Source organism: Pleurodeles waltl, chromosome 7, assembly GCF_031143425.1.
Source record: "Pleurodeles waltl isolate 20211129_DDA chromosome 7, aPleWal1.hap1.20221129, whole genome shotgun sequence".
Lineage (NCBI taxonomy): Eukaryota > Metazoa > Chordata > Amphibia > Caudata > Salamandridae > Pleurodeles > Pleurodeles waltl.
In genome coordinates this window covers 921,309,950-921,382,038 of record NC_090446.1, presented here as the reverse complement: position 1 = coordinate 921,382,038, position 72,089 = coordinate 921,309,950, and positions in this window count along the sequence as shown.

Genomic DNA, 72,089 nt, shown 5'->3' with positions numbered 1-72,089 from the left:
TTAATTTCTTTGCAAAAACCTTTTAAACAGTTACCTCAGCTATGTTAGCTAGATAGATGAGATGGTTAATGAATGAAGTAGGTATTAATACAACTCTGTTTGGAGCTCATTCTGCTAGAGGAGGTATGGCCTCTAAATCATTTGCTTTGGGTTCCCGCTTAGAAGACATTATGAAGGCAGTAGATTGGTCTTCAGAAAATACTTTTTGTAAGTTTTATCACAAACCTGTCTTGGACGTAGCCACTGTAGTAATGGAACAGCTTTAAACTAGCATGAGGGGAGCCTCCGGTCCTGACATAGAATAAAAAATGTTCTAGCTTACGCATCAAGAATTTTAAATTCTATGAAGGACACGGAGGCGAGGATTAGCCCTCCCTTAAGTACAATATGATGTTGAGTATCAAATTAAAGTTGAAGTTGATGATCTATTGGTATATTACCCTCCCAGTTTATTGTGATGTATAGAAATATCAATTTTATTAAGATGTGTTCAATTCCTTTTGGATATTACCTTCCTGTTTATTACTTATAGGTTCTGATCAGAAGAATTCCTGAAATTTCATGGCTTCATAGAAAAGTTTTGTGCATAGCTGCTTCCTGGGACTGTTTCCCTTCATGTTGAGCTCTTCAAGTTCTGGTTATCCGGTAGGAGTGGATGTTCCTGACTCCTGTTATTCGAGATGGCGCAAGACGTTTCGATTCATTTTGAACTTTATCTGTTTTGACCAAAGGAAGAGGAAGTAATGTCGAGGGTCAAAGGACTTATGGACAGAGGTCATGCTTGGTGATGGCAGATGATATGTGAGGCGTCATGGGATGTTTAGTTTTTCTGTTTACTTGTATTTGATTGGCTGCTATTTAAGTCAATAAAGAAAGAGAAAGCCTAATCCTCGCCTCCGTGTCCTTAATAGAATTGAAAATTCTTGACGCGTAAGCTAGAATTATTTTTAGACTTGGTGATCATGCATCCTGAGGGCCTGGCAGGAGCAGCAGGAGGACTGGACTCTGGTAAGTCAAATCTTTACTATCATATCTCCTCCCCTACCTGCATGCCATCACAAACCCCTACCCCTACCCTCACCCCCATCACTCCACCACCTCACACATACCCCACCATCACAAACCACCTATCCCAATACCAAGCACTGCATACAACACCAAAGCATTGACCCCCAACACAGACCTGCATGGACACCCATCACCACAGCATGCCCATCACAGAGACTCACCCAGCCCACAAAATCACCACTCACACAAGGCCAAGCTGACAGGGAAATCACAACCATACAGGGAAACGTACCCATGGACAAGATGGCACACAGAGATACATTAACACTGCATTTGCATCCCCCCAGGACCCATACTCAACGTCACCGGAGAGGAGGTGTCAGCCACATCCAGTCCACCCCCATGAAGAGGCACATAGTGACGACAGCAGCTCTGTATGCCTGGATCACAATGAACAACCTGGCCCATCAGGGACATCTGCACAGTCGGTTCCCCAGCCACAGTCCCAAACCACCACAGAGCCTCCCCCATCAGGAAACACCACCACAGCACCCACCCAGCGGGCCCATTTCACTGTACCCAGGACACGTCAATCAGCAGGGTGTCCACCACTACAGGGACCGCAGCCAACCCCACAAACCCAGGACGATCAGGGACCTGTGGTCAGTGGCAGTGGGCACACGGTTCAGGGGACAGAGGCACAGGACAACAGGGAAACGGGGAGGACTGCTGTGCGACAGGGGGAGGACAGGCCCAGGGAACCCACTCTCCACGAGGCACTCGCCAACATCCTGGGAGCATACCACCATTCCCAGGAGACCATGGGCCAGATACTGGCCAAGCTGCAGGAGACCCAGTGGCTGCAGGAGGGACAGTACCTGGGAATCAGGGATGACCTAACAAACATCTACACCATCCTGGTCACCATTGCAGGGGTGCTGGCTGACATGGCCAAGACCATGAGGGAGGCAGTTACACAACAACGGGCCCCTGACACTAGCCAAACCGATGAACAGCCTTCCACCTCCTCCTGCACTAGCGGACAGGAGGCACAGCCACAGGAACAACAGGCCACCAGCACCCCACCCCCTGCAGAAGGAGAACCACCCCGCAAACGGTCCCTGTGGTCCAGGCAGAAGCCAGAGAACATTGCCAAGACCCCCACCAGGAAATAAGACTCTCCGGATTGTCACCCTTGTGTCCCACTCTGTCACCCTGTCCACCTTGAACTGCCATTGCTCCTCTTCCCATGCCCCCTTGGACAATGCACGTGTGATACAAAGAGACTGGGCTCTACCCTGGACTTTCCTCCACCATCAGCCCAGCCCATTGCACATCCCCCTATACTTATGAGCACTTATATAAACGCCCTTGGAACAAATACAAATCTGAAGTCTGTCAAATGATTCACAAATGTATTAGTAAAACTTAATCAAAGCATTGCAACTCAAATGTACAGTGAAATATACTTTGTAATGACCTTTGGATTGGCAGCAGTACACATAGCAGGAGCCACAGTGGGGCACAGGGATCTGAAAATAGAGATGCCAAAGGGTACAGTCAGTGGCAATAGACATAGGGTAAGAGGCTGCCTTGTACAATGTCCAACAGATGACTGAAATGTAAAGTGAACATACAATGTCTTACCTGTATGTCACTGGAAGTATTGATGAATTATGTTGCCCCTGTTGTCAACATCTTCTTCCTCTGCCTCCTCTTCCTCACTGTCCACAAGCTCCACTGCTGCCACAAGACCATCTCCAGGCTCATCTTCCTGCAGAAAATGCACCTGGCATCTCAATGCCAGGTTGGGCAACATGCAACATGGAACATGCAAAGATGATCTGGCACACCTTCTTGGGTGAGTAGTACCTGTCAGATGGAGGCACCGGAACCTGGCCTTCAGGAGGCCGAAGGTCCTTTCTATAATACTCCTTGTTCACCCATGTGCCTCATTGTGATGTTCCTCTGCCCTTGTCCTGGCATTCCTCACTGGGGTCATTAGCCATGAGAGGTTGGGGTAACCAGACTCACCTGTAAATATCGAGGGATACCTGTTAGCCACACACTCACCCTTAGGGACAACCCCATACCCATACACAAATATATACTGGGTGGGAACCTAAGGCTCACCTATTAGCCACACCCGGTGCCTCTGGAGTTGGGCCATTACATATGGGATGCTGCTATTCCTCAAGAAAAAGGCGTCATGCACAGAGCCAGGGTATTTGGCATTCACATGGGAGATGTACTGGTCTGCCAAACACACCATCTGCACATTCATAGAGTGATAGCTTTTTCTATTCCTGAAAACTTGCTCATTTCTCTTAGGGGGGGGCAAATGCCACATGTGTACCATCAATGGCACCTATGATGTTGGGGAAATGTCCCAGTGCATAAAAGTCAGCTTTCACTGTGGGCAAATCCTCCACCTGGGGGAACACGATGTAGCTGCGCATGTGTTTCAGCAGTTCTGACAACACTCTTGTCAACACGTTAAAGAACATTGGCTGAGACATCCCTGATGCCATGGCCACTGTTGTTTGGAAGAAACCACTTGCCAGGAAATGGAGCACTTACAGGACTTGCACTAGAGGGGGGATACCTGTTGGCTGGCGGATAGCTGACATCAGGTCTGGCTCCAATTTGCACATGCACACAGTTCCTGGATTGTGGCACAATCAAGTCTGCAGGTAATGATAATGTGTCTGTCCTCCATTGTTGCAAGGTCCACCAGGGGTCTGTACACCGGAGGATGCCGCCATCTCATATTCTGCCTCAGCGGTTGAAGCCTATTGAAGAGAACGGTGAGCAGATGGTCTTATTCCCACATCTATTGCACTAATGCTGATGTCTTTACTTTACAGAAACAAAATGTGATTCCAAAAATCAGTTGCTGTTCCAGTGTCTGCTGTGACGCAGTTAGGTGCCATGGCCTGTGCCCCCCTGAAATGGCGGATGCCTGACCTGTGAGGATTGACAAATGGAAATGAGGTAATTCGCTGGCATTGTGCGCCGTCACGGTAGGCAGTCAATGACCTCCACGCAACTTCGCATTGGTTATCATTGGGCCCTATGGGCTCCAGGAGCCAATGGCGATGTACGCGGGCGGTGAAGGTATGCACCGCCGCGGATGTCACCGCCATTTTCTATCTATCCACTCACTTGCTACCTGACCTTCAACAGGAGGGGACCTACACTGCAAGTGCTGCTGTGACCTGAGTCTGGAAGCGACAATGGCTACAGTGTCTGGGGAAAGGGCCCCTGACTTCACTGTGGAGGAGTTGGAGAAACTGGTGAATGGGGTCCTACCCCAGTACACGTTACTTTACGGTCCTCCAGACAAACAGGTGAGTACACTGTGAGCATGATGCATGGGCCATGAATGTCTGGAGTGCGGTGTGGGGGGGGCAGAGGTGTCCTGGCCAGAGTGCTGCATGCAAGGTGATCAATGTATGTGCGTCAGATGATGGGAGGGATATGGTGGGCCATAAGTGTGACGGTCCAGACGGGTGACTAATTCCCTTTTCGGCTGTCTTTACCCTGCAGGTCAGTGTCCACCAGAAAAAGGGTATTTGGCGTGCCATTGCCAAGGAGGTGCAGACCCTTGGGGTCTTTGACAGGCGGAGCACCCTCTGCCGCAAGAGGTGGGAGGACCTGCGCCGCTGGGCAAAGAAGATGGTGGAGACCCAGCTGGGGCTGGCCTCCCAACAAGGAAGGGGTGCCCATCACACCATGACCCCCCTCATGTTCTGCATCCTGGCGGTGGCCTCTCCGGAGTTGGATGGGCGCTTGAAGGCATCACAGCAGCCACGAGGGGGTGAGCAGAGAATCTGACTCCTGCTGTGCACGTGTTAAGAGTTACCTGGGTGGGGGGTGTGGGCTATGGGTGCCCCTTGGCCAGGGCAAAGATGGCAGGGTAGATCCCTTGTTGGGCAGGCTCTGACGCACACCTACCCCAATAGTGTTAGTGGGCATCTACTACTGGGCAGGTTCATTTGAGTTTCTGGGGTGCAGCTGATAGTGTTAGGCATTTACCCCATGGGCTGGTGACCATCTTAGTAACTGGTTGGGCATGGCCTAGTGCATAGGGCTGCTCATTGTGTGTTGTGTATGCCAACGGTAGTGGTGTTGCTGGCATTGACCAAGTGTATCCTCTGTCTCTTTCTCCCCTTTTTGTTTTGTTACCTTGTCCTTATGTGCATAAGCATTATCTAGCGGTGGAGCAGAGGCACCGGCGACGGAGGGAGCTGCATCCCACATGGGCCTGGAGGCCGAATCCACTGAGGGTGAGGGCACCAGTGGGACGGAGGACGAGGGGAGCACCACGACGGGGACAGGAGGGGAGACCACAGACTGCGACTCCTCCCTTGTTGGAAACTCCCTGTCAGTGGTGGACACCTCTGTGCCCACCCCATCAACAAGTACACCCACCCCCCTACCAGCACCACCCTCCCAGCAGCCCCTCAGTGTGTTTCCTGTGCCCTCTCACCCAGTAGGATGGGCATCTCTTTCGCCCCAGGCACCTCAGGCCATGTCCCAGTCAGTCCTGCTGCCTTCAGTGAGGAGGCTATTGACCTCCTGAGATCTCTCACTGTTGGGCAGTCAAACATTCTGAATGCCATCCAGGGTGTCGAGAGGCATTTGCAACAAACAAATGCATACCTGGAGGGCATTCATCCTGGCGTGGCAGCCCAACAGAGAGCATTTCAGGCTCTGGCCTCAGCACTGATGGCAGACCTTGTCCCTGTGTCTAGCCTTCCTCCTCCAACTTCCTCAACCCAATCCCAATCCCCTCAACCGCAGCCTATCCCAAGCACACCTTCAGACCAGCAATCACCCTAATCAACACACAGAAGTGGCTCAGGCAAACACAAGCACAACACATGATCCCACAGACACTCACACAAGCACCATACCCATGCAGACACACCAACATCCACTGCCTCCACTGTGTCCCCCTCCTCGTCATCCACCTCCCTCCCAGTATCGTCTCAACTCACACCTGCATGCACTACATCCTCATTCACTTCCGCCATCACCAGCACTCCCATCACTACTCACCCATCACGAGCAGTCACCACCCCCACAACCATGCACACGCCCCCTGTGTCCTCTCCCAGTGTGTCTGTGACCCCTCCTCTGTTTTGCTTTCACTAATGACCAAGCTGACAAAAATCACTGGAATGCACTTCTTATTTTAACCGGTTCTGTGCCTTGGACGAGATCATCTCGTCCAAGGCTACAGTTCCCCTGTGCCTTGGACGAGATCATCTCGTCCTAGGCACAGGGGAACTTGGGGGCGCGCTAGCGCGCCCCCCGTGCACCCCCCTTCCCCTTCCAGGCGGGGATGGAAGGGGAAGACCTTCCCCTTCCACCCCCGCCCCCCCCCACGGCAATCCGATGACGTCAGCGTGCGCACAGCTTCCAGCGCGTCTTCGGAGCAGGAGCTCTAAGGTGAGTCCTCTCCGTTTTTGGGGGGCGGGGGGGTTGAAAAATAGACACAGTGGGAAAGGAAAGGGTTTTTCCTTTCCCCCTGTGTCTGTTTTCTCAAGATTCCTGCTCCATGATCGCGGGCAGGGCCCGCGATCGTGGAGCAGGAATCTCCACTAGCCACCAGGGATTTTCTTTTTGGCTAAATTTGGGGGCGACCCCTTGGGCAAGGGTCGCCCCCCCCCGGGGGCAATTTTTATTTGTATTTCGCCCCCCCCTGGGGGCAGATCCGCCGATTTTTCGGCGGATCTGCCCCCGGGGGGGGGGGGGGGGGCGAAAACCACTAGACACCAGGGATTTCTTTTTTTATGTGTGTTTTTGGGGGCGACCCCTTGGGCAAGGGTCGCCCCCCCCGGGGGCAATTTTTATTTGTATTTCGCCTCCCCCTGGGGGCAGATCCGCCGTTTTTTCGGCGGATCTGCCCCCAGGGGGGGGGGAAACCACTAGACACCAGGGATATCTTTGTTTATGTGTGTTTTTGGGAACGACCCCTTGGGCAAGGGTCGCCCCCCCCCCGGGGGCAATTTTTATTTGTATTTCGCCCCCCCCCTGGGGGCAGATCCGCCGTTTTTTCGGCGGATCTGCCCCCAGGGGGGGGCGAAAACCACTAGACACAAGGGATATGTTTGTTTATGTGTGTTTTTTGGGGGCGACCCCTTGGGCAAGGGTCGCCCCCCCCCCCGGGGGCAATTTTTATTTGTATTTTGCCCCCCCAGGGGCAGATCAGCCGATTTTTGGACGATCTGGCCCGGGGGGGGGGGGTGGAAGCACACTAGGTGCCAGGGATTGTGTTTGGTGTGTGTTTGGGGGCACCCCTTGGGCAACGGTGGCCCCCTTAAGGTGGGGAAAATTTGTATTGCCCATCTCTGACCGTAATTTTGTAGGGCCATCTGCCCCCAAGGAGGGCAGAGACCACCAATACGGCAGGGATTTTTTTGTTTTGTGTTGTGCTGGGGGTGCCCCCTTTGGGAAGGGTCGCCCCCTAAAAGGGGGCACAGAGGTGTTGCCCATTTCTGCCCCCCTTGGGGTCAGATTGGCCAATTCTTTTACGCCCATCTACCCCCGAGGGGGCAGGATCCACTTAGGTACCAGGGACAACTTCTAAGTTCTTGGTGGTGGGGTGTTTGTCAACTGGCAAAGTATTTGTATTTGTGATTATAACAATTTATTTCTTCTTTTTCTTCTAGTTCAACGCTTTTGCTTCCTTTGCTGTGGATCTTTGCGGTTTTGGCAGTAGTTGTCCTGTGGTTTGCATAGTTGCATGTTTTAGGTAAGTGAACGCAATTTACTCCAAAGGAGTATTGTTGACATGTTTGTAGGTGGTGTACTAAATGCAGTATTGTGTGTTTGACATTGTCCTTAGATTTGAGCACAGTGGTGTTTGTGTTGTCATATGTCTAAAATGCTTTTTTCTTTTTAGTGGGATATCATTGGTGATTGCTGTTTGTGCAGAGTAGTTGCTTGGTGAGTAGCTATTTCAGGCAACTTTGTGGTATAGTTTTTTGTAGTACATAACTCTTTGTGATAAAGCTACACTTTGTTTATTACTTATTTTAGTGCTAGTTGTTGTTGGCAATCCATTTGTTGTTAGGATCATGGCTAGCCGCAAAGTGACCTCTCAGCAGGTTGTTCGCATGCTCTTTGAGTCGTCTTCAGACCATGATTACGACACTGACTCTGCATCTGAGGCAGAGGAGGAAGCAGGAGATTCTGGAAGTGAGTTTTCTGTCGGAGAGTATTCTTCTGATGAGGAAGCTACTCTCAGTGCAGATGAAGGGCCTGTGTTAGAGGAGGACATTGATGTGCCAAGAGTGCAGCAGCCTGGGGCTGCAGGGTTTCCCATTGGAAGACCTGACACCTGGATTGCCCCAAACATGGAGCAGCCACAGTTACCTGCATTTACTGGTCTCCCAGGGTGTAGAGTTAATACGGAAAACTTTCTGCCTGTCCATTTCTTTCACTTGTTTATGGACGATGTATTTTTGGAAGTGATTGTGGAGCAGACAAATGTGTATGCAGAGCAATATTTGCGGGACAACGCTGCCAGACTTAAGCCTCAGTCTAGAGCTACTCATTGGGTTCCCACATATCTGAAAGAGATGAAAAGGTTTTTAGGTTTGTCTTTTTTGATGGGGTTGATCAGGAAGCCGTCACTGGCTTCTTATTGGTCTACTAGTCCCTTGATGGCAACTGCTATATTTCCTGCAACTATGACACGTAATCGGTATTTGCTTCTTCTTCGTATGCTGCATTTTGTAGACAATGCTTTAGCCTTGCCACGAGATCACCCTGATTGTGACCGCCTTTTTAAGATTAGGCCTGTCCTTGATCATTTTGTGGATCGGTTTTCAGAGGTCTATGTCCCAGGCAAAGAGATAAGTGTGGACGAGTCTTTGGTCCTTTTCAAGGGGCGTTTAGTTTTTAAGCAGTACATTCCTAGTAAGAGGGCACGGTATGGGATTAAATTGTATCTGCTGTCAGAAAGCAGTACAGGATATGTGTATAATTTCCGGGTCTACACTGGTAGGGATTCCAGTATTGACCCTCCTGGTTGTCCGGCCACTTTTGGAGTTAGCGAAAAAATTGGGTGGGAACTTGCTAGACGGCTGTTTAACAAAGGTCACCATTTGTACGTAGATAATTTCTACACTGGAGTGCAGTTGTTCAAGGAGTTGTTTAGGGTGGACACTGTTGCTTGTGGCACAATCCGTTCTAACAGGAAAGGCTATCCAAGGGAGCTTGTCTGTAAAAAACTTGAGAGGGGACAGTGCAGTGCCTTGCGGAATAATGAGCTGCTAGCTCTGAAATTTTCAGACAGGAGGGATGTGTACATGCTATCGACCATCCATGATGAGAGTACTTCCCCTGTGGCTGTTTGGGGTCAGGTTGTAGAAGTGCGCAAACCTGCGTGCATTTTGGACTACAATAGGCACATGGGTGGTGTTGATAGAGTAGATCAGAGGTTAGAACCTTACACTGCTCTTCGTAAGTCATATGTGTGGTATAAAAAGTTGGCCCTACATTTATTTCATTTGGCAACTTTTAATGCCTTTATTGTATACAAGGATTGTTCACCCGAGTCAAGGATGACATTTGTTAAATTTCAGGAGTCGGTGATAGAAAGCCTTATTGTGGTGGAACCGGCAAGAGTTCCTAGAGTAGAAGTGGTGGAGGATGTGGCTAGATTGAAAGATCGGCACTTTCCAGATCACATTCCTCCCACTCCCAAAAAAGACATGCCCACAAAGAAATGTAGAGTATGTGCCCGGAGATCAATCCGGAGGGAGAGCCGGATGTACTGCCCCGAATGCCCTTCAAAGCCTGGGCTGTGTGTGCCCAGCTGTTTTAGAAGTTACCACACAAGGAAAAACTTTTGGGAAATACCGTGAGCGTAAGCTGTCTGTTTTATATTTTCATATGTTTCACGGTTGGCATCTGTTGTGTATTTAGTTAGAGCTTTTGTGTTTGTAGTTTTGTGCTTATTTTATAATTAGTAGTTTCTTTGTTGTTTATAAATAAAAAAAAGTGATTGCGGTGTCTGTGGGGTGGCGCTTGGCTGGCGGTGTGCGTGGGGTGGCGCTTGGCTGGCGGTGTGCGTGGGGTGGCGCTTGGCTGGCGGTGTGCGTGGAGTGGCGCTTGGCTGGCGGTGTGCGTGGGGTGGCGCTTGGCTGGCGGTGTGCGTGGGGTGGTGCTTGGCTGGCGGTGCCAGCCAAACAGCAGTCCACACTCCCATCAGCTGGTGTGATTCTTGTATCAGGCATGTGGGCGTATGTAAGTGATGGGCCCTTGAGTGGCGCGGTCTGTCGATGTGAGTGTTGTAATGTGCTGGGCCCGTGGCTGGCGGTGTGAATTGTCTTGTGCGTGTCATGTATGAAAGGTGTGTGAATGGACTGTAAAGCGGTTGGTGCCTTGTCGCGGCTTTACAGCTCACGAGCTGTGAGTCATTGGTTCACTTTTTTGCCTTTCACTTATTAGCAGTGCATTTCATTTTTGTGAAATCTCTTGTTAATAAAATTTGATCCACTGAACCATCACTCACCCTCGTGCCAAATCCAACCAGTATGTGTTGTAAAAAATGACAAAACCTGCTCTGCTGTAATCAGGCATCGCAGCACACCTGTGACACGCTAGGTGCCTCGGTGGGACCCCGATGATGAAGCATGCCACCAACTTGGTTGGTGGGTGAGGGGTCTTCTTCACATAACCTAAGTGTGTTTCTTTTCACAATTTTAGTGTTTGGCACATCACGGATGTATGTGCACACATCAAAGTGATATATATTCCAAAAATACCTGTTTGGGGGGAGGGCCTACCTATGTTTTTGGTCCTGGGTGCGGCCTTCATGTAGGGAAACCTACAAAACCCAGAAACTTTTTAAAACTAGGCACCCCAAGGAGTCCAGGGAGGTGTGGCTTGCGTGGCTCCCCTAACATTTTCTTACCCAGACTCCTCTGTAAACCTCAAAATTTGCATAAAAAAGCATATTTTCCTGATTTTTCTTAGTAGGATCACCACTCCAGCACAAAATTCCTACTCACCCAGTTTTCCCCTCAGTCTCCCAAGTAAAATGACACCTCACTTATGTGGGTCCCCAAAGCAGAGTCCGTCTCAAGATGTATAAAAGAATATGCCCTTATAAACTTGCTGTGCTATCCCTTCTATCCCTTCAGGTTTTGGGCCTTATTCTGTTGCAGGCACCTGGCCCACCCACACAAGTGAGGTATCTTTTTTATCTGGAGACTTGGGGGAACGCTGGGTATAAGGAAATTTGTGGCTCCTCTCAGATTCCAGAACTTTCTCCCACAGAAATGTGAGGAACATGAGTCTTTTTAGCCACATTTTGAGGTTTGCAAAGGATTCTGGGTAACAGAACCTGGTCCGAGCCCCGCAAGTCACCCCATCTTGGATTCCCCTAGGTTTCTAGTTTTCAGAAATGCACAGGTTTGGTTGGTTTCCCTAGGTGCCGGCTGAGCTACAGGCCAAAATCCACAGGTAGGCAATGTTTTCTTTAAAAAAATGGGATGTGTCCACGTTGCGTTTTGGGGCGTTTCCTGTCGCGGGCGCTAGGCCTACCCACGCAAGTGAGGTATCATTTTTATCAGGAGACTTGGGGGAACGCTGGGTGGAAGGAAATTTGCGGCTCCTCTCAGATTCCAGAACTTTCTCCCACAGAAATGTGAGGAACATGATTTTTTTTAGCCAAATTTTGAGGTATGCAAAGGATTCTGGGTAACAGAACCTGATCCGAGCCCCCCAAGTCACCCCATCTTGGATTCCCCTAGGTCTCTAGTTTTCAGAACTGCACAGGTTTGGTAGGTTTCCCTAGGTGCCGGCTGAGCTACAGGCCAAAATCCACAGGTAGGCAATGTTTTCTTTAAAAAAATGGAATGTGTCCACATTGCGTTTAGGGGCGTTTCCTGTCGCGGGCGCTAGGCCTACCCACGCAAGTGAGGTATCATTTTTATCGGGAGACTTGGGGGAACGCTGGGTGGAAGGAAATTTGTGGCTCCTCTCAGATTCCAGAACTTTCTCCCACAGAAATGTGAGGAACATGAGTTTTTTTAGCCAAATTTTGAGGTATGCAAAGGATTCTGGGTAACAGAACCTGGTCCGAGCCCCGCAAGTCACCCCATCTTGGATTCCCCTAGGTCTCTAGTTTTTAGAAATGCACCGGTTTGGTAGGTTTCCCTAGGTGCCGGCTGAGCTAGAGGCCAAAATCTACAGGTAGGCATTTCTCAAAAAACACCTCTGTTTTCTTCAAAAATTTTGGATGTGTCCACGTTGCGCTTTGGGGTGTTTCCTGTCGCGGGCGCTAGGCGTACCCATGCAAGTGAGGTATCATTTTTATCGGGAGACTTGGGGGAACGCTGGGTGGAAGGAAATTTGTGGCTCCTCTCAGATTCCAGAACTTTCTGCCACAGAAATGTGAGGAACATGTGTTTTTTTAGCCAAATTTTGAGGTTTGCAAAGGATTCTGGGTAACAGAACCTGGTCTGAGCCCCGCAAGTCACCCCATCTTGGATTCTCCTAGGTCTCTAGTTTTCAGAAATGCACAGGTTTGGTAGGTTTCCCTAGGTGCCGGCTGAGCTAGAGGCCAAAATCTACAGGTAGGCACTTCGCAAAAAACACCTCTGTTTTCTTCCAAAATTTTGGATGTGTCCATGTTGCGCTTTGGGGTGTTTCCTGTCGCGGGCGCTAGTCCTACCCACGCAAGTGAGGTATCATTTTTATCGGGAGACTTGGGGGAACGCTGGGTGGAAGGAAATTTGTGGCTCCTCTCAGATTCCAGAACTTTCTGCCACAGAAATGTGAGGAACATGTGTTTTTTTGGCCAAATTTTGAGGTTTGCAAAGGATTCTGGGTAACAGAACCTGGTCCGAGCCCCGCAAGTCACCCCATCTTGGATTCCCCTAGGTCTCTCGTTTTCAGAAATGCACAGGTTTGGTAGGTTTCCCTAGGTGCCGGCTGAGCTAGAGGCCAAAATCTACAGGTAGGCACTTCGCAAAAAACACCTCTGTCTTCTTCCAAAATTTTGGATGTGTCCACGTTGCGCTTTGGGGTGTCTCCTGTCGCGGGCGCTAGGCCTAACCACGCAAGTGAGGTATCATTTTTATCGGGAGACTTGGGGGAACGCTGGGTGGAAGGAAATTTGTGGCTCCTCTCAGATGCCAGAACTTTCTGCCACAGAAATGTGAGGAACATGTGTTTTTTTAGCCAAATTTTGAGGTTTGCAAAGGATTCTGGGTAACAGAACCTGGTCCGAGCCCCGCAAGTCACCCCTCCTTGGATTCCCCTAGGTCTCTAGTTTTCAGAAATGTACAGGTTTGGTAGGTTTCCCTTAGTGCCGGCTGAGCTACAGGCCAAAATCCACAGGTAGGCAATATTTTCTTTAAAAAAATAGGATGTGTCCACGTTGCGTTTAGGGGCGTTTCCTGTCGCGGGCGCTAGGCCTACCCACGCAAGTGAGGTATCATTTTTATCGGGAGACTTGGGGGAACGCTGGGTTGAAGGAAATTTGTGGCTCCTCTCAGATTCCAGAACTTTCTCCCACAGAAATGTGAGGAACATGAGTTTTTTTAGCCAAATTTTGAGGTATGCAAAGGATTCTGGGTAACAGAACCTGGTCCGAGCCCCGCAAGTCACCCCATCTTGGATTCCCCTAGGTCTCTAGTTTTTAGAAATGCACAGGTTTGGTAGGTTTCCCTAGGTGCCGGCTGAGCTAGAGGCCAAAATCTACAGGTAGGCACTTCGCAAAAAACACCTCTGTTTTCTTCCAAAATGTTGGATGTGTCCACGTTGCGCTTTGGGGTGTTTCCTGTCGCGGGCGTTAGGCCTACCCACGCAAGTGAGGTATCATTTTTATCGGGAGACTTGGGGGAACGCTGGGTAGAAGGAAATTTGTGGCTCCTCTCAGATGCCAGAACTTTCTGCCACAGAAATGTGAGGAACATGTGTTTTTTTAGCCAAATTTTGAGGTTTGCAAAGGATTCTGGGTAACAGAACCTGGTCCGAGCCCCGCAATTCACCCCTCCTTAGATTCCCCTAGGTCTCTAGTTTTCAGAAATGTACAGGTTTGGTAGGTTTCCCTAGGTGCCGGCTGAGCTAGAGGCCAAAATCTACAGGTAGGCACTTCGCAAAAAACACCTCTGTTTTCTTCCAAAGTTTTGGATGAGTCCACGTTGCGCTTTGGGGTGTTTCCTGTCGCGGGCGCTAGGCCTACCCACGCAAGTGAGGTATCATTTTTATCGGGAGACTTGGGGGAACGCTGGGTGGAAGGAAATTTGTGGCTCCTCTCAGATTCCAGAACTTTCTGCCACAGAAATGTGAGGAACATGTGTTTTTTTAGCCAAATTTTGAGGTTTGCAAAGGATTCTGGGTAACAGAACCTGGTCCGAGCCCCGCAAGTCACCCCATCTTGGATTCCCGTAGGTCTCTCGTTTTCAGAAATGCACAGGTTTGGTAGGTTTCCCTAGGTGCCGGCTGAGCTAGAGGCCAAAATCTACAGGTAGGCACTTCGCAAAAAACACCTCTGTTTTCTTCCAAAATTTTGGATGTGTCCACGTTGCGCTTTGGGGTGTTTTCTGTCGCGGGCACTAGGCCTAACCACGCAAGTGAGGTATCATTTTTATCGGGAGACTTGGGGGAACGCTGGGTGGAAGGAAATTTGTGGCTCCTCTCAGATTCCAGAACTTTCTCCCACAGAAATGTGAGGAACATGAGTTTTTTTAGCCACATTTTGAGGTTTGCAAAGGATTCTGGGTAACAGAACCTGGTCCGAGCCCCGCAAGTCACCCCATCTTGGATTCCCCTAGGTTTCTAGTTTTCAGAAATGCACAGGTTTGGTTGGTTTCCCTAGGTGCCGGCTGAGCTACAGGCCAAAATCCACAGGTAGGCAATGTTTTCTTTAAAAAAATGGGATGTGTCCACGTTGCGTTTTGGGGCGTTTCCTGTCGCGGGCGCTAGGCCTACCCACGCAAGTGAGGTATCATTTTTATCGGGAGACTTGGGGGAACGCTGGGTGGAAGGAAATTTGCGGCTCCTCTCAGATTCCAGAACTTTCTCCCACAGAAATGTGAGGAACATGATTTTTTTTAGCCAAATTTTGAGGTATGCAAAGGATTCTGGGTAACAGAACCTGATCCGAGCCCCCCAAGTCACCCCATCTTGGATTCCCCTAGGTCTCTAGTTTTCAGAAATGCACAGGTTTGGTAGGTTTCCCTAGGTGCCGGCTGAGCTACAGGCCAAAATCCACAGGTAGGCAATGTTTTCTTTAAAAAAATGGAATGTGTCCACGTTGCGTTTAGGGGCGTTTCCTGTCGCGGGCGCTAGGCCTACCCACGCAAGTGAGGTATCATTTTTATCGGGAGACTTGGGGGAACGCTGGGTGGAAGGAAATTTGTGGCTCCTCTCAGATTCCAGAACTTTCTTCCACAGAAATGTGAGGAACATGAGTTTTTTTAGCCAAATTTTGAGGTATGCAAAGGATTCTGGGTAACAGAACCTGGTCCGAGCCCCGCAAGTCACCCCATCTTGGATTCCCCTAGGTCTCTAGTTTTTAGAAATGCACCGGTTTGGTAGGTTTCCCTAGGTGCCGGCTGAGATAGAGGCCAAAATCTACAGGTAGGCATTTCTCAAAAAACACCTCTGTTTTCTTCAAAAATTTTGGATGTGTCCACGTTGCGCTTTGGGGTGTTTCCTGTCGCGGGCGCTAGGCGTACCCACGCAAGTGAGGTATCATTTTTATCGGGAGACTTGGGGGAACGCTGGGTGGATGGAAATTTGTGGCTCCTCTCAGATTCCAGAACTTTCTGCCACAGAAATGTGAGGAACATGTGTTTTTTTAGCCAAATTTTGAGGTTTGCAAAGGATTCTGGGTAACAGAACCTGGTCCGAGCCCCGCAAGTCACCCCATCTTGGATTCTCCTAGGTCTCTAGTTTTCAGAAATGCACAGGTTTGGTAGGTTTCCCTAGGTGCCGGCTGAGCTAGAGGCCAAAATCTACAGGTAGGCACTTCGCAAAAAACACCTCTGTTTTCTTCCAAAATTTTGGATGTGTCCATGTTGCGCTTTGGGGTGTTTCCTGTCGCGGGCGCTAGTCCTACCCACGCAAGTGAGGTATCATTTTTATCGGGAGACTTGGGGGAACGCTGGGTGGAAGGAAATTTGTGGCTCCTCTCAGATTCCAGAACTTTCTCCCACAGAAATGTGAGGAACATGTGTTTTTTTAGCCAAATTTTGAGGTTTGCAAAGGATTCTGGGTAACAGAACCTGGTCCGAGCCCCGCAAGTCACCCCATCTTGGATTCCCCTAGGTCTCTCGTTTTCAGAAATGCACAGGTTTGGTAGGTTTCCCTAGGTGCCGGCTGAGCTAGAGGCCAAAATCTACAGGTAGGCACTTCGCAAAAAACACCTCTGTCTTCTTCCAAAATTTTGGATGTGTCCACGTTGCGCTTTGGGGTGTCTCCTGTCGCGGGCGCTAGGCCTAACCACGCAAGTGAGGTATCATTTTTATCGGGAGACTTGGGGGAACGCTGGGTGGAAGGAAATTTGTGGCTCCTCTCAGATGCCAGAACTTTCTGCCACAGAAATGTGAGGAACATGTGTTTTTTTAGCCAAATTTTGAGGTTTGCAAAGGATTCTGGGTAACAGAACCTGGTCCGAGCCCCGCAAGTCACCCCTCCTTGGATTCCCCTAGGTCTCTAGTTTTCAGGAATGTACAGGTTTGGTAGGTTTCCCTGAGTGCCGGCTGAGCTACAGGCCAAAATCCACAGGTAGGCAATATTTTCTTTAAAAAAATAGGATGTGTCCACGTTGCGTTTAGGGGCGTTTCCTGTCGCGGGCGCTAGGCCTACCCACGCAAGGGAGGTATCATTTTTATCGGGAGACTTGGGGGAACGCTGGGTTGAAAGAAATTTGTGGCTCCTCTCAGATTCCAGAACTTTCTCCCACAGAAATGTGAGGAACATGAGTTTTTTTAGCCAAATTTTGAGGTATGCAAAGGATTCTGGGTAACAGAACCTGGTCCGAGCCCCGCAAGTCACCCCATCTTGGATTCCCCTAGGTCTCTAGTTTTTAGAAATGCACAGGTTTGGTAGGTTTCCCTAGGTGCCGGCTGAGCTAGAGGCCAAAATCTACAGGTAGGCACTTCGCAAAAAACACCTCTGTTTTCTTCCAAAATTTTGGATGTGTCCACGTTGCGCTTTGGGGTGTTTCCTGTCGCGGGCGTTAGGCCTACCCACGCAAGTGAGGTATCATTTTTATCGGGAGACTTGGGGGAACGCTGGGTAGAAGGAAATTTGTGGCTCCTCTCAGATTCCAGAACTTTCTGCCACAGAAATGTGAGGAACATGTGTTTTTTTAGCCAAATTTTGAGGTTTGCAAAGGATTCTGGGTAACAGAACCTGGTCCGAGCCCCGCAAGTCACCCCATCTTGGATTCCCCTATGTCTCTAGTTTTCAGAAATGCACAGGTTTGGTAGGTTTCCCTAGGTGCCGGCTGAGCTAGAGGCGAAAACCTACAGGTAGGCACTTCGCAAAAAACACCTCTGTTTTCTTCCAAAATTTTGGATGTGTCCATGTTGCGCTTTCGGGTGTTTCCTGTCGCGGGCGCTAGGCCTACCCACGCAAGTGAGGTATTATTTTTATCGGGAGACTTGGGGGAACGGTGGGTGGAAGGAAATTTGTGGCTCCTCTCAGATTCCAGAACTTTCTGCCACAGAAATGTGAGGAACATGTGTTTTTTTAGCCAAATTTTGAGGTTTGCAAAGGATTCTGGGTAACAGAACCTGGTCCGAGCCCCGCAATTCACCCCTCCTTAGATTCCCCTAGGTCTCTAGTTTTCAGAAATGTACAGGTTTGGTAGGTTTCCCTAGGTGCCGTTTGAGCTTGAGGCCAAAATCTACAGGTAGGCACTTCGCAAAAAACACCTCTGTTTTCTTCCAAAGTTTTGGATGAGTCCACGTTGCGCTTTGGGGTGTTTCCTGTCGCGGGCGCTAGGCCTACCCACGCAAGTGAGGTATCATTTTTATCGGGAGACTTGGGGGAACGCTGGGTGGAAGGAAATTTGTGGCTCCTCTCAGATTCCAGAACTTTCTGCCACAGAAATGTGAGGAACATGTGTTTTTTTAGCCAAATTTTGAGGTTTGCAAAGGATTCTGGGTAACAGAACCTGGTCCGAGCCCCGCAAGTCACCCCATCTTGGATTCCCCTAGGTCTCTCGTTTTCAGAAATGCACAGGTTTGGTAGGTTTCCCTAGGTGCCGGCTGAGCTAGAGGCCAAAATCTACAGGTAGGCACTTCGCAAAAAACACCTCTGTTTTCTTCCAAAATTTTTGATGTGTCCACGTTGCGCTTTGGGGTGTTTTCTGTCGCGGGCACTAGGCCTAACCATGCAAGTGAGGTATCATTTTTATCGGGAGACTTGGGGGAACGCTGGGTGGAAGGAAATTTGTGGCTCCTCTCAGATGCCAGAACTTTCTGCCACAGAAATGTGAGGAACATGTGTTTTTTTTCTCCAAATTTTGAGGTTTGCAAAGGATTCTGGGTAACAGAACCTGGTCCGAGCCCCGCAATTCACCCCTCCTTAGATTCCCCTAGGTCTCTAGTTTTCAGAAATGTACAGGTTTGGTAGGTTTCCCTAGGTGCCGGCTGAGCTAGAGGCCAAAATCTACAGGTAGGCACTTCGCAAAAAACACCTCTGTTTTCTTCCAAAGTTTTGGATGAGTCCACGTTTCGCTTTGGGGTGTTTCCTGTCGCGGGCGCTAGGCCTACCCACGCAAGTGAGGTATCATTTTTATCGGGAGACTTGGGGGAACGCTGGGTGGAAGGAAATTTGTGGCTCCTCTCAGATTCCAGAACTTTCTGCCACAGAAATGTGAGGAACATGTGTTTTTTTAGCCAAATTTTGAGGTTTGCAAAGGATTCTGGGTAACAGAACCTGGTCCGAGCCCCGCAAGTCACCCCATCTTGGATTCCCCTAGGTCTCTCGTTTTCAGAAATGCACAGGTTTGGTAGGTTTCCCTAGGTGCCGGCTGAGCTAGAGGCCAAAATCTACAGGTAGGCACTTCGCAAAAAACACCTCTGTTTTCTTCCAAAATTTTGGATGTGTCCACGTTGCGCTTTGGGGTGTTTTCTGTCGCGGGCACTAGGCCTAACCACGCAAGTGAGGTATCATTTTTATCGGGAGACTTGGGGGAACGCTGGGTGGAAGGAAATTTGTGGCTCCTCTCAGATTCCAGAACTTTCTCCCACAGAAATGTGAGGAACATGAGTTTTTTTAGCCACATTTTGAGGTTTGCAAAGGATTCTGGGTAACAGAACCTGGTCCGAGCCCCGCAAGTCACCCCATCTTGGATTCCCCTAGGTTTCTAGTTTTCAGAAATGCACAGGTTTGGTTGGTTTCCCTAGGTGCCGGCTGAGCTACAGGCCAAAATCCACAGGTAGGCAATGTTTTCTTTAAAAAAATGGGATGTGTCCACGTTGCGTTTTGGGGCGTTTCCTGTCGCGGGCGCTAGGCCTACCCACGCAAGTGAGGTATCATTTTTATCGGGAGACTTGGGGGAACGCTGGGTGGAAGGAAATTTGCGGCTCCTCTCAGATTCCAGAACTTTCTCCCACAGAAATGTGAGGAACATGATTTTTTTTAGCCAAATTTTGAGGTATGCAAAGGATTCTGGGTAACAGAACCTGATCCGAGCCCGCCAAGTCACCCCATCTTGGATTCCCCTAGGTCTCTAGTTTTCAGAAATGCACAGGTTTGGTAGGTTTCCCTAGGTGCCGGCTGAGCTACAGGCCAAAATCCACCGGTAGGCAATGTTTTCTTTAAAAAAATGGAATGTGTCCACGTTGCGTTTAGGGGCGTTTCCTGTCGCGGGCGCTAGGCCTACCCACGCAAGTGAGGTATCATTTTTATCGGGAGACTTGGGGGAACGCTGGGTGGAAGGAAATGTGTGGCTCCTCTCAGATTCCAGAACTTTCTCCCACAGAAATGTGAGGAACATGAGTTTTTTTAGCCAAATTTTGAGGTATGCAAAGGATTCTGGGTAACAGAACCTGGTCCGAGCCCCGCAAGTCACCCCATCTTGGATTCCCCTAGGTCTCTAGTTTTTAGAAATGCACCGGTTTGGTAGGTTTCCCTAGGTGCCGGCTGAGCTAGAGGCCAAAATCTACAGGTAGGCATTTCTCAAAAAACACCTCTGTTTTCTTCAAAAATTTTGGATGTGTCCACGTTGCGCTTTGGGGTGTTTCCTGTCGCGGGCGCTAGGCGTACCCACGCAAGTGAGGTATCATTTTTATTGGGAGACTTGGGGGAACGCTGGGTGGAAGGAAATTTGTGGCTCCTCTCAGATTCCAGAACTTTCTGCCACAGAAATGTGAGGAACATGTGTTTTTTTAGCCAAATTTTGAGGTTTGCAAAGGATTCTGGGTAACAGAACCTGGTCCGAGCCCCGCAAGTCACCCCATCTTGGATTCTCCTAGGTCTCTAGTTTTCAGAAATGCACAGGTTTGGTAGGTTTCCCTAGGTGCCGGCTGAGCTAGAGGCCAAAATCTACAGGTAGGCACTTTGCAAAAAACACCTCTGTTTTCTTCCAAAATTTTGGATGTGTCCATGTTGCGCTTTGGGGTGTTTCCTGTCGCGGGCGCTAGTCCTACCCACGCAAGTGAGGTATCATTTTTATCGGGAGACTTGGGGGAACGCTGGGTGGAAGGAAATTTGTGACTCCTCTCAGATTCCAGAACTTTCTGCCACAGAAATGTGAGGAACATGTGTTTTTTTAGCCAAATTTTGAGGTTTGCAAAGGATTCTGGGTAACAGAACCTGGTCCGAGCCCCGCAAGTCACCCCATCTTGGATTCCCCTAGGTCTCTCGTTTTCAGAAATGCACAGGTTTGGTAGGTTTCCCTAGGTGCCGGCTGAGCTAGAGGCCAAAATCTACAGGTAGGCACTTCGCAAAAAACACCTCTGTCTTTTCCAAAATTTTGGATGTGTCCACGTTGCGCTTTGGGGTGTCTCCTGTCGCGGGCGCTAGGCCTAACCACGCAAGTGAGGTATCATTTTTATCGGGAGACTTGGGGGAACGCTGGGTGGAAGGAAATTTGTGGCTCCTCTCAGATGCCAGAACTTTCTGCCACAGAAATGTGAGGAACATGTGTTTTTTTAGCCAAATTTTGAGGTTTGCAAAGGATTCTGGGTAACAGAACCTGGTCCGAGCCCCGCAAGTCACCCCTCCTTGGATTCCCCTAGGTCTCTAGTTTTCAGAAATGTAAAGGTTTGGTAGGTTTCCCTTAGTACCGGCTGAGCTACAGGCCAAAATCCACAGGTAGGCAATATTTTCTTTAAAAAAATAGGATGTGTCCACGTTGCGTTTAGGGGCGTTTCCTGTCGCGGGCGCTAGGCCTACCCACGCAAGTGAGGTATCATTTTTATCGGGAGACTTGGGGGAACGCTGGGTTGAAGGAAATTTGTGGCTCCTCTCAGATTCCAGAACTTTCTCCCACAGAAATGTGAGGAACATGAGTTTTTTTAGCCAAATTTTGAGGTATGCAAAGGATTCTGGGTAACAGAACCTGGTCCGAGCCCCGCAAGTCACCCCATCTTGGATTCCCCTAGGTCTCTAGTTTTTAGAAATGCACAGGTTTGGTAGGTTTCCCTAGGTGCCGGCTGAGCTAGAGGCCAAAATCTACAGGTAGGCACTTCGCAAAAAACACCTCTGTTTTCTTCCAAAATTTTGGATGTGTCCACGTTGCGCTTTGGGGTGTTTCCTGTCGCGGGCGTTAGGCCTACCCACGCAAGTGAGGTATCATTTTTATCGGGAGACTTGGGGGAACGCTGGGTAGAAGGAAATTTGTGGCTCCTCTCAGATTCCAGAACTTTCTGCCACAGAAATGTGAGGAACATGTGTTTTTTTAGCCAAATTTTGAGGTTTGCAAAGGATTCTGGGTAACAGAACCTGGTCCGAGCCCCGCAAGTCACCCCATCTTGGATTCTCCTAGGTCTCTAGTTTTCAGAAATGCACAGGTTTGGTAGGTTTCCCTAGGTGCCGGCTGAGGTAGAGGCGAAAATCTACAGGTAGGCACTTCGCAAAAAACACCTCTGTTTTCTTCCAAAATTTTGGATGTGTCCATGTTGCGCTTTCGGGTGTTTCCTGTCGCGGGCGCTAGGCCTACCCACGCAAGTGAGGTATCATTTTTATCGGGAGACTTGGGGGAACGCTGGGTGGAAGGAAATTTGTGACTCCTCTCAGATTCCAGAACTTTCTGCCACAGAAATGTGAGGAACATGTGTTTTTTTAGCCAAATTTTGAGGTTTGCAAAGGATTCTGGGTAACAGAACCTGGTCCGAGCCCCGCAAGTCACCCCATCTTGGATTCCCCTAGGTCTCTCGTTTTCAGAAATGCACAGGTTTGGTAGGTTTCCCTAGGTGCCGGCTGAGCTAGAGGCCAAAATCTACAGGTAGGCACTTCGCAAAAAACACCTCTGTCTTCTTCCAAAATTTTGGATGTGTCCACGTTGCGCTTTGGGGTGTCTCCTGTCGCGGGCGCTAGGCCTAACCACGCAAGTGAGGTATCATTTTTATCGGGAGACTTGGGGGAACGCTGGGTGGAAGGAAATTTGTGGCTCCTCTCAGATGCCAGAACTTTCTGCCACAGAAATGTGAGGAACATGTGTTTTTTTAGCCAAATTTTGAGGTTTGCAAAGGATTCTGGGTAACAGAACCTGGTCCGAGCCCCGCAAGTCACCCCTCCTTGGATTCCCCTAGGTCTCTAGTTTTCAGAAATGTAAAGGTTTGGTAGGTTTCCCTTAGTGCCGGCTGAGCTACAGGCCAAAATCCACAGGTAGGCAATATTTTCTTTAAAAAAATAGGATGTGTCCACGTTGCGTTTAGGGGCGTTTCCTGTCGCGGGCGCTAGGCCTACCCACGCAAGTGAGGTATCATTTTTATCGGGAGACTTGGGGGAACGCTGGGTTGAAGGAAATTTGTGGCTCCTCTCAGATTCCAGAACTTTCTCCCACAGAAATGTGAGGAACATGAGTTTTTTTAGCCAAATTTTGAGGTATGCAAAGGATTCTGGGTAACAGAACCTGGTCCGAGCCCCGCAAGTCACCCCATCTTGGATTCCCCTAGGTCTCTAGTTTTTAGAAATGCACAGGTTTGGTAGGTTTCCCTAGGTGCCGGCTGAGCTAGAGGCCAAAATCTACAGGTAGGCACTTCGCAAAAAACACCTCTGTTTTCTTCCAAAATTTTGGATGTGTCCACGTTGCGCTTTGGGGTGTTTCCTGTCGCGGGCGTTAGGCCTACCCACGCAAGTGAGGTATCATTTTTATCGGGAGACTTGGGGGAACGCTGGGTAGAAGGAAATTTGTGGCTCCTCTCAGATTCCAGAACTTTCTGCCACAGAAATGTGAGGAACATGTGTTTTTTAGCCAAATTTTGAGGTTTGCAAAGGATTCTGGGTAACAGAACCTGGTCCGAGCCCCGCAAGTCACCCCATCTTGGATTCCCCTATGTCTCTAGTTTTCAGAAATGCACAGGTTTGGTAGGTTTCCCTAGGTGCCGGCTGAGGTAGAGGCGAAAATCTACAGGTAGGCACTTCGCAAAAAACACCTCTGTTTTCTTCCAAAATTTTGGATGTGTCCATGTTGCGCTTTCGGGTGTTTCCTGTCGCGGGCGCTAGGCCTACCCACGCAAGTGAGGTATCATTTTTATCGGGAGACTTGGGGGAACGCTGGGTGGAAGGAAATTTGTGGCTCCTCTCAGATTCCAGAACTTTCTGCCACAGAAATGTGAGGAACATGTGTTTTTTTAGCCAAATTTTGAGGTTTGCAAAGGATTCTGGGTAACAGAACCTGGTCCGAGCCCCGCAAGTCACCCCATCTTGGATTCCCCTAGGTCTCTCGTTTTCAGAAATGCATAGGTTTGGTAGGTTTCCCTAGGTGCCGGCTGAGCTAGAGGCCAAAATCTACAGGTAGGCACTTAGCAAAAAACACCTCTGTTTTCCTCCAAAATTTTGGATGTGTCCACTTTGCGCTTTGGGGTGTTTCCTGTCGCGGGCGCTAGGCCTAACCACGCAAGTGAGGTATCATTTTTATCGGGAGACTTGGGGGAACGCTGGGTGGAAGGAAATTTGTGGCTCCTCTCAGATGCCAGAACTTTCTGCCACAGAAATGTGAGGAACATGTGTTTTTTTAGCCAAATTTTGAGGTTTGCAAAGGATTCTGGGTAACAGAACCTGGTCCGAGCCCCGCAATTCACCCCTCCTTAGATTCCCCTAGGTCTCTAGTTTTCAGAAATGTACAGGTTTGGTAGGTTTCCCTAGGTGCCGGCTGAGCTAGAGGCCAAAATCTACAGGTAGGCACTTCGCAAAAAACACCTCTGTTTTCTTCCAAAGTTTTGGATGAGTCCACGTTGCGCTTTGGGGTGTTTCCTGTCGCGGGCGCTAGGCCTACCCACGCAAGTGAGGTATCATTTTTATCGGGAGACTTGGGGGAACGCTGGGTGGAAGGAAATTTGTGGCTCCTCTCAGATTCCAGAACTTTCTGCCACAGAAATGTGAGGAACATGTGTTTTTTTAGCCAAATTTTGAGGTTTGCAAAGGATTCTGGGTAACAGAACCTGGTCCGAGCCCCGCAAGTCACCCCATCTTGGATTCCCCTAGGTCTCTCGTTTTCAGAAATGCACAGGTTTGGTAGGTTTCCCTAGGTGCCGGCTGAGCTAGAGGCCAAAATCTACAGGTAGGCACTTCGGAAAAAACACCTCTGTTTTCTTCCAAAATTTTTGATGTGTCCACGTTGCGCTTTGGGGTGTTTTCTGTCGCGGGCACTAGGCCTAACCACGCAAGTGAGGTATCATTTTTATCGGGAGACTTGGGGGAACGCTGGGTGGAAGGAAATTTGTGGCTCCTCTCAGATGCCAGAACTTTCTGCCACAGAAATGTGAGGAACATGTGTTTTTTTTCTCCAAATTTTGAGGTTTACAAAGGATTCTGGGTAACAGAACCTGGTCCGAGCGCCGCAAGTCACCACTCCTTGGATTCCCCTAGGTCTCTAGTTTTCAGAAATGTACAGGTTTGGTAGGTTTCCCTAGGTGCCGGCTGAGCTAGAGGACAAAATCTACAGGTAGGCACTTCGCAAAAAACACCTCTGTTTTCTTCCAAAATTTTGGATGTGTCCACGTTGCGCTTTGGGGTGTTTCCTGTCGCGGGCGCTAGGCCTACCCACGCAAGTGAGGTATCATTTTTATCGGGAGACTTGGGGGAACGCTGGGTGGAAGGAAATTTGTGGCTCCTCTCAGATTCCAGAACTTTCTGCCACAGAAATGTGAGGAACATGTGTTTTTTTAGCCACATTTTGAGGTTTGCAAAGGATTCTGGGTAACAGAACCTGGTCCGAGCCCCGCAAGTCACCCCATCTTGGATTCCCCTAGGTCTCTCGTTTTCAGAAATGCACAGGTTTGGTAGGTTTCCCTAGGTGCCGGCTGAGCTAGAGGCCAAAATCTACAGGTAGGCACTTCGCAAAAAAAACCTCTGTTTTCTTCCAAAATTTTGGATGTGTCCACGTTGCGCTTTGGGGTGTTTTCTGTCGCGGGCGCTAGGCCTAACCATGCAAGTGAGGTATCATTTTTATCGGGAGACTTGGGGGAACGCTGGGTGGAAGGAAATTTGAGGCTCCTCTCAGATGCCAGAACTTTCTGCCACAGAAATGTGAGGAACATCAAAGGATTCTGGGTAACAGAACCTGGTCCGAGCCCCGCAAGTCACCCCTCCTTGGATTCCCCTAGGTCTCTAGTTTTCAGAAATGCACAGGTTTGGTAGGTTTCCCTAGGTGCCGGCTGAGCTAGAGGCCAAAATCTACAGGTAGGCACTTCGCAAAAAACACCTCTGTTTTCCTCCAAAATTTTGGATGTGTCCACGTTGCGCTTTGGGGTGTTTCCTGTCGCGGGCGCTAGGCCTAACCACGCAAGTGAGGTATGATTTTTATCGGGAGACTTGGGGGAACGCTGGGTGGAAGGAAATTTGTGGCTCCTCTCAGATGCCAGAACTTTCTGCCACAGAAATGTGAGGAACATGTGTTTTTTTAGCCAAATTTTGAGGTTTGCAAAGGATTCTGGGTAACAGAACCTGGTCCGAGCCCCGCAATTCACCCCTCCTTAGATTCCCCTAGGTCTCTAGTTTTCAGAAATGTACAGGTTTGGTAGGTTTCCCTAGGTGCCGGCTGAGCTAGAGGCCAAAATCTACAGGTAGGCACTTCGCAAAAAACACCTCTGTTTTCTTCCAAAGTTTTGGATGAGTCCACGTTGCGCTTTGGGGTGTTTCCTGTCGCGGGCGCTAGGCCTACCCACGCAAGTGAGGTATCATTTTTATCGGGAGACTTGGGGGAACGCTGGGTGGAAGGAAATTTGTGGCTCCTCTCAGATTCCAGAACTTTCTGCCACAGAAATGTGAGGAACATGTGTTTTTTTAGCCAAATTTTGAGGTTTGCAAAGGATTCTGGGTAACAGAACCTGGTCCGAGCCCCGCAAGTCACCCCATCTTGGATTCCCCTAGGTCTCTCGTTTTCAGAAATGCACAGGTTTGGTAGGTTTCCCTTGGTGCCGGCTGAGCTAGAGGCCAAAATCTACAGGTAGGCACTTCGCAAAAAACACCTCTGTTTTCTTCCAAAATTTTGGATGTGTCCACGTTGCGCTTTGGGGTGTTTTCTGTCGCGGGCACTAGGCCTAACCACGCAAGTGAGGTATCATTTTTATCGGGAGACTTGGGGGAACGCTGGGTGGAAGGAAATTTGTGGCTCCTCTCAGATTCCAGAACTTTCTCCCACAGAAATGTGAGGAACATGAGTTTTTTTAGCCACATTTTGAGGTTTGCAAAGGATTCTGGGTAACAGAACCTGGTCCGAGCCCCGCAAGTCACCCCATCTTGGATTCCCCTAGGTTTCTAGTTTTCAGAAATGCACAGGTTTGGTTGGTTTCCCTAGGTGCCGGCTGAGCTACAGGCCAAAATCCACAGGTAGGCAATGTTTTCTTTAAAAAAATGGGATGTGTCCACGTTGCGTTTTGGGGCGTTTCCTGTCGCGGGCGCTAGGCCTACCCACGCAAGTGAGGTATCATTTTTATCGGGAGACTTGGGGGAACGCTGGGTGGAAGGAAATTTGCGGCTCCTCTCAGATTCCAGAACTTTCTCCCACAGAAATGTGAGGAACATGATTTTTTTTAGCCAAATTTTGAGGTATGCAAAGGATTCTGGGTAACAGAACCTGATCCGAGCCCCCCAAGTCACCCCATCTTGGATTCCCCTAGGTCTCTAGTTTTCAGAAATGCACAGGTTTGGTAGGTTTCCCTAGGTGCCGGCTGAGCTACAGGCCAAAATCCACATGTAGGCAATGTTTTCTTTAAAAAAATGGAATGTGTCCACGTTGCGTTTAGGGGCGTTTCCTGTCGCGGGCGCTAGGCCTACCCACGCAAGTGAGGTATCATTTTTATCGGGAGACTTGGGGGAACGCTGGGTGGAAGGAAATTTGTGGCTCCTCTCAGATTCCAGAACTTTCTCCCACAGAAATGTGAGGAACATGAGTTTTTTTAGCCAAATTTTGAGGTATGCAAAGGATTCTGGGTAACAGAACCTGGTCCGAGCCCCGCAAGTCACCCCATCTTGGATTCCCCTAGGTCTCTAGTTTTTAGAAATGCACAGGTTTGGTAGGTTTCCCTAGGTGCCGGCTGAGCTAGAGGCCAAAATCTACAGGTAGGCATTTCTCAAAAAACACCTCTGTTTTCTTCAAAAATTTTGGATGTGTCCACGTTGCGCTTTGGGGTGTTTCCTGTCGCGGGCGCTAGGCGTACCCACGCAAGTGAGGTATCATTTTTATCGGGAGACTTGGGGGAACGCTGGGTGGAAGGAAATTTGTGGCTCCTCTCAGATTCCAGAACTTTCTGCCACAGAAATGTGAGGAACATGTGTTTTTTTAGCCAAATTTTGAGGTTTGCAAAGGATTCTGGGTAACAGAACCTGCTCCGAGCCCCGCAAGTCACCCCATCTTGGATTCTCCTAGGTCTCTAGTTTTCAGAAATGCACAGGTTTGGTAGGTTTCCCTAGGTGCCGGCTGAGCTAGAGGCCAAAATCTACAGGTAGGCACTTTGCAAAAAACACCTCTGTTTTCTTCCAAAATTTTGGATGTGTCCATGTTGCGCTTTGGGGTGTTTCCTGTCGCGGGCGCTAGTCCTACCCACGCAAGTGAGGTATCATTTTTATCGGGAGACTTGGGGGAACGCTGGGTGGAAGGAAATTTGTGGCTCCTCTCAGATTCCAGAACTTTCTGCCACAGAAATGTGAGGAACATGTGTTTTTTTAGCCAAATTTTGAGGTTTGCAAAGGATTCTGGGTAACAGAACCTGGTCCGAGCCCCGCAAGTCAACCCATCTTGGATTCCCCTAGGTCTCTCGTTTTCAGAAATGCACAGGTTTGGTAGGTTTCCCTAGGTGCCGGCTGAGCTAGAGGCCAAAATCTACAGGTAGGCACTTCGCAAAAAACACCTCTGTCTTCTTCCAAAATTTTGGATGTGTCCACGTTGCGCTTTGGGGTGTCTCCTGTCGCGGGCGCTAGGCCTAACCACGCAAGTGAGGTATCATTTTTATCGGGAGACTTGGGGGAACGCTGGGTGGAAGGAAATTTGTGGCTCCTCTCAGATGCCAGAACTTTCTGCCACAGAAATGTGAGGAACATGTGTTTTTTTAGCTAAATTTTGAGGTTTGCAAAGGATTCTGGGTAACAGAACCTGGTCCGAGCCCCGCAAGTCACCCCTCCTTGGATTCCCCTAGGTCTCTAGTTTTCAGAAATGTACAGGTTTGGTAGGTTTCCCTTAGTGCCGGCTGAGCTACAGGCCAAAATCCACAGGTAGGCAATATTTTCTTTAAAAAAATAGGATGTGTCCACGTTGCGTTAAGGGCGTTTCCTGTCGCGGGCGCTAGGCCTACCCACGCAAGTGAGGTATCATTTTTATCGGGAGACTTGGGGGAACGCTGGGTTGAAGGAAATTTGTGGCTCCTCTCAGATTCCAGAACTTTCTCCCACAGAAATGTGAGGAACATGAGTTTTTTTAGCCAAATTTTGAGGTATGCAAAGGATTCTGGGTAACAGAACCTGGTCCGAGCCCCGCAAGTCACCCCATCTTGGATTCCCCTAGGTCTCTAGTTTTCAGAAATGCACAGGTTTGGTAGGTTTCCCTAGGTGCCGGCTGAGCTAGAGGCCAAAATCTACAGGTAGGCACTTCGCAAAAAACACCTCTGTTTTCTTCCAAAATTTTGGATGTGTCCACGTTGCGCTTTGGGGTGTTTCCTGTCGCGGGCGTTAAGCCTACCCACGCAAGTGAGGTATCATTTTTATCGGGAGACTTGGGGGAACGCTGGGTAGAAGGAAATTTGTGGCTCCTCTCAGATTCCAGAACTTTCTGCCACAGAAATGTGAGGAACATGTGTTTTTTTAGCCAAATTTTGAGGTTTGCAAAGGATTCTGGGTAACAGAACCTGGTCCGAGCCCCGCAAGTCACCCCATCTTGGATTCCCCTATGTCTCTAGTTTTCAGAAATGCACAGGTTTGGTAGGTTTCCCTAGGTGCCGGCTGAGCTAGAGGCGAAAATCTACAGGTAGGCACTTCGCAAAAAACACCTCTGTTTTCTTCCAAAATTTTGGATGTGTCCATGTTGCGCTTTCGGGTGTTTCCTGTCGCGGGCGCTAGGCCTACCCACGCAAGTGAGGTATCATTTTTATCGGGAGACTTGGGGGAACGCTGGGTGGAAGGAAATTTGTGGCTCCTCTCAGATTCCAGAACTTTCTGCCACAGAAATGTGAGGAACATGTGTTTTTTTAGCCAAATTTTGAGGTTTGCAAAGGATTCTGGGTAACAGAACCTGGTCCGAGCCCCGCAAGTCACCCCATCTTGGATTCCCCTAGGTCTCTCGTTTTCAGAAATGCACAGGTTTGGTAGGTTTCCCTAGGTGCCGGCTGAGCTAGAGGCCAAAATCTACAGGTAGGCACTTCGCAAAAAACACCTCTGTTTTCCTCCAAAATTTTGGATGTGTCCACGTTGCGCTTTGGGGTGTTTCCTGTCGCGGGCGCTAGGCCTAACCACGCAAGTGAGGTATCATTTTTATCGGGAGACTTGGGGGAACGCTGGGTGGAAGGAAATGTGTGGCTCCTCTCAGATGCCAGAACTTTCTGCCACAGAAATGTGAGGAACATGTGTTTTTTTAGCCAAATGTTGAGGTTTGCAAAGGATTCTGGGTAACAGAACCTGGTCCGAGCCCCGCAATTCACCCCTCCTTAGATTCCCCTAGGTCTCTAGTTTTCAGAAATGTACAGGTTTGGTAGGTTTCCCTAGGTGCCGGCTGAGCTAGAGGCCAAAATCTACAGGTAGGCACTTCGCAAAAAACACCTCTGTTTTCTTCCAAAGTTTTGGATGTGTCCACGTTGCGCTTTGGGGTGTTTCCTGTCGCGGGCGCTATGCCTACCCACGCAAGTGAGGTATCATTTTTATCGGGAGACTTGGGGGAATGCTGGGTGGAAGGAAATTTGTGGCTCCTCTCAGATTCCAGAACTTTCTGCCACAGAAATGTGAGGAACATGTGTTTTTTTAGCCAAATTTTGAGGTTTGCAAAGGATTCTGGGTAACAGAACCTGGTCCGAGCCCCGCAAGTCACCCCATCTTGGATTCCCCTAGGTCTCTAGTTTTCAGAAATGCACAGGTTTGGTAGGTTTCCCTAGGTGTCGGCTGAGCTAGAGGCCAAAATCTACAGGTAGGCACTTTGCAAAAAACACCTCTGTTTTCTTCCAAAATTTTGGATGTGTCCACGTTGCGCTTTGGGGTGTTTCCTGTCGCGGGCGCTAGGCCTACCCACGCAAGTGAGGTATCATTTTTATCGGGAGACTTGGGGGAACGCTGGGTGGAAGGAAATTTGTGGCTCCTCTCAGATTCCAGAACTTTCTGCCACAGAAATGTGAGGAACATGTGTTTTTTAGCCAAATTTTGAGGTTTGCAAAGGATTCTGGGTAACAGAACCTGGTCCGAGCCCCGCAAGTCACCCCATCTTGGATTCCCCTAGGTCTCTAGTTTTCAGAAATGCACAGGTTTGGTAGGCTTCCCTAGGTGCCGGCTGAGCTAGAGGCCAAAATCTACAGGTAGGCACTTCGCAAAAAACACCTCTGTTTTCTTCCAAAATTTTGGATGTGTCCACGTTGCGCTTTGGGGTGTTTCCTGTCGCGGGCGCTAGGCCTACCCACGCAAGTGAGGTATCATTTTTATCGGGAGACTTCGGGGAACGCTGGGTGGAAGGAAATTTGTGGCTCCTCTCAGATTCCAGAACTTTCTGCCACAGAAATTTGAGGAACATGTGTTTTTTTAGCCAAATTTTGAGGTTTGCAAAGGATTCTGGGTAACAGAACCTGGTCCGAGCCCCGCAAGTCACCCCATCTTGGATTCCCCTAGGTCTCTAGTTTTCAGAAATGCACCTGTTTGGTAGGTTTCCCTAGGTGCCGGCTGAGCTAGAGGCCAAAATCTACAGGTAGGCACTTCGCAAAAAACACCTCTGTTTTCTTTAAAAAAAATGGGATGTGTCCACGTTGCGTTTTGGGGCGTTTTCTGTCGCGGGCGCTAGGCCTACCCACACAAGTGAGGTATCATTTTTATCGGGAGACTTGGGGGAACATTGATTAGCAAAACAAGTGCTATTGCTCCTTGTCTTTCTCTACATTTTTTCCTTCCAAATATAGGAGAGTGTGTAAAAAAGACATCTATTTGAGAAATTCCCTATAATTCACATGCTAGTATGGTCACCCCGGAATTCTGAGATGTGCAAATAACCACTGCTCCTCAGCACCTTATCTTGTGCCCTTTTTGGAAATGCAAAGGTTTTCTTGATAGCAATTTTTTACTCTTTATATTTCAGCAAATTAATTGCTGTGTACCCGGTATAGAATGAAAATGCACTGCAGGGTGCAGCTCATTTATTGGCTCTGGGTTCCTCGGGTTCTTGATGAACCTACAAGTCCTATATATCCCCGGAACCAGAGGAGTCCAGCAGACGTAACGGTATATTGCTTTCCATAATCTGACATTGCAGGGAAAAATTACAGAGTAAAATGTAGAGAAAAATTGATGGTTTTTTCACCTCAATTTCAATATTTTTCTTTTTCAGCTGTTATTTTCTGTAGGAAACCCTTGTAGGATCTACACAAATGACCCCTTGCTGAATTCAGAATTTTGTCTACTTTTCAGAAATGGTTAGGTTTCTGGGATCCAGCATTGGTTTCATGCCCATTCCTGTCACTGACTGGAAGGAGGCTGAAAGCACAAAAGATTGCAAAAATGGGGTATGCCCCAGTAAAATGCCAAAATTGTGTTGAAAAATTGGGTTTTCTGATTCAAGTCTGCCTGTTCGTGAAAGCTAGGAAGCTGCTGAGTTTAGCACTGCAAACCCTTTGTTGATGCCATTTTCAGGGGGAAATCCACAAGCCTTCTTCTGCAGCCACTTTTTCCAATTTTTTTGAAAAAAACAAAAGTTTCACTGTATTTTGGCCAATTTCTTGGCCTCCTTCAAGGGAACCCACAAAGTCTGGGTACCTCTAGAATCCCTAGGATGTTGGAAAAAAAGGACGCAAATTTGGCTTGGTTAGCTTTTGTGGACAAAAAGTTATGAGGGCCTAAGCGCGAACTGCCCCAAATAGGCAAAAAAAGGCCTGGCACAGGAGGGGGAAAAGGCCTGGCAGCGAAGGGGTTAAAGAAGACATTTATTATTACTTCACCACGAGGTTCCTGAGAAAGGAGATTAGTAGGTTGGAGGCACATGTTTAAAAATAGTCACAGCAATGAAAGGAAAATATATCAAAGTGATTCTCAACTGCAATGTACACAGCAAATATATGTGATTATATTATAGCATAATTGCAAAGTAAAGAATAAAGTCAAAATTCATCTCTGTAGGGCCTTTCACTGCTCTTCATCATTCTCATGCCAGCAAGCTGATGACCCCTGTTCAACTGTGAGAAAGAGTTTTCCACCCTCACGGGATTGTAGGCATTTGACGTCCAATCCTGACTGAAGTCTCTGAAAATTCCCCTGGCTCCTGACCAGGGACACCTTTTATAAGTTAAATGATCATGGGAAAAAGCCTTCTGAAAGGCCCTTCCCTCTCAGATGTGAATTATTTAAAAACGCTGGCTTGTTTAGGTAAACCTTGACAGTAATGTGTTGAAAGCTGGCCATCGTTTCGAGACACGCCTTTCAAGGTCAATTTGTTTTCTGCACTAAAGAAAAACCTGAAATATGCGCTTTCTTATCATTCTATTGTGTTCGGTAAGAGAAAATACGAAAAACACAAGCTTAGTTTACTGTGTGGAAAAACACAGCTCGTCTGCAATGTCTCAACTGCAATGTCTAACGCCACGATAAAGCCAATAGGCAGCTAAACTGAATACAAAATGTAATGTCTAATGCCACGATAAAGCTAATAGGCAGCTAAACTGAATACAAAATGTAATCTGCAGCTGGTGAACATTGAACAACTAATATGCACAGTGGTGAAACACAAAGTCAGTGGTCAAACATACTTATTTTCACGACATCCTCCCAAAATACGCAAACGCAAGTACCCACCCACCCAACAGCCATCCACCTCACAACGGCATCCAGCCCATGCACCTTCACCCAAACTCAGCAGACAGACACCTCCTCCAACCACTCTCTCTTCTTCCACTCCCAAACCCTCTCCCTCATCCCGCCCCAGTGTGTCAAAAAATCTTTTCCTGGCAAACATTGACCTGTTACCTACCCCTCCCTCCCCGTCATTCCCCTCGGGCCAGGGAGTCCAGAACCCAGCCCAGCACCTCAGCCACCAAGTCGCCGTCCAATGTAGAACTTGCAACTCCCAGAGGCTCAAAGGGGGCACCCGTCAGGAATGCCAAGGGACCAAACCATTCCTCCACCTGCCAAGGTGAACAAGGGGCCAGCATGCAGCCAGGGCAAGGAGCACGACCCACCCAGCAAGGCCTCCTTCAAAACTCCAGCTGACAGAGCCAAGGGCACAACAGCATCTGCCAAGGTGAGGAAGGGGCAGAAAACCGAAGGCAAGGCACTTCGGCTGACGGAGGATGCAGGTGAAGCCCTGGTGCCCACTAGCAGAACTGCCAGCCCCACCACCTATACCGCGTGCAGCACCGCCAGTAGCCCCGCCGGAAGCACTGCCACCCGCACCGCCACCTGCACTGCTGCTGCCACCACTACTGTCAGCAGCAGCATCCCCAGTGGGCAGCCATCCGAGGCTGCAGGAGAAGGGCTGGAGACTCCCTCCACCACTGGCAGCACCGGCACCTGCACCACGGCCAGCACCGCCAGCAGCCCTGCCGCAAGCACCTGCACCGCTGACAGCAGGACCACTACCAGCAGCAGCAGCCCCAGTGGGCGGCCGTCCGAGGCTTTAGGAGACAGGCTGGAGCCTACCACCACCATTGGCAGCACCCCCACCAGCACCAGCACTACCACCACTTAGCAGCCTTAGCCGCCACAGGATGGAGTCTAGCCCTGCCTCCATGAACTATCATGCTACCTGTGCCCTGCAAATCTCGTGCCTCAGACCCCCAGGAGAGAGAATGTGTAGTGGCACACCCCAAGTACTGCATCACTGGGCACCAAGCCCCCTCCAGAACCAGTGGACATATGCATCCACTCACCCTATCCTTGGCAGGATGAAGCACTCTGGGCACGAAGCCCCCTCCAGAACCAGTGGAGAAATGCATCCCATCACCCTATCCTTGGCAGGATGAAGCACTCTAGACACAAAGCCCCCTCCAGAACCAGTGGAGATATGCATCCACTCACCATATCCTTGGCAGGATGAAGCACTCTGGGCACCAAGCCCCCTCCAGAACCAGCGGAATAAGCCATCCACTTGAGAGACTGTTGCCTTGCACTTGAGGGACTTGAGAGACTGTGGCTTTGCACTCCCCAGGACCAAGCAGTGGGCAAACCACCCACTAAAGAGACTGTGGCCTTGCACTCCCCAGGACCAAGCAGTGGGTAAACCACCCACTTAAGAGACTTGAGAGACTGTGGCCTTGCACTACCCAGGACATTGCAGTGGGCATGGAGTCCCCACGAGGAGCAGTGGCGTAGTACCATCTTCCGGCTAAGGCGCCGCCCCTTCCCTTTCCCCCTGAAGTGCCTGTGTGATTTCAACCTGATGCCCCTGCAGTGTTCTCTCCATATTGAGGCAGGAGTCGAGTGTGGGCTTGCCCCATGATTTTTGGCCCCGTGGGCCACGAACATTTGTGAAGGACAATGCACGGCCTTCTGTACATATTGTATATTTTTGTAAATACTGTTTGTCTAAGTCTATAGTATATCTGACTATTTCTAAAATATCACTGATTTGACTCAATTCCTTTTGTCCTTGCGTTCTTCCAGAGGGTTACAGGGTGTAAATGTAAGGTTGCTGCATGTGTTTGTGTGTATGGTGTTGTGGGTGAGGGTGGGGGTGTTGCGTGTTTCGTGTGTGTGTCACTCTCTTTTTCCTCCCCCCCTTCCCTGTGTACTAGGTGCAGCATTCACCGTCGTCGTTGCCGCCGTCTTTGATGTTCCTGGTAGATGAGGAGGTAGACCAGCATCAGCAGGACCTGTAACTTGGGCTCCATGGTGTCCTGCTTCTTCGTTGAGTGTCTGTTATGCTATTAATTGTGTTTGACCAATGACTTTGTGTTTCACCACTGCTCATATTAGTTGCTCAATGTTCACCAGTAGCACATTACATTTGGTATTTAGGTTAGCTGCCTATTGACTTTAACATTGCATTAGACATTACATTTGGTATGTAGGTCAGCTGCCTATTGACTTTAACATGGCATTAGACATTGCAGTTGAGACATTGCAGATGAGCTGTGTTTTTCCAAGCTGTGTTTTTCCACATGATAGACCAAGCTGTGTTTTTCACACCAAACCCTAGCTGATAAGAGAGCATAGATTTTGTGTTTACCTCTCAATCCAGTCTGGGAACGAGTGAAGTTTGGAGAATTGGCCACTCTCCAAGTTTATTCGGTTCCCACACTGAGCTTGAACGATGGCCCTGGGCAGCAGCGAGGGAGAGAAAGATCTGGACTTCAGGCAGGAACGAACGTCAGTTGCCTGTCTCCCGTTTGGGTGGAAAATCTCTTTCTTGCAGTTGAACCCGAGTCATCAACTTGCAGCCCTTAGAAAGATGAAGCGGAGTGATAGGCCCTACTGTGATACAATTTTGACTTGTATGCTTTGCTTTGAAGTTTTGCTATAATATAATCACATGTATTTGCTGTGTACATTGCAACTGAGAAGTACTTTGATATATTTTGCTTTCATTGCTGCAATTACTTTTAAACGTGTGCTTCCAACCTACTAATTGCGTCTTTCAGGAACCTCGTGGTGAAGTAATAATAACAATAAATGTCTTCTTTAAACTAAGAAGTGCATTCCACAGAAGTTTTGTAAGCTCGGTCATAAGATAAGAGAATGAAAGTAAAACATTTTGGCGTTAATCGGCAGTCTGGGAGTCGGAGTTAGAGATTGGAAGTGTACGATTTAAAAGTGTAATTGTTTTTTGTTTAGAGAATTAAAGAAGCATGTCAGACCATGTTTGAAAATGCATGTGAAGTTAAACTGCCTTATGGTGCTGTGAGAAACATGTTTTCTTGTTTATCAGGACTTTGTGAGTCTTGGGATGAGTGTTTTGTGCCTTTTGAAAGAAATTATGTTCCTTTTGTTCTTGACAGAAGGTTTTGGATACTTTTATCTGCTTACAGAAAAATGCAGGAGAGATGTAGGCAGTTAGAACATGAAAATTAGAATTTACGTGAGAAAATTAGCCAGAACACATTATTGCAAGATAATGCTGAAATCTATAAAACTATTGTAATAGAATCTGGCTTTTCCCATTCCAGTAATGAGAAGGTTACCAGTGGGGGCCAGTATGAGCAGAGCGTAGCGCAGAGCAGCCCACAGTTTTTGGCAGTTGAAGTGCATTCCTTAACAGATAACACTGAGAACAAAGTTGAGAATGTTATTTTCAGACCGCTTTTGCAAAGTACGATGTTTAAAATTAATTCAGACAAGGCAGCAGTACTGTCGCAAAATGTGCAGTTTCTGGGAATTCAGTGGAATCCAGAAAACAGACAGATGTTGTCACAAGTAAAACAGAAGATTTTAGAGTTTCTTACTATTTGCACTAAGCAAGAGATACCGAGTTTCATGAGCTTGTTTGATTTTTGGAAACAGTATAGCCCTCATCTGAGTGAAATCTTAACACTTTGGTACAAAGTAACTAAGAAAAAATATGAGCAGCTGCGCGCTTTTGATTTGGCAAATTAAATAATTCAGACTTTAGATTTGTGCGCAGTGCAAGAGGGAAATACCGATTTACATGTAAATCAGGAACAGGGGAAGATAAAAGTGCCCCTGGAACTTTGGTATAAGCTTTTGACTTGTTATTGGGCTCTAGTGAATGCTGAGCAAATGACATCAAATGATGATGTAATTCTGAAACCTGAAATATCAAGCATGCAGTGGGTGATGAGTTCACCTAACTCTCACAGTATAGGACAGGAACATGAGGTTAGTATCATACACTGGATCTGGTACATGCAAGACAGGGCTAGAGTCACTGCAGCCCTACATGAACAGGTGTCACAAGCCTCTTTTCAGGATGAGGAGAGAGTGCAGGGCGTACCACAGGTAAAAGAGTCACCAGTGAAATTGAGTGCACCATTTGAATTCGTGTCCCCGAGGATAAAAAGCATGTTTGTTTGGTGAATGATTCATTGACTGAAAAGTTGTTGTCTACCACAGGAAAAAGAACAGAGTTGTACAATGTGTGTCAGACTTTAAAGCAAGAGCTGCTTGAGATGTGTCATTTTTACCCTGATTCTTGGCTCACTGCCAATGGTTTAGCCCTTTGGTTTTCCACATGGCTTGTACATAACTGGTTCAATTCCCTTGCAGATGTTAAAGAGAAAAATTCTGAAACAGAAGTGTCCACCCAGAATTCTGACTTTGTGGGGATGGCTAAGTGGGTGCACCAGAAATGTGGACATCTGGGAGAAAAAGCCACTTACAGGTGGGCAGAGATTAGAGAGATGCGCATTCCCCTAGATTTGATAAAAACGGTGATTTTGCTCTGTCCTATTTGTCAGCACGCACAACAGAGATCTGTCCCACAAACAGTAAAAGATCAGTTGGAGAGAGGAAAGTTACCAGGACAGATATGGCAAATTGATCAGGTTTTAGAGGGAGTGATTGTTGCAGATTACCAAGTCAAAATCCAAATGATGCTGATAACTAGAAGAGAATCTGATGTATTCATACAGATTGAAGACAGACTTGCCCAACTTGTCAAAAGTGCAGTGAATGGAGGTTTGGTAAAGAAGGAGTCTGCCCCAGCCCTTCTGACAGTGCAAGGAAAGGGAAGCTGTGGTGCAGCAGTGACCCTCCAGAACCTCCAGAACCTGCAGGAATTATAACAAAGGGCCCCAAAAACGTCCTGCAGATTATAAAACAAGGAAAGAAGAAGAAGGGCACATTTCAGATGACAACTGTTATTTGCAAGAAAAGTCATACTTTTTTCTTTTGCAGATCCTACCACGTCTCGCCACTGACCATGAGTGTGCTGTGCGGTCTCCCTTTGGGTGTGTGCGTGTGGGGTCGGGGGAGGGACCGAACCCCCAACCTGAACCTGATTGATTAAAGTACAAACCCCATGGATCAATTTTGCGCAACTGGCGCCTTCAGTTCAAGTTCTACATGGGATCAATATAAAGTTTGTCAACTTGTTTGTTACATTTAGTGCATTAGCTCCATAGGCTAACATGGGAATACTCATTGCCACCTACCAGAGGATGAGTAAGGAATTCATTTACTGAGATCTTGAGTGGGCCTTATCTTGTGATTGTGGCCTTATTACGAGTGAAGGGTACCTACCAACCCCTATTAATAAACCACCTTCCAACACACAGTACCATCTTTCAACTTTACAATGTGAGACTACATCTGCAGGGCTACTCTGATGACATTTTTATGTCTGGTGTTGGAAAATGGGCTATTGGTAAGGGCAGGTAAATACCTACATTTAGCAATAGGCCTAACTGAACCTAAGCTGAGGCTAGCCTCCACTTAGGTCCAGTTAGGTCTCAATAAATTAAACCTAGCTCAGCCCTTGGTATCTTGGCAATGAGCGACAAGGCTTAACTTAGGGGACAAAGCATAAAGCATTCAAATATCACAAAACAGTAATTAAATAAAGCACAGGAAACAGTTTAAAAATCCACAAGAAATTTATAAAGATAGGAAATATGCTTAGCTTTAAAATGACACTGCAACAAATAAAATTGGATAAAGGGAACTGGAAATATGAATTTTTAAAGAATTAATTATTTTTTGCACTCAGAAATGAATAGCCTCAACCTGGCCAAAGTCAAAGTTTAAGGCCATCTGCGATGGAGCCATGCTCAGCTACAGCTCGCGGGAGGCCTCGGTCAAAAGTTTACCTAGGACTTAGTCATTTTTCTGGAGATTTTCTTCAGCAGGACCAAGTTGCCAGTCCAATCTGGCCTCCTGGAACTCTTCCTTGGATACGCGTCGCTGGAGCCCTCAGCGGAGATCTTTACCTTCGGACTGAGGCCCTCATTTTGACCTCGGCGGTCTTTTTTAAAGACAGGTGGTTTTCCGCGCAGCGTATTATGACTGCTGGCAGCCCTCCGTCCTTTTTCGGACGGAGAGCCGCCAGTAGCCATACTGGCTGTCGGCGGGGAAGTGGAGGCTGCTCCACCGCCCCGTCATCAGAACACCATCCACCGAATCACGTCCCATGATTCGGTGTGGCGGTGTTCTGGTGACGGGGAGCTGGCGGCAGAGCAGCCCCCATGGATCCCGTCCCCTCCCGGAGGATCAACGGGCAAGGTAAGTTGATCGTCCGTTAGGGGAATTGGTGGGGGAGTGTTGTGTGTTGTGTGCGTGCATGGGGGTGTGCGTGTGAGTATGTAGAGGAGGTGTGTGAGTGCGTGTATGCATTCGGGGGGTGTGTTGTGTGTATGGGAAATGTGTGCGGGTCAGTCTGTGTGCATGTCTGTATGTGTGCGTGTATGTGTTGTTGTAGTGTATGTGTGCGTGAAGGGGTGTGTGTATGTGCATGTTTGGGGTGGGGGTGGGGAGGGGGGTCCTGCCACCTTTGGGGGGTAGCATGGGGGCGGGTGGTGTGGGGGGAGGACTCAGCGGTGGGGGGGTGGGCCGGAGACCCCTATCAGTGCCAGGGAAGGAATTCCCTGGCACTCATAGTGCCTACCACCATGGATTTCGTGGCGGTTCCAAACCACCTGAAATCCATGGCGATATGCAGGATCCTGATACCGCCGGTGGTCTGGTGATGGCTGCCGGGCTGGAGACCTGAAGTCTCCAGCCCAGCGGTCGTCACCACCCTGGCGGTCAGAGTGGAGAAATGGCAGATGACCATGGCGGTAACCGCCATGGTCATAATTCCATTTTTTTTTTTCGCTGGCCTGTTGGCATTTTACTGCCACTTCTCCCCCGAACGACAAGGTCGTAATGAGGGCCTTAGTCATTTTTTTTTAAGTAAAAATCCTTCAACAGGAGCAAACCTGAATCTTGATCCGACGTCCCTAGAGCCCTCTTCAAATACACTGTCTGGGAGGTTCCAGTCAACTTCCTAAGTTCGGACTGAGTCACTTTTTTGGAGATTTTCTTCATCAGGACGAACCTGCAACTCAGGCCGGGTCGTGGTTTATGGACCGTTTTTCACAAAGTTTTCCAAACTTCTCCCAACTTCTGGATCTTCTCCCACGTGTTCACACCTCATCAAGGCAGCCTGGCCAGGCTGTCAGAGGCTAGCCAATCAGAACACTGCAGGGCTGAAGTTGGCAACTTTTCAGGTAACGTTTAAAACTCTTTACCTGAACAAGTTTTGTTAAGTCCAACAATTGTAAGTTGTGGGATTTATAAAAAAAAAAAAATTGATACCAAACTTAATATATCTGACACTTAAGGGGACTTAAAAATTAAAATAAAGGCTCTCCATTCTAGCCTATGGAGGCCATTCACTACAATGAGGGAAACACGAATTTGGATGCTTTACCTCACCAGGGCTTATACAACTATTTTTATAAGGCCCCTGCTTATAGTTACATGACACCCAGCCCTAGGGGCACATAGGGCACACCTTAGGGGTGGCTTATATGTACAAATAAGGTAGTTTAAGACTTTGGAAGTATTTTTAATTCAAAAGTCGAATTTGCATGTAACTTTAATTTAAAAGCAGCCAGCAAGGCAGGCCTGCTTTTAAAATGACACTGGGCACTTCAGCAGTGTACCTATGAGCGCATTACCTATGCTAGGGTCCCTAAACCTACATGCCCTACCATATACTTGGGCCTTATAGGTAGGTTAATATTGCCAATTATAATTAGAATAATTTGCATATTCACTTTACACAGAGCACTGGCCCTGGGACTGGTAAGCAGTACCCAGGGCACAGCCGAGAGTCAGTAACCACCAGTATCTGTCCAAAACGTTTGGGGGTGACCAGGGCAAAAAGTAAGACTTTCCTACATCTGGTCAAAGGTTTACTGAACTATATTGATGCATCTTAGTTTAGTCTACTGAGCAACCATCACACATCCACATATTACAAATATATCCTTGGCTCAAGCAGCAGATTTGTAAAGTGGATAATTTGCTGAAACTATAGCTTTTGCAATTCAGATTGGGGATTCCAGTTATATATGAATGACTCTAAAGGTTGTTACACACTAGTTACACATTTTATTTATTTAATGAAAAAAATAAATTAGTCAGAAAATATATTTGTTCAACCATGCATTATTTATTTAGAAGACGCATGTTAAATAACAATAATAATAACAAAGAGGAAACAAATAAATCTTTGAAAAAATGTTCTACCAAAACTTTCTTCTGTGTTCACCCTTCAACAGACAATGTCCTCATTGTCCACATCTTCCTTCTCCTCATTTGTATGTGACCATGGAGAGTCCCAGTCAAAACGTGTTCTGTCACACATATTGTAGAGCACGGCACTCACTAGTATTATTTTGCACTCTATGGGTGATGTGTAGAGCCTTCTTCCACCAGGCTGGCCAAGCATCTGAATCTGGATTTCCAAGTCCCACATGTCCGTTCACTATATTCCTTGTATTCTGCAACACAGAATTGAATTACTTTTGAGGTTTGGTATGTGTTTGGCTGAACGGAGTCATCATGCATGTTTTGATGCCATTCCATTGATTACATAATAAGAGAGATAGAAATACATTTTAGGAGCAGTTCACAACCTACATATGTTTGCTGCATCTATGATTGTTTAAGAAAAATATACAGAAATTGATTCACTTCTACTTCGTATTTGCTGTGGTATTATGATTACACTATGAATGAATGGAAGTCAGCCAAATATGATTGTATGGGATGTTGATTTGCCCTGTATAATTTACATATTGTGACCTTCCATAGCTCAACATCACAATGCTCCTAGACTATGTTGAACATTTCTACAAATTGACCACATATTCATCCTGTCTTAGACACAGTGGCTCGAATTTGAGAAAAGTGGCACTGCATCGACTTTTCTTGTGCCCCTTAGGCCCCCCTACCGCCACCATGTGTGTGCCATATTTAATATACGGCGCACTATAGTGTGGGGGTAGGGGCAATAACATCGCCATTTTTGACACTATTAATGTACTGTGCAGGATTAGCTCCAAGATTTTGGCGCTAATCCTACAGAGTACATAGGGGCCCATCGAAAAAAATGTCATGCCCACTTTAATGCCTGCTCTTTGCAGCCATTAAAAATAGCCGCTAAAAATGGTGCAGTGGAATCTCCCCTAATGGGGGAACACTCCCCTTGCATACATTATGCCTGGTTAAGGCATAATGTGTCATAAGAGGTTACAAAGTGGCACAATGCACTCATTGCGCCACTTTGTAAATGTGACATGGTGAATTTGTCATCATTGGTCCACATTAATGTCGTATAAAATTACGCTAATGTGGCGCAAGGAGGTGCTAGGCCCTTTTAAATAAGGGTCAGTATTTGCATAGTATTTTCATACAAATCAATGATATATATTAGTATATGTATTTTTGTCACGGTGACTGACACCTATATCATATTTGTTTACCTACGACAAATCACATAACTTTAAACAATTCTTTGATATTACAGGTCATTGATAAGTATTTAGACACACTTTGTTTCCCTGATTTACACATCAAGCCCAATTATCCATGCAGCATTTTCCCTAGGTTAGCTATCTTTATACTGGAGCATTTATATAGTTGTTATGTGACACATTCCATATATAGGACAAGAGGCAGCAAATATACCCCAGACATGCCTGTAAGGTCTGGATGCAATTTCGAAAGGTGTTAGGGATAGCTTATTATTGCAGCTCCGCTCCCATTTGGGATTCGCCAGGCACTCCTGATTGTCTTATGGATAGGTTATCAATTCCACTGAGAGTTAGTGGTGTCGTAAGATGGGGGCAGATCATGGAAGACTCCGAATTAATATCTTGGTCTGCACTCCAGGAGTGTACAGGTGGGACAATTTCCAGGTTCAAGTATCTCCAATTATCTAGCTGGGTTAAGTCTCGCCAAGTAGGAGAAATAGGGAGGAGTTTGTGGGAGGGGAAATCCTCAGACATGTATTAAGAGGGAGATTGCTTTTTTGTATCATGTGCAGTTGGAGGTAGTAGAAAATGTTTTTTCTCTCCCTGTGTTGAAATGGGGGAAGATTTTTCCTACTCTAGAAATTACTTCTCTATGGCAAAAGTCATGTTCTGAGTTGTGGTGTACTATTAAATCGGCGGCATTGAAGAAGAATCATCTGTTTACATTACATAGGGTATATTGGTCACCAGCTAGATTAACGGCCATTGGGAAATTCAACAAAAATTGTCCACGGTGTGGGGATGCTAATGCAGATGATGTTCATATGTTTTGGCAATGTCCAATTTTGAGTAAGTACTGGGAGGATATAGGAAGTATTCTTAAGGTAATTTTTGGTGATAACTTAAGAATAAATCTCCTTATGGTAATGTTTGGGGTATGCGATCCAGATTTAAAGGTTCAGAAAGTGACTGTGCAGCAAGAGCATTTGTTGTTTGTATTAATGCTTTTGGCTAGACGGGAAATATGTTGTAAATGGGTGAATTCATTACCCCCCTTTGCTCAGGACTGGCAATCATCAGTAAAACGGTTATGTAAAATGGAACAATTTGGTCCTCTTAGTAGAAGAGACGATTTTTGGGTGGATTGGGAAAATGTTTACCAGTAGTTAATAAGTCTGGAATGTGTTTAGATGTTTAATTTCTTGTTTTCTTTCTGGTTTCCTTCTCTCAAAAATTAAGTCCAATGATTAAAACTCCCTCCACCTAATTGGGTGTCGCTTTGGTATGACCACAGCCTGAGAACAACAGTAAGATGTGGCCGATGGCAGTCGGGGGGGGGGAAATTGGTGCGTGTAAGACAGGCGGTGTGGCCCAGTCCTGCCCTGGGCCTCGCCCTTGGATGTATACATCAAAGGCCTTTTGGCTCTTTTATTTCTCTCTCTACCAAAGCGAGGGTGGTGGAATGAGGACAAAAAAAAAAGAGGCAGCAAATATAGACACAATTTTCAATGTTTATTTGGTGGATGATTAAGCCCAAAGTAAACCATTTTGTAAACTTTGCATACATTATACACAGAATAATACATAATTCATTAGTTTATCTGTTACTAACTATTTTGGTTTAATGCAACAGTTGATTGTTACCATAATTGGATATTAGTAATTGTTCCTGGCTTGTTTTGGAGAAATGCAAGTACTGTGGAGTCATTTTGATAATTGCATCCAGCACAGATGGGAGACATGCGGAAGAGGTACCCTGAGATATACCAGCCAATCAGCAGAGTCCAAAATGTAGAGTACTGCATTGGGCAATTTTGTTGTTGAATGTAGACTTGTGGCAATATTTAACAACTCCAGAATACTCTCATTCTTTAGTCTCTATAACTGAACCAACTCCTGCTCCCTGGGTTCTATCAGGGTGATTGTTTGTCTGAATATCCACTCCTTCCTCCTTTACTGTACCTTTTGTTGATGCAGACCAGCACCCCGTTGCAGTGTAACTACCTTCATGGCTGAAAAGAGCTTGCCTGAGGGAGCTAGGTAGGACATCTAAATATATTCATGGCTTTGCATCATTGCTTGCACCTGCATTGACCACATGTGGCATTCTAATGCATTGACATAATTACATTACACTGCTTGACAATTAGATATACAGAAATATCTTTGTAAATCACACTTCTTTACTGTTGCATTGAATTGCTTGAGAACCCTCACTTTGCATGCATTACTTGCTGGGTCGTGTAGGCCAGTGCAGCAAAGAACTTAGACCATGAGAGTGACCAAAACAATGCAAGCTGCTTACTGTATCACTTAATAAATTTGATGCAAGCCTTTGCATTTCCTTGCGTCACCTTGCGTGACGTAGGGTAAAGCAAGGGCGCATTAAATCTGGGCCTTAGTCCTTAACACTGGCATACATTTATCACAGTCTTCCACATTGTGGCACAGTTCTATTTTAAGCATTAAAAAACAATATAGCAATTCAAAATATATAAAAAATAACAATCCCAGTGCATCCAGGCCATTCTAACCACTGTGGGTGGGCAGACAAATCTAACTGTAACATTTGTAGGAATATGATGATAAATCTGTAGCATTTGAACATAAACACAGGGCTACTCAAAGTTTAAACATATATAGATGAATATATTGTTTTCTTAAAGTTTCAATAAATGACTCACGAGTCCATATATATCTGTATTTGATACATTTCACGAATTTCAACAAACCCTATTATATATCACAAATATATAAAGAATAGTAGATGTAGGCGGTCACCCCCACCCCCTTTAAAGAAAAAACATATACAATATTATAAAATTAAAAATCATTCATATCCAGACATCACAAGACTCATACATATTACCATAAAATCCAGTAACAGAAATATATCACAGTCCATAACCTAATGCGTAGCAGTTCTATATGGTCTTTCGATAATTTCAATCAGGTTAATACCTTTAACCCCTTCACTGCCAGGCCTTTTCCCCCTCAGGTGCCCAGCCTTTTTTTGGCTGTTTGGGGCAGTTTGCGCTTAGGCCCTCATAACCTTTTGTCCACATAAGCTACCCACACCAAATTTACGTCGTTTTTTTCCAACATCCTAGGGATTCTAGATGTACCCAGACTTTGTAGGTTCCCCTGAAGGTTACCAAGAAATTTTCCAACATGTATCAAAATGTCATTATTTTTTTTTTTTTAAAAGGGAAAAAGGGGCTGCAGAAGAAGGCTTGTGGTTTTTTCCCTGAAAATGGTATCAACAAGGGGTTTGCGATGCTAACATCACCCTCTTTCCAGCTTTCAGGAACAGGCAGATGTGAATAAGAAGACCCCATTTTTCAACACAATTTTGGCATTCTACTGAGACATACCCCATTTTTACTATTTTTTGTGCTTTCAGCCTCCTTCCAGTTAGAGACAGAAATAGGTCTGAAACAAATGCTGGATCCCAGAAAGCTAAACATTTCTGCAAAGCAGACAATATTCTGAATTCAGCAAGGGGTAATTTGTGTAGATCCTACAAGGGTTTCCTACAGAAAATAACATCTGAAATAAAAAAATATTGAAATTTAAAAAAACTGCAATTTTTCTACATGTAACTTTTTCCTGCAATGTCAGATTTTTTAAAGCAATATACCGTTATGTCTGCTGGACTATTCTGGATGCGGGGACATATAGGGCTTGTAGGATTATCAAGAACCCTAGGTACCGAGAGCCAATAAATGAGCTGCACCTTGCAATGGGTTTTCATTCCACACCGGGTATGCAGCAATTCATTTGCTGAAATATAAAGAGTGAAAAATAGGTATCAAGAAAACCTTTGCATTTCCAAAATGGGCACAAGATAAGGTGTTGAGAAGCAATGGTTATTTGCATATCTCTGAATTCCGTGGTGCCCATACTAGCATGTGAATTACAGAGCATTTATCAATCAGATGTCTTTCTTACACACTGTCTTACATTTGGGATGAAAAAATGAAGAGAAAGACAAGGGACAGTAACACTTGTTTTGCTATTCTGTGTTCCCCCATGTCTCTCAATAAAAATGGTACCTCACTTGCATGGGTAGGCCTAATGCTCACAACAGGAAACACAACATGGATATACACAAAGTGCCTAGCTGTAGATTTTGGCCTCTAGCTCAGCCGTCACCTATGGAAACCTACCAAACCTGTGCATTTTTGAAAACTAGACACCTAGGGAAATCCAAGATGGGGTGACTTGTGGGGCTCTCACCAGGTTCTGTTACCCAGAATCCTTTGCAAACCTCAGAAATTGGCTAAAAAACACTTTTTCCTCATAATTCGGTGACAGAAAGTTCTGGAATCCGAGAGGGGCCACAAATTTTCTTCCGCCCAGCGTTTCCCATGCTTCAACATCAGGGTCCCACCCGAGACACCTAGCGTGTCACGGGTGTGCTTCAATGCCAGATTACAGCGGAGCAGGTTTTGTTATTTTTACCACACATACTGGTTGGATTTGGCACGAGGGTGAGTGACGGTTCAGTAGATAAAATTTTATTAACAATAGATTTCACAAAAATAAAATGCACTGTTAATAATTGAAAGCCACGACAAGGCACCAACTGCTTTACAGTCCATTCAACACCTTTCATACATGACATGCACAAGACCATTCATGCCGCCAGCCACGGGCCCAGCACATTACAACACTCACATCGACAGACAGCGCCACTCAAGGGCCCATCACTTACATACATCCTCATGCCTGATACAGCAATCACACCAGCTGATGGGAGTGTGTGGACTGGTGTTCCCCTGGCAGTGAGGTGCAGTACCCAACAGCAAGTCAATATTTATACCGCCAGCCAAGCGCCACCCCACTCACACTGCCAGCCAAGCGCCACCCTACGCACACCACCAGCCAAGCGCTACCCCACTCACACCGCCAGCCAAGCACCACCCAATGCATACCACCAGCCATGCGCCACCCCACTCACACCGCCAGCCAAGCGCCACCCTACGCCCACCACCAGCCAATCGCCACCTCACTCACACCGCCAGCTAAGCGCCACCCCACCCACACCAGCCAAGCACCACCCCACTCACACCGCCAGCCAAGCGCCACCCTACGTACACCGCCAACAAAGCGCCACCCCACGCACACCGCCATCACTTTTTTGGGGTTTTTTAAACAACAAAGAAACCACTACTTATAAATAAGTACAAAACTACAAACACAAAAGCTCTAACTGAATACATGACAGTAATGCCAACCGTGAAACTGAGCATATGAAAATATAAAACAGCAGTTTACGCTCATGTATTGCCAAATAATTCTTCTGTGTGTGGTAGCTCCTAAAACAGATACCCACACACAGCCCAGGCTTTAAAGGACAATCAGGGCAGTACATCCTAGTCTCCTTTCTGATACCTCTTCGAGCACAGACTCTACATCTCTTAGCAGGAAAGTTTTTTTTGCCCGTGGGAGGAATGTGCTCAGCAAAGTGACGATCTTTCAATCTAGCCACAACCTCCACCAGTGCTCCTCTAGGAACTCTTGCCCGTTCCAGCACAACAAGGCTCACTATGATAGACTCCTGAAATTTAAAAAATTTCAACTATTCTTGAACACAACAAAAGCATTAAATGTTGCCAAGTGGAACAGGTGAACCCCTAATTTCTTATACCAAGAAATGGCCAAAAGTACATTGCCCCCAAAATGAAAGCGATCCTTGCCCAAGGGGTTGCTCTCCCACGCAATAAACACACACACGCACACACACGCACACTTATTACCTGGTGTCTAGTGGTCATCGCGATCAGGCAGCAGGAATGCTCAAAGAGACATTGAGGGAAAGGAAAACCCTTTCCGATCCCTCGATGCCTCTTTCAGAGGGATATCCCCCCCCACCCAGAGGTAAAACTTACCTCCTTCCTGGTCGATGCGCTGGAAGCCATTTGCACCCTTTCATGATGTCAGCACGCGTTTGCGCGCTGATGTCATAGGGAAGTGGGGGAGGTCAGGGTGGAAGGGGAATTCCCCTTTAAACCCTGACCTTGGCCCTCGGGGTAGCGCTAGTGCTTCCCCCGAGGGCCTATACCTGAGAGGCACCGCCACAAACGCAACCATTACGTCCTTGGCGTAGAAGGGGTTAATGAAAGAGATCAAATGACTCTTAAATTTAAAAAAAAACATTTTTTACAATTGATATACCAATATATATTCTGCCCGAAGATTCAGCCGTATTACGAGTTCCATAGGATATAATGGACTCGTAATACGGCTGGTGGTATATCCGTCACTTTACTGTCACTTTTGGGACGGATTAACACCTCCTCCAAAGTTGTAATAACCCCCATAATGTAGGAGACCTAGTAAATATTAACTTGTGACATACACTAGCCTCCACAATCCAGGGCAAGCCGCCTCTCACAAGATCTATAGGGGCTCGTCGACATGTAACATCTAAATAACCACGTCAGCTAAGATCTTACCTCTTGAATCTCAATCCTTTTACTAACGCCGGGGGTAAGAGAGAGGTACAACCTGGTCTCCATCTAATCCTATTTAAATCGTAGAAATCTCAGTGTGTGAGAGCATTAGGACGCAACGTCCGATGTAGTGGAAGTAGATTGGGACAGATACGTATACTGACAGTCGCCATCTTGGAGGGGAGGAAAAATAGAATCCTGAGATGAGTCTTGGCCATAAACCGTTCCCATATATGTGTATGAGTAACCTGATGAAATAGTAATAAGAATTACCTCAATATTTTAGGAGAATGTGTTAGACACAGTGCATCTAATTTGATCAGAATTCATCACGGGGGTAAGGAAAATAATAATCATCATTTTGGGAGGGGGAGAGTGACAGATCATAAATAATGGTCTAGATCGTGGCCCGGTCAAGTAATATGGTCATTACAGAATGAACAGATATCAAATAAACATTTACCCGCGGGTCAGAGCAAGATACAACCTGGTCACCGTCTATTCCTATTTAAATTATAAAAATCTTGGCGAGTCAGTGCATTAGGACGCAACTTCTGACATTGCGTAAGTAGATCAGAACAGATACATATACTCAAGGTCACCATCTTGGAAGGGGGGGAAAGAATAGAATCCTGAGATGTGTCTTGGCCATAAATAGTTCCCATAAAGGTGTATAAATAATCTGAAATAAACATTTACCCAAATAGTTTAGGAAAGCGATGTCATGTGACAATGCCACACATTAACATATCTGGGTCACCTCCATGTATTATCATACGGTCCTAAATGAATAATTAAGAAAAGCCAGTGTATCCCAAATGGGAACACTTCAAGTTAATAGAGGCATGTCTCCAATTAAGTAGGGGAATTCATACATAAAGTTGTCTCCAAAGTGCCATGGGTTAGCTACTAGTGTTTCGCCAGTTCTCCCCCTAGATTTTTAAGATCGCATTCTCCCACAGTATATATTCATTAAGGCCATTCTCTTAAGTTTCTAGAGTGTTCATCCAGAAGACCTCTCTCTTTTTCCTGACCCTGATGATATAAATTCTTTGGCTCATCTTAATGTTCTCCAAAATGGTCCACTTCAAATCAGTTTTTTGGTGTCCCATGGATTCCCACTGTTGGACTAAGGGATCTCCTTCCCTTTTATTTTGAATATTAGATTTATGTTCTGATATTCAAACTCTCATTTCACTGCTGCTTTCTCCTACACTAGGCCACTTCAATTTATGCAACCCCTCTCTATGCTAATCCACTGTACCACACTCAACACTATGCCACTCCACTGTACATTACTCCGATCTATGCTTTTCTACTCTATACCACTCCACTCTTCTACACACCACTGTACAGTATTCCACTGTACGCTACTCCACTCTACGGAAATCCGCTCTAAGTTGCTACGTTGTATGCCACTCCACTCTATGCCAATCCATTGTATGACACTCTCCTTCATTCTATCTAGCTCCACTCTATAGATGTCTACCACACTTAATGGCATTCTATAACATTTTACTCCACTCTATCCCCATACACTCCACTGTCCAACTTTATACTCCACTCTTTGCCTGTACACTTCAATATATAACACTCTATTCCACTTTTCTATATGACACAGTACTTCACTCCACTGTAAGAGACCCCACTCCAATGTATAACACTTTACTACCTATGCTACTGTACAACACGGTACTCCAATTTATAACACTTTACTCAACTGTATGCTACATCACTCCACTCTATTGCACTCCACGCCATTATAGTCTATGACACACCACTCCACTTTAGGACACTTTACTCTACTCCATACTACTCCACTCCAGTGCACTTCACTCCACTGTACTTCACTCTACTACATTTTATCCCATGGATATCACTGATCTGTACCCTGCACTACTCCACTCCACTGTCTGACACTCTACTCCACTGCATGCAATTCCACTCTATAACACTGTACTAAAATCTACCCCACTCTATGACGCTCTACTCCACTATATGCTCATCCACCCTATGCCATTGTACTACACTGTATGACACTATCTCTACAATATGCCACTCCACTATATAACATGGCACTCTATTTCACAGCACTCCCCTCCACTGTACTCTATGACACTCCACTTGATAATACTACACTCTATGGCACTCTACTTCACCCTATTCCACTCTAAAACACTCTACTGCAGTCTATGACACTCTGTGACAACACCCTACTCTACTCTATTGTTGAACACACCATTCCTTTGTACAACTCGCTGTTCCAGTCTATGATACTTGACTCTACTATATGCAACTGTGTATCACTAACTATATAACACTTTAATGTGCTGTACGACTCGCTACTCCACTCTACTCTACTCCACTCTATTCCAATCTACAATGCTTCACTCTATGACAATAGGCCTAACAACACTCCCGTCTACTGTAATATACGACACTCCACATAACAATTTTCCATTTGTAACACCGGACTTTACACTGCAAAACACTTTCTTTTTTTATAAACATTAAAATTCAATGAAGAAAACAAAGGTTACAGCTTATTTATAGTCAGGAAAATGTATTTTCTCTAAACAAACCAAGTTTAAACTGCACATATTTGACAAATTCTAAAGTTATAGTTATAACTTTAATTTACAATGTATCCACCACCTTCAAATTATTATAAGTAGCGGACCTAATTACACACTCTTTTCAGCACACTCACCAGACTCACTAACCAGGCAACCCTGACATTTACTTGCCACTCTACTTTCTATGGCCTGGGGGCCCCATTCCCCAGGACTGACTCATTTGCTGTGTCTAGGAGAGCCCACATAGTACTTATTAATAGCACGGAAACATTAAAATAACTGTAACTCTCTATGTCTGCATGTAATAAGTGTAGAAATGTCTTCAGGGCATTAACATTTTTATATTGTTACTGTTGTTTTATTGATGCTTTTTAAATGGCTTTAAATGTGCTAATCAAATTATCAATTTATGGCCAGTTATAGTTATTTCAATGTTTCCTAGATGTTAATAAGTACAATATTAACATAGAGTATGGTATGTAATAAAGTATTACAGTTGTGATTTAAGTTATAAACTACAACTGTCGCATTTCTAATCTTTGTGTAGTTTAAAAGTCTTGTTGTTCAAATGTAGAAATCTCCAACTATAACTATCCTGTAACCTTTGTTTTTTTGTGGATTTGTTCAGCTTTTACTGTTAATATTTTTATTTTATTTCTAGTTTTTTAGCTCTTTTGGTTTTGTGCTTCATTTGGCCACAAGAATGTAACTGAGAACTGTATCAGCCCTGCCGCAAACTTGCAGTGGTCTCCTACTGGAGTTGGTGTAGAGATGGTGTGGAGGTGGCAGAAAGGACTCATCCCGCTGCAGCTGCTCCAGATTCTTTGGTGGGGGAAGAAGAGGAGATCTCTCTGGAGGGGCAGGAGTTAGAGCATTGGCGCAAATTGAAAGAGCCTGTTGTCTGTCAGTTCTTCTCTCTGCTATGTAGGGAGAAGAAAATAAATGTATTCCAGCTTACTTATTGTCTCTGCAACAAAGTTATTTCTCAGGGAACGGGCCAATAGTATTCCCTTGGGACCTTAGGAATGAGCAAGCACCTCTGCGCCATGTATGCCACCTGTTTGGTGCGTGGCAAGAGAAGGCATGCCTTGGATTTACAGGAACTGGGACAACAAACATCTTGTGCTTCTGCCTGCACAATACCTGCAAAGACAACCACGTTCCCAGCCTTCCAGTTCTGCTTTGGCCACCATTCCACCAGCTTGCTCCCAGGTTCCTGTGAACCATCTTCACCAGAAAAGGAATATCGTTAAACCATTTGCTTATACAGCAAGGTATTATTTGTTCTTTCAGACAGGTATTGTGGCAAGGGAGGGCAATTTAAACGTTCATCATGTGCTGATTCTTGCTCACCAGTGGCCTCCCCAGAACCGGCAATTTTTTTTTTTTTGCATGACATGTGTTGTTCACACCCTGTTGGGTGCATTTCTGTTTCCAGTTTTTATTGGTCACGTTGACCTACAGTTCCTTCCCAAAAACAAAGCTAAACAAGTAAGACAAAGAAAAAGAACAGTTCTTCAAAGAACTATGATCAACATAATATAAATAAAAAGCTGAGTGCTATCCCTAACTTTTTACTTGCAGGTATTGCCAGTAAGTGGGACAATTAAAGAGGAAATGAGAAAATTAGTCATTAGTAAGAATCATTACAAAAAGTCACAATAATAAATGGTGTTTAAAAGAAGGATTACTTTATAGTACATTTCCAAGTACTCTGTTTTCAAACTGTGTAGAAATAATATTTGTAATAGTCTCCCTCATGAAGCATATTCTGAATGGAAAGTATTTTTTTAACTTTGCAAGCATTTTATATTAATATTACATTTCTCTTTTCTACATTGCCCACTTTGTTCTTTTGAAGGTGTGAATAACATTTTTCTCATACCTTTGGAGTATATTTTCATTTACATTTGTTGAAGATAATACCTTTAATGCACCATGGTAACGTTGAGTGTGATTGTCATAAAATATAATAAACTAAATGAGCAGTAGTATTTCTAATAAGTACAATGAAGTATAAAGCAAAGTTGTGAGGGAGACCTAACATTGGTTTACTAATAAATATAATGTCAGTTTCCTCTAGTGTATCTTAGATGCAAGTAAACACTGCTGGTATTCCCATAACAATGGAAAACTTCCAAACAAGTAAGTATATCTATAACATTCTGTTCAAGCCCAGCTGTAACACAGCAAAACAGCACCTGACTACTATTGGACTAAGTTTATAAGCTACAGGCAAAGTGTCATACAGAGGAGTAAAGAGGCATGGATTGCAGTGTTATAGGGTAATGAGGAGTGATATGTTATAGAGGGGCGTGTTGTAGAGTGTCTTACATTGGAGCATTGTAGAGTGGAGGGGTGCAGGATTGAGTTTCCTGAGTGTCGTAGATTGAAGTGGCGTGGCATGTCGTACAGTGTCTTTAGTGATATATATTTTTTTAATGTTCCAATAAGTACACTGATACTTTCTAAAACATTTTGTGAAAGTACTACAGTACTCCATGAATTAAAAAAAAAAACAATAAAACTACATTTCCATTTTTCTGAAGAGTTTGCTAAACTGCCACATTTCCTCCTCTACAATAAAACAGCAGTAACAATAATTAAGGCTCCCTGTTTTTACTGATTCGACAGATAAATACAGAGAGAAAGCAATGTTTTTTCTGTCTGCATGTATTTTTAAAAGAGGAAAAATACGGAAATTTGGTCTTCTTTGAAGTGACTCCCTGTGCTCTTACATAAATTGTAAGCCAACATCTGAGCAGATAGACAGCATGAGGAGTTGAAAAACAACATGAAATTTCCTGTTATAATGGAAAATATCACTATACATTTGTGATACAACAGACAATGTTTACTAGTTGTTATGTCATACTTGCCAGCGTAAATAGCTAAAACACAACAAGCATAAATGCATGAGTGTGTGTCTATCAGTTAAAATGTTTATAGAACTGTACAATTTTACAACTTTAATTATCTACAAAACACAAAATAAACATGGAGAAATACAGATAAGAAAGCTAAAAAAACAATATGGATGTATACAGAAGGAAATGTTAGATTAATAAATACCAAAATCAAATCAAATCAAAATCAAATCAAATCAAATCAAATCAAATCAAATCAAATCAAATCAAATCAAAATCAAATCAAATCAAATCAAATCAAATCATTAACATTTATAAAGCGCGCTACTCACCCGTGTGGGTCTCAAGGCGCTAGGGGAAAGAGGGGGTTACTGCTGCTTGAAAAGCCAGGTTTTTAGGAGTCTCCGGAAAGCGGAGTGGTCCTGAGTGGTGCTGAGGCTGGTGGGGAGGGAGTTCCAGGTTTTGGCCGCCAGGAAGGAGAAAGATCTCCCACCCGCCGTGGAACGGCGGATGCGAGGGACGGCAGCGAGTGCGAGGCCAGAGGAACGGAGGAGGCAGGTGGGGACGTAGAAGCTGAGGCGTCGGTTGAGGTATTCCGGTCCCTTGTTGTGGAGGGCTTTGTGTGCGTGGGTGAGAAGTCGAAAGGTGATCCTTTTGCTGACTGGGAGCCAATGCAGGTGTCTCAGGTGTGCGGAGATGTGGCTGTTGCGGGGTACATCGAGGATGAGGCGGGCCGAGGCGTTTTGAATGCGTTGCAGGCGATTTTGGAGTTTGGCTGTGGACCCAGCGTAGAGGGTGTTGCCGTAGTCCAGGCGGCTCGTGACAAGGGCGTGGGTCACAGTTTTTCTAGTGTCGGCGGGGATACCATAAAACCAGAAGCCCTAATAATAGGCAGGCACACTTGATAGGAACAGTAAGTACCCAAATGAATGAGTTGGTATAATGCTGATTTCGCCCAGACTGAGAGCGGGTCACAGCGCCCCTGCACATGTAAAGCCACCATTGGAAAACCACTTTCTTCAAAGCTGTAATTCTCTTTCAGTTCTGGCTCTTTCTTGCTATGCAGTATAATCTGGTTCAGGTTATTATGTGCATCAGTGCTGAATAACATAAGTTGTGGTAATGTAAGATGTCAAATTGATCTTTGATGGCAATAACACATTTTTCTTATCACAGGTTGGAGTGTCATTGTGAGACCTGTAGTGAATGCCCCTCAAAAAATTGAAAATTGGCTCTTCATGTCCAGGTTAGGAATGTAGTAGTCAACAGAAGAGTAAATAATTTTAGAATTGTCCACAGGAAAGCCTGTGAGGTATGTCTCATAGAAAAATTGAGATGTGAATTTGAAACCCATCCTCAGCACTGCATGATATGCAGTCACTACGGCCACTATTTTCTGCATTTGAAGCTAATGGAATGTTGCTGCTTTTTTTGGTTCCTTCTGGAATCTGCAAACCAAGTTCACCCTTTTTCTCTGTCAGCTGTTGTCTCACTTCCAAATACGGATTATGCGTGTTTCACATTATTAGTAAGAGAAGAGCGAAGATCTAGGGCCAGATGTAGCAAAATGCAAAATTGCGACTTGCAATTTGCGAGTCCATCCGACTCGCAAATTGCAAGTCGCAATTTGCTATGCAGTACGGTGTCTCAGACACCGACTGCGACTCGCAATGGGGTCGCAATGACCCACCTCATGAATATTCATGAGGTGGGTCGCAAATTGCGGCCCCATTGCGAGTATACGCACTCGCTAACATGGAGGCCTGCTGACGTCAGCAGACCTCCAAGTTAGCGACCTGCTTTTAAATAAAGCAGTTTTTTTTTTTTGAAGTGTAGCCCGTTTTCCTGACAGGAAAGCGAGCTGCACTGCAAAAAAAACGAAACCTTTTGTTTCGGTATTTTGTCAGGGCAGGGAGTGGTCCCTTGGACCACTCCCTGCCCTGAAAAAATATTTTGGGGTCCAGTCACAAACTGGAAGGGGTCCCATGGGGACCCCTTCCAATTTGCGAGTGGGTTACCATCCTCTTGAAGTGGATGGTAACTGCGATACGATTTGCGACCGCGTACGCGGTCGCAAATGGTATTGCATCCCACAGCGACTCGCAAATAGGAAGGGAACACCCCTTCCTATTTGCGAGTCGGAAATGCATATTGCGAGTCGGTAATGACTCGCAATATGCATTTCTGCATGCAAACCCACGTTTGCGACTCGCAAACAGCGATTTTTCGCCGTTTGCGACTCGCAAACGGGTTGCTACATTTGGCCCCTGGTTCCTAAGGGACAGTCCCTCCAGAGAAAATTACATTATTCATCAACTTCCATTTTTAGTGTGGGTGGATCTATTCTTTGGTCATTTGTAAAAATCTTCCCTTGCTCTATTTATTCAACATATTTAGATTCTGTTAATCCAGCTGGCTTTTGCAGCATTTTTACTCATTAGTCAATGACCCAGCCAACAACACTAGTTTTGCTGTCGGATCACTGCATATTTCAAAGTCAAAGAAACAATTTGCAATCCAAATTTGACTAAGTCCTTTAGTAAAGGTTGTAGAGTGTACCATTTCATCATCCATTGTGAGTTGAGAGGCACAGTGGTCTAGCTGAATCTGCTTCAGACACCATATCACTCTCATGCTATCCCCATACAAGTCAAACGTGGTCTAAATACTTCACATTTCATTCATAGTTAACATTCGTCACTATCCAGAAAACATGCTGGTGACATTCGTGCCTCTCTGAAATAGTCCCTCCAGTCTCACAATATTAACACATGATAACGGATAGAAGTATTTTTCTAAATCTTTATAGAAACAGATATACATATCAATTATCACTGAAACACTGCTCATGGGCCAAGTTTCTAGCCTGGCTTCCTCTTCCTGATGGTCAAATATCACATTACAGTAGAGTCCTCCGATGGGACCGTGCACATGTAGCCCTTGAATAATCAAGGATCTGACACAGCTATACATATGAAGCAGGCTCATGCATGATGCAAGATTTACTTAGAATAATCCAGTGGGTATTTGACAAGTGGGTCTCTCGTCCCCATCTCTAGAGATTCATTTGTGAGAACCAAATTACAATTGTTCACAACTAAAGAGAACGGAGGTGTGCAAAAATGTCTTTCCGATACGAATAGACATATGGTTAAAAATATAAGAATGTGTGGCACTTTCAATCACAAATCAGCCTTAAAATGGTAGAAAATTAGGATTAAGCTAAAATGGCTGTGGGCCGAGCGGAAGGGTGTGTCTGAAAGGTGAACAGCCACAAACTCATAAATTGGTGAGTACTCAGAAAAGTTTTGCAGTTGGTTTTCAACAGAGGACATCACATTTGAATTCCAGGTGAAAGCATATTCTCAGGGTAAAAAGAATGGAAGGTAAATATTTCATAATTTTGAGTCATAGAAGAAGGGTTTTCTCCACATGGAAAATGTTACAGGGGCAAATGCACATTTTCATTTCAATTATTCGTGATTAATTTCCACCAGGTACACATTTTTAGTATGATATCTTTTGCTGAGGTATTTACAGCTGTGCATCTGAGTTTTGAATTCTCAAAGAATCAGAAGTTTACTTCAGGCCTGAAGTTTGTATCAGACCTTTAGCCTAAACACAGGTGACTGAGAAGAGAACCACAAACTAACAGTGGAAAGAGGAGACCCGGTCTGTATACAGGAGACCATGTTGAGCAACATGACCTATCCACATAGGTGTGTGAAAAGAGCTGCTATAGCTAGTTACGAGACCTGCATGAAGAATCACAGTCTAACCACAGGAGAAGGAGAACAATAATCTTTAGGAAATTGGTACACTAAAACCTGACGTGTGTAAAAAAATATTGCTTAACCACATGGATGTTGAACAGAACTTATGACCTAACCACAGAAGCCTGCAAGTATAGTCATACCCTAATCACAAATGTAAGTGAGAATAACAGCAATCAAACCAAAAAGCATGTGATGGGATCATCCTATAACCACTGTAGTGCTCTAAACATAAGTGTGTGGTCTGCTTAAAGAAGTAAACACATTTGTTTGTGAAAAACAATGAAGCCACATAAAGGTGTAAACACAAACATAATCTCATAGAAAAAGGAGATGGGGAAGATATGTGGCTTTCAGCTCATGCATCCCTTGTTCTTTCATGGTGTGGTGCTCTTGTTGTCTTTCATCCCCATCCATAATCGGGCTGGGACAGAAAAGAAGACTGGGTGGCAAAATAAAAGTGGCCCCCTGTTAGTGAATCAGATAGCTAACAAAACTAACATTGGCAAAACCAATAGGTCTCTTCTATGAGGGCTATTGGGTTTGGCAATGTTTTGTAGCTATGCTGTACAGTAGCGAGGGTGCCTAGCAGTGTGCCTAAAACTCAGTTAAGATAATGCCATGTCCCAGCCAGTGCTAATGCACTAAGTGTTCAAAAGTGAATAGGGCTGAAGCAACATAGAGGGTCATTCTGACCCTGGCGGCCGGTGGCCGCCAGGGCCACCGACCACGGGAGCACCGCCGACAGGCTGGCGGTGCTCCAATGAGCATTCTGAACGCGGCGGTTCAGCCGCGGTCAGAAGCGGAAAGTCAGCGGTCTCCCGCTGACTTTCCGCTGCTCATATGAATCCTCCATGGCTGCGGAGCGCGCTCCGCAGCCATGAGGATTCTGACCCCCCCTACCGCCATCCTGTTCATGGCGGGAAAGCCGCCATGAACAGGATGGCGGTAGGGGGGGTCGCGGGGCCCCTGGGGGCCCCTGCCGTGCCCATGCCAATGGCATGGGCACGGCAGGGGCCCCCGTAAGAGGGCCCCAAAATGTATTTCACTGTCTGCCTTGCAGACAGTGAAATACGCGACGGGTGCAGTAGCACCCGTCGCACCTTCCCACTCCGCCGGCTCGATTACGAGCCGGCATCCTCGTGGGAAGGTCGTTTTCCCCTGGGCTGGCGGGCGGTTTAACTGGAACCGCCCGCCAGCCCAGGGGAAAACTCGTAATACCCACCGCGGTCTATTGACCGCGGCGTGGTAATTTGGAGGGCGGGATCCTGGCGGGCGGCCTCTGCCGCCCGCCAGGGTCATAATGAGGCCCATAGTCTTTTTAGGCTGAGCATAAGCGTACTGCCTCTAGTATACTTTAAGTATACTTTCTGTGGGCTTAAAGCTATTTCATTTGCTTGTTTTAGTGTCATTTAAAAATCCTTCTTTGCTAGTGGTCAGTCATTCCTGTTTATCCCTTTTTAGGGTTGAGCCTGCGTCGCATGCGCTTGCGCATGCGTTGCCTGCGAGAGACTTTAGTAGTTAGAAAAGGGCGCGGAGCCCCGCCATGACACATCAGTGTCTTTCATTAGTTCGTGGGCTTGTCTGTTAAAATCTGCTTGCTTTCATTAGTGGAAGGCATGCATACGTCATGCCTTTTCCAGTGGTTAGCCCTCCTCGAGCGCAGCGACCAATTACTGAAAACATGCGAGGCTCGCTGTTTGCCGTCCAGTTTGTGGACTACTTCTTATCTTTTATCACAGCGCGATCTTGCTTGGCAGTAGTCAAGCGCTTTCCATGCCAGCGACCCTGTTGCATAGTTAATTGACTTTTGCCAGTTCCAGTTGCTGGCCGTAAAACCAGTTCACATGTTTTCCAAAGGTCTGTTCCTGTTTTCGATCGCCATTTAATTTGGTTTCAGCATTGCTTAAATTTGTTCACAATCGTTATGCGCTATGCTTAGGTGAACATTATTTTTTAGGTATCAGGTATTTATTTGGTTTTGTCTCCGCATTTGGCATTTCGTGCTTTCTTTTCTTTCCCAAAACGTTGGAATGTTGATTATGAAAGCGTGCTCGGTGAAAACGTGAAAGTATTTGACCACCTCCGTCAAAGATATACTTTTCTTTTCCAAAGGAACAGTGGATTTCACAACCTACGATCGTGTAACCGCACGCAGAACACAAAAGACACGTGACTTTCCACCAAGTTACTCATCAAATCTCCAAACAGAGGGTAGATATTGTTAACAAGTGCTGCTCGAATCTTCATACATCAAATTAGTTATTTACTTTCACTAGTCGGTGGACTTCGGTTGTTGAATGGAATATGTCTGTACAATTCAATTCACAAGACATTTGACAGTCTTTCAAAATTGTGTAATTGCAACAGATGTTTTGGGTGGCAAGGGTTTTGGAAGAAAGGATTATGTTTTTTAAAGAAAAGTTTCATTTTTTTCACTAGCAGCTTTCATTCGAAAGCGTCACCTCATACAATAATAAGCACACTTTAATGTTTGTACTGCACAAAAGCTTTATGCCATGGCTGTGTTGGTCATTCTTGTGCATGAAATGTGGCTCTGTGAGGCTACCATGGTTCTCCTACCTTCTAAGTTCCAAGGTGTACATTTTGCGTTTAAACGCAATTGCTGGTGACTGAATAGGAGAGAATATCTCTTTCAACAGTGCCAGGGCTGTAATAAGCAGACTGTTTCTAAATACTACTGGATCTCCAGGGTTTGTTTACAGAAGACCAGACTAGAAAAGCACAAACATTGGTGGCATGAATAGCTCTGTTTTTTAGGTCGAGCATTGCAGCGCGCAAGCACTTCTTTTCGACTTGTTGGTATGTATCTGGGCTTTCAACCACGCCCACCGCACGCCCATCAGTATCACTCGTTCATGGGCTTTCCCTTCAAAGATCCTTTCTTTTCGTTGATAAATGCTTTACACTTGTCCCTCCGTTGGGAGGTTTACTTATGCCTTGGACATCGCCCCTTTTGCATGGCTAATTGCACTTAGTTTGACTGCAAGCGAACTTCTTTTTCCTTTTGTGTGCTGCTTCACGCTGATGCTGTGGAGCTTTGAATTGGCTTGCTTATGTGAAACTGTATTACTTTTCATTTTCAATTTACGTGGCAAGAAAAGTCTAGTTAGGAGTTTACAATGCTAATAGCTCTAACTCGAGCAAATGCGAGACCCATTGCATTGCAAATGCTTGTTCTCTTTGGGAGCAGGGACCAAATGCTGTACATTAACGCTTTGTCCTGTTTATCTCTTCTTTATGGGACTTTTTATTTTCTTTGTTTCCTGCGTCTGTTCAGTGAAGCTTCAGTTTTCTTTTCTAGAGCATTTTAGCTCTCAGCTTAGCTTTGCTTTGCTATGAGCAAGGCTGTAAATCAGGCTGTTATCTTGGTCACATTTGCTCTTCGTCGAGTTGAGTGTACCTGCATGCGGTGCCCGGTGGAGGCCTACTTGTTTTCACTGGAGTTTGTAAAGTGAATATATTTTCCTATGTCAAATGCACGCAAATACTCTCACTTTTACCCACACAGCTGTTTGATTCACTGTATTTTTTGTATCAAAGATTTTACTTAAAATTCTAATTATCAACAGATGTCTCTTCAGCACTCAAGCGATACCGCGTTAGTTGTGCCTAGCAGCCGCAGTTGATTCTGATGTTTATTTTCCATGCCGTCTGTTTTTCATTTAACCTCATTTGGTAAAGCAGTCTGAAGTCTGTACCCGGGTGTGTAGCTAAGGGGGAAATAAAAAGAACATATTGAATGGAAAGATAATGGAACAGGCTGGCCGATAACATCTGTGGTTTGCAAGCTGATCAGCTTTAAGTTACTTAAGGGCAAAAGGGTGAGTCTTCCAGGCCTGACTATCAGGCGTTTACAGGGTGGCACAGCCAGGAACAGCGGGCACAAGCAGTGGGCAACATTGTTGTGAGCCAATTGTCATAGAGGAGATGCTCCGTTCAGTTAGGGTTGACAACTTTCCCAGAGAAGAAATACCAGCCATATGTACACAGATTTTTTCAAAGGCCTTGGGATGATATTTAAATAACACAATATAAAATTATCTGTATTCATTTTTAACATGGTTGTTATGCCTTTATTTACATTAATTGGCAGCCACAGATCATTAAGACAGCTGTGAAAGTCGTTTTAAAGTGATTTCCTCTTAAGTTGACTATTTAAAGTAGGTATTGGTAAGGTGAAAAAAAGGATGACCTTAAGTGATTTTCCTAACTTTTGCACCAGTTGAAACATAGAAATATTGGTCATGCCCTTATATAACTGTCAGGTTGCAACCCTGCTTGCACTACATATAGGGTTGCTACATTTCCCAGAAAAAATTACTGGCTATCTCTTCACTTTTAACATTCTGCAAAGGCCCAGACATGATTCTGACGTAGAATTTTAGAAGACATTGTCTGTTTTTATTTTATGCCTCACTCGTGTGAGCATGCACTATCGCATGCACTCTTGCTTGTGAGACATTGACGGTGAGCAGACCGTGGAGATTTCAATGTAACATAGCAGGGTGAGATGATCTGAAATTATTTGTCTGTGTTTTACATTAATTAATTATGGATCACAGTCTTTTTTTAGGATGTGTAAATTGCGCTGGAGGCCTTCTTTGATTGCTGTTGTTGCTCTATACTAGTTCAGGTAGGCTTACTCACATAACCCTTTATTAAATCACAGATGATTTAGTCTATCATTTTGTTTTTCAAGAGATTACTTTACTACATTTCAGATTACAGGAAGAATTTGCCCATATTACATTCCTTTTTATTGCAATGCAGAAACAATTTATTCCATAGAGCTCACCACACAAGAATAAAGAAGGTTACTGTGATTACTTTATTCGTGCATTTCATTACAGATTGAGATAACCTTGATTACTCTAGCATGCCATATACACCAAGAGATTATTATGATTACTTTGCAACATCCGAGAATACAGAAGGATTGTCCGGTTTACATTGTTCTGCCTTACACTGCAAAAGATGATTGCTCTGATTATATCTCCTCGGTAGATTAAGAAGGTTATAAAATGGGCTAATTTGGGGGCCAGAAAACTGGCAGGGGCATGTGGGCTGCAGCTGTGTTGTTTGCTTCTGCTGAAGGTAAATGGAACTGCATTAGTTATATGCAGGGCCACTGGAATTATGTGGCAGAGAGGGACAAATTATGCGGCAGGATTGACCAGTTTATATGCCAAGAAAAGTTAAATTATGCATTTACAACGCTATTAGCTCCAACTCAAACAAATGCGATACCTATTGCATTGCAAATGCTTGTTCATTACTATTTTAGCTATGCTGTACATACGTTGTGAGAGCCCGTGCACACATACACTTTTGCAAGCAAGACCTAAAAATAAGTGCAGCATACTGTTCTGCCAAGTACTTTGTAAGTGGAAAGAGATGCTTCAAGGTAAAACTAATGTGTCGTATCTGGCATAGCTGTTGAGTTTATCTATTGTGTGCTGTGTTATATGTGTACTGTTTGACTTTAAAAATAACATTAAAAAAGAAAGAAACTTACGAATGTTATATCTGTTCAGTGCGGAGATAGCTTTTGCATCATAGCGTTAAAACATCAAAAATTCATGACAGCAATATCATAAAATGAGATGCACAATGTGCCTTTAATCTCATAATGTGGTGCATGATATAATTATCTCCTTTTTGTTGTTAAATGTCAGGCCAATAATAATATATCATTCTTTTACATATTGCTTGCTTATTTTTCTGAACGTTTCCATAGTGGAGTTTGGTTATGCGAAGTCAAGCAGGTGTATCCTTAATGACTGCTACAAACTCGTAAAACAGATCTTCGGGGATGATTAAGCTGGTAAAATCATAAACGCTGAGCACTCTTTAACGGGACTCTGGTGCTTGTACAAACGTACGCTGCTCAGACACTCTAGTCTAAGATAACCAGAGCATACCATATCCCACAAGTTGGATAGATAAATTAGAGCTCTTAGAGAGAGCTCATCCAGGCCAGGCTTTTGCTTTACATTCCGGAATCTGTAGTCCCTGACCTCATATTGTAAATCCAGCTTTTTGTGCCCCAGAACGATAATACCTGAACTGGAGATGCGACATGGAATGGTCCAGAGCTATTATACACAAACATTTAAAAAGGATATAATCATATCTGCCTTTTGCTCCATGTTTACGCCATTAACCATGGTTGACCTAAAAGCATTTTTTTCGTGCTCGTTGTTTTAACCTTCTTGGTCCTTAGCTCTCCTGTCCCCTGATCAACTCGCTTCTAATACAGAGCAAACTCGATCACCCTTTTCTCCCCTCCAAAGACTCTCCTGAAGACCAGAAAGTCATGAAATCCGCTTCTTGGATTAGGCTCGGCACTGGTCGCCACTCTGTTTCCATAGCAACTACTCTCTGCCGTCCTTCTGCATTTTATTTTCGAGACATTATCTTCCTCTTTGTACAACTTCCAGATTAACTTAATTACAACAGATTTCATAGCTCCAAAAGGCAGAAGTGGGCCTCGTGGAGCGCTCGCTCCATTAGGAAGAATGGGGGGTCCGGGAGCGAGCGACGAGATAGAGACCCTGCTGCTAAGGCCCAGCACCCATTCTGAAAATATGTCCATTGAGGTAACGTAATTCGTCGATTCAGCAAAAACATTGGAAAACACGTACATCGCAAATTTCATAATTTAATATCCGTGGGCAATGTAAATAGTCATATCGTGGAACATAGCGGCCTAAGGGGTCTTTAGGGAACCTCTCAGGCTTGTTCAATCTTGTCGCAGGGGAGCATCAATGAGTGTGTCAATTGAGGAGTCTAAATCATCTTTGAGAAATGATGACGTATAAACAAGCAGCCCCTGAAACAACCTATCAAATGAATATCAGATTACAATGTGGCGCGAAATGGTGGTGTCGGTTTGCGGTCTCAGAATAAAACGTGACATTTGTATACCATGTCTGGGTCAATTGTGTTCTAACTTACGCTAATATTTAAATTTGAACGATGTCCACCCCCATACCAAGTATTATTCACGTGAGAGGTATTTCCTGAAATTACGTTTATGCAATTGCAAGCAGTAACGTTGATTGAATGAAACATTGAGGGCCACATGTACTAAAATCAGGTTTTGCGACTCCTAGAGAGACTCGCAATTTGCGAGTCGCAAAACCTCATGTACAACAGTGTCAATGACACTGTTTGCGATTCCCAATGGGGTCGCAAATGACATACCTCATGAATATTCATAGGGTAGGTTGCAATTTGCGACCCCATTGGGAATGGCCGCCCTCACAGGGATGGTGGCCTGCTGGGAACAGCAGACCACTATCTCTGTGACTGCTTTTAAATAAATCATTTTTTTTTTTTTTTTTTAAATGCATCCCGTTTTCCTTAAAGAAAAGCAAGATGCATTTCAAAATCAAAAATGAAAAGTTTTCTTTTAATTTTTTCAGAGCAGGCAGTGGTCCGTAGCACCACTGCCTGCCCTGAAAAAATATTTTCGCCACCATTCACAAAGGGGAAGGGGTCCCATGGGGACCCCTTCCCATTTGCAAATGGGTTAGCACCAGTTTGAAACTGGTGCTAACTGCGATTGTTTTGCGACCGCATTCACGGTCACAAAACAATCATACATACTATCTGGATTCTGTATTAGGAAGTGACACCCTTGTCACACCCCTTCCTAATACTGAATAGCAAAACCCAAACTGTGATTCGGTAACAAGTTACCGAATCGCAGTTTGGGCTTTATACATCCCAAACAGCATTTTTCAAGTCGCAAATGGGCCGATTTGCCGTTAGGGACTTGAAAACTGCTTCGTACGTCTGGCCTTAGTCCCTTTCACCAAGGGGTACAGAGCACTCCAGTGCACTCCACATTCCATTTTAGAAACAGCTGTGGCACATCTCACATCTCTCATAACCATTAGCATTTCAAAATGGACACCAGGGACTTTACGACAATACTGGGTTGGTACTTCTGACATTCAGGGTTGTGCACATTTAGCAAGCAATGAATCTACGGTACACGGATGATATGGAGGAAGGGAGTCTATCAGAAAATCTTGAAATTGAATTTGCAAAAGAATAGATTAATTTCAGAAGTCAAAAATACTTCTATTTTACATTTTACATTAAAACAAAAACTATTTAAAGTAATTACGAGTGTACAATGTACAAAACCTCTAGGCTGGAAACTCAGGTACTTTTTTAAACTACCCATAACTTGTGGGTAAAAGCATTTTGTCTTTTTGATGTGTAGGGCAATAGGGGATACTTTGGCTACTCTAGAGAAATTCACTACCTAACCAACATCAAATCAACAACACAAACTTTTCCAGATGACCTGTTCACCACCTCACAATCTACCCTGCCCACCCAAACCCAGTACCATCACCTTTCCAACAACCCTTCTAGGTCTGCCCCCAGACAATGCCTCAGCTTCCCTCCATGACAGCTATCCATGTAACGTGATAGGTTGCAGTTTTTTCTTTTAATTTTCTGTCCCAGGAAGTGAGAGCCTGGGACATCCTGGTCCGTGAACTGGTCAGGTCTGTTGCTACTACATCTAACCACGTTTACTATTTTTGTCAACTAGCACAGCTCTGAACTTGCAAATCCGAAAGAAACAGCAGCATCACAAGACTGGAGAATGGAAACAGGTAACAGGAAAAAAAGACATAGAAAGACAAAGGGTTTCTGCACATATGGTAAAAATACTTTAGGTGCATTTGAGTATTTCTGTGTAGATAAAGGCCTACTTTGACCTCAACCGGGGTCAGGTGGTTTCACACTATGGGTGACTGATAAAACTAGCATAGGTATGATTTCTAAGGCATATTTGAAGGTTAGTAGTTGAGAGAAATTACAAGTGATAACCCTAGAAAACAATATCTTGGTACTAGAGAGAGCAAACCTTGACAAATTGGATGAGAGAGAACCAACTAGAGGTGAACAGACCATCTCTGAGAAAACTGTGTATCAAGGAAGCGTATCACTTCTGGATTGCCTCCACTAGGATGGCTTGTGAATGGGGGACACAAATCTGCAAAGCTATTATATTGGCTAGTGGCTAGAGACACTGCATCTAGGGCAGTGGTTCCCAACCTGTGGTACTCGGACCACTGGGGGTCCATGAAGCCTCCTCAAGGGGTCGGTGACTGCTTAGAAATTTAAATAATATTAACAGATTAGGTCTTCAGCTTTCAGTAATGACTCAGTGAGGGGTCCCCGTATTCGAATAATGATTGAATGGGGGTCCCCGGCTTCCAATAATGATAGTGGGGATCCACAGAAGTCAAAAGGTTGAGAACCACTCATCTAGGGGGATCCCACATCTTATCGATATGATTAGCAAATGAGTATAGACTGCTCCTGGAATTGCACAAACTTTTGCAATTTATTATCAAGCGCTTTATGCGACCTGAATGGAAAGGCTTAGTTTCTCTGTTAGAAATGGGGTCTCTAGTCGGTAGAGATATACGCACGCCCTTGTCAAAGCAGGGACCGCAATCCTAGTCAGTGTAAGTCACACACAATCCAAATTATCCTGTGCCCACCCTCTGATAGCTTGGCACTGAGCAGCCAGGCTCAACTTAGAAGGCAATGTGTAAAGTATTTGTGCAATAAATCATACAGTAAAACAGTAAAAACACCATAAAAATATACCACACAGGTTTGGAAAAATAAATAATATTTATGTGAATAAAATAAGGTAAAAATGACAAAGATCTAATAAGCACAAGCTGAACTATCACTTTTAAAAGGTTTAAATTATTCTCAATCCTTAGAAATAAACATTTGTTTCTTTGTTACATGCAGTACCTGGTATGTGTAAAAAATAAAGACGCACAGAGACCACAGAGGAGGTGATGAATAGAAAAATAAGGTGTTGCATCAGATTTTCTGACACAGCACAGACGATGTGTCATTTCTTTCCACACTGCAAGGGGTTTGCATAGTTTTTCGGTGCACAGTCGTGGTTCCTCACTGTGATGCAGGGATATTTTGACACCCAGAAACAATGCGTGAAAAATCTTGATGCACAGGAAGAAGGCACAGGAGCTGCATCGATCCAGTGGGTGATGCGTGGAATTTTCCATTGCAAGGTAGGCGCTGCATGGAATTTACAGTTGGGCTGTGTAGTTCCGTTCAGCTATGTGGCAACTTCTTGGTTGCAATGCAGGCTTCGCATCGATTTTGGCAGGCATTGCATAAATTTTCATTGCACAAGGAATTTCTTGAGAAGGTGAAGTCTTTTTTGACCCTGAGACTTCGGATACAGGAGGGAAGCTCAATCCAAGCCCTTGGAGAGCACTTTTGGGGGAAGGCAGAGTCATCCCAGCAAAGGCAAAGGCCAGCAGGGCAGCAGTCCTTCTCAGCAAAGAAGTCCAGATGAGTCCTTTGGGCAGCCACGCAGCTCCTCTAACTTGATTCCGGTGTAGGTCCAGAAGTGTCAGTTGGTGGGGTCAAGACCCAGTTTATATACCCAAAAATGCCTTTGAAGTGGGGGAGACTTCAAAAAGTGGTTTTGAATTGCACAATTTCCCCTTTCAGTCCAGTCCTGTCTGCAAGGGTCCCAGTGAGGGGGTTATCAGTCTGTTGTGTGAGGACAGGTCACTGGCCTTTGAAATGTAAGGGTCAGGCCCTCACCCTTCCAGCCCAGGAAGACCCATTCAATATGCAGATGAATACAGATGTTACTGAGTGTTCTGTGTTCGTGGTTGTTTGGGTGAAATGCACAGGGGAGCCATCAAGGAGCACAGACCAGATGTTGATTGGAGACAGGCTGTAAGGCACAGATGGTTTTAATTGCAGAGAAATGCTCACTTTCTGAAAGTGGCATTTCTAAAATAGTAATATTAAATCCAAAAAAGCAGGATTTTCTATTGACATTTTGGCCATACTAAATATGACCTGATTACCCCTTTCAGATCAGGATCTACTACTCAGAAGGTGTATGAGGGCAGTACTAATGCTACTCTATGAAAGGAGCAGGCCCCACAGTAGTGGAAAATGAATATAGGAGTTTTCCACTACCAGGAAAAGAAACACACACGTGCATGTCCTGCCTTTTACCTATGTAGCACCCTGCCCTATGGGTTAACTAAGGTCTACCTTAGGGGTGACTTAAATATGGGGAAAAGGGGAGTTTATGGCTTGGCAAATACTTTTAAATGCCAAGTCAAAGTGGCAGTAAAACTGCACACATAGGCCTTGCAATGGCAGGCCTGATACATGGTTAAGGGGCTACTTATGTGGGTGGCACAATCAGTGCTGCAGGCCCACTAGTATCACAAAACACATATCCATGTGAAACTCATTTTCAAGCAATTAAAATATTATAGCAGAAAAATCTTGCTACTGGTTAACTCTTACAAACAATTCTTAAATGAAGTTGAAAATCATCTGTCTAGAATCTTTCAAAAAAGCACGACTGAATCCAGTATCAACACATATGTGAAAAACGTGTTATTATTGTTTTGAAAGCTGCATCAGCATATAATGGTGAATCATTTTTATAATCATACTTTAGGAAAATAAACAAAGAGTGATAGCTGAAAAAAAGTGAACAACAAATAAGAAAAGAGAAAGAATTAAGAAAATACAGATTCCCCACTGTGGGGAGATGCTGCCTGTCTACCCAGCTCTTACATTATTGTGACAAAAGCACCATTCTGGGTCAGACAGTGATACCAATATCCAGCTGAGGCTTTAATAATTTTAACCTTTCACCATTCCCCAGGTCATTTTTTGTCCTGATGAGACCCTAGCATGAGGGTCAGAACACTGTTGACAAGATAATCAGACAAGACCTCTTCGATTTTGTTTTGAATTATCAATCATTGTATTGACAATCATACTTTATAACTTAATGAGAGGCTGTCTTTGTGAGATACACCAAAGATCACAGACCTATAAGCGATTTCTTTATTGCTTTATGGTGTGGTGTCTCTTTTCTAATTTGGGGATCAAAGTATTTTCAAGTATCACTCTGGGAGGCAGATGCAGTAATTACCCCGGATCCGCCCCCCGGGGTGCAGGCAGCCCACTAGAAGCCTGGGAATTATTTTAGAAAAACAGAGGGGTGGGGGCTGCCCACCACCATTGCCATGGTTATGCCCTTCACCCCAACTGTCTTTCCACCTCATTCAATTGGCAAGCAAGAGGACATTTGCCTCTTTTGGGTTTTGATTTTACATATGGGCCAAGAGAGCTGGGATAACTCCCAATATCATCCCACTTACAATGATGAACAGCTGCGCTTTTTGGACCTGGGTGCACTGCAACCTGGAAAAACCTACCAGACATAGACACCTCTGAAAACTAAACATATAGGGAGTGCGGGGGGTGTGATTCACATGCACCCCACACCATTTTCTTACACACAATGCCCTGCAAACCTCCAACTTTGCCTGAAATCATGCATTTTCCCTACATTACTGTGATGGAAACTTTGGGAATCTGCATGAATCCACAAAATTCCTATCACCTAGCATTGTCCCATCTCTACCTTTAAAAAACTGCTCCACTTGTGTGGGTGGCCAAAGGAGAGTCAGCCTGAAAACGTATGAAAAAAACATGCCCTGTTGGACCCGCTTTGGTTCCCCTCGATTTCTACATATTTTTGGTCCTTCCCTGTCGCAGGCACGTAGCCCACCAACACAAGTGAAGTATAATTTTTATCAGGAGACTGAGGGGAATGCTGGGTTGTAGGAATTTTGTGGATCCCTTTAGGTTATAGAACTTTCCATCACAGAAATGAGAGGAAAATGTGTTTTTTTACACAAAGTTTGAGGCTTGCAATCAATTCTGGGTAACAGAACCTGGTGAGAGCCAAAACATCACCTCATCCTGGATTCCCCTGGGTGCCTAGTTTTCCAAAATGTATAAATTTGCTAGGTTTCCCTCTGTGCCAGCTGAGATTGGGCCCACAAATTACAGCTACCCACTTTGGAACAAATGGGTCCTTTTTGCTTGGAAAAATTTGATGCATCCATGTTGCATTTTGGGCCATTTTCCTGTTGCGGGCACTAGGCCCACCCACACAAAAGTGGTATCATTTTTATCAGAAGACGTAGGAGAAGGCTGGGTGAAAGGAAGTTTGTGGTCCTGGTCAGATTTCAGAACTTTCCATCACAGAAATGTGAGGAGTAAATGTTTTTTAGCCAAAGTTTGAGGATTTGCAAGGGATTGTAGGTAGAATGTTTGGTAAGAGCCACACAAG